General features: G+C 38.2%; 3 protein-coding genes and 1 non-coding gene across 5 annotated transcripts; 3 read left to right on the plus strand and 1 right to left on the minus strand.

The window, feature by feature from the left end:
• The first annotated feature begins 26,961 nt into the window (after window positions 1–26,961).
• On the plus strand, window positions 26,962–27,068 carry LOC117277708 (small nucleolar RNA R71). The gene has a single exon (XR_004508038.1). It is a non-coding gene; the product is annotated as a small nucleolar RNA R71 (small nucleolar RNA).
• Window positions 27,069–33,586: 6,518 nt separating this feature from the next.
• LOC138895972 (SNF1-related protein kinase regulatory subunit beta-1-like) lies at window positions 33,587–34,980 on the plus strand. Its single transcript, XM_070180740.1, has 3 exons — window positions 33,587–33,727; window positions 33,854–33,909; window positions 34,794–34,980. The coding sequence occupies exons 1-3, from the start codon at window positions 33,587–33,589 to the stop codon at window positions 34,978–34,980; spliced, it is 384 nt and encodes a 127-aa protein (XP_070036841.1).
• Window positions 34,981–56,311: 21,331 nt separating this feature from the next.
• LOC104100110 (peptidyl-prolyl cis-trans isomerase CYP20-1-like) lies at window positions 56,312–64,303 on the minus strand. 2 transcript variants are annotated; one of them, XM_009607273.4, is made up of 7 exons: window positions 64,063–64,303; window positions 59,528–59,606; window positions 57,412–57,459; window positions 57,311–57,334; window positions 56,842–57,024; window positions 56,697–56,772; window positions 56,312–56,539 (listed from the first exon to the last, which is right to left on the minus strand). In XM_009607273.4, the coding sequence occupies exons 1-7, from the start codon at window positions 64,141–64,143 to the stop codon at window positions 56,401–56,403; spliced, it is 630 nt and encodes a 209-aa protein (XP_009605568.1). In that variant the 5' UTR covers window positions 64,144–64,303; the 3' UTR covers window positions 56,312–56,400. The 2 variants fall into 2 exon arrangements, with proteins under 2 accessions (XP_009605568.1, XP_018627597.1); XM_018772081.3 differs by lacking the exon at window positions 57,412–57,459 and having other exon boundaries at window positions 64,063–64,249.
• A 1,532-nt stretch (window positions 64,304–65,835) lies between these two features.
• On the plus strand, window positions 65,836–66,222 carry LOC138895973 (uncharacterized). The gene has a single exon (XM_070180741.1). The coding sequence runs from the start codon at window positions 65,836–65,838 to the stop codon at window positions 66,220–66,222; it is 387 nt and encodes a 128-aa protein (XP_070036842.1).
• The last annotated feature ends 5,867 nt before the right edge of the window (window positions 66,223–72,089 follow it).

A 72,089-nucleotide genomic window follows, 5' to 3' on the forward strand; every position in this document is an offset into this window, starting at 1 on the left:
TTCCACCAAGGGTTCCACTTTGTACACCTCATCTGCCACATCTCACCTAGTATTTTTAGATAATAATCGGGCTTTGATAATAAATTTTTATAATCCTCTCTTAATGAGAGCTTAATAAGGACATGGTTGTCTTCAATTAATCCAATTGATCAAGGACCCTTTAACTCACATAGTATAGGGATATTCTTATGTAATTCTTGAATAGAAGGATTACCATATGAAAATTTACCCAAAACTGCTTAGTGTAATCCCTGTTGTACAATGGATTGACATACCTCCTGCTTCTTCCGACACACTATTTGTTTGCCATGAAGATATTCGATAGGTTTTATGATTGCATGGGGCAGTGGCTACATGGGCGCATTTAATGGTATAGGTTGAAGTAGTTTTGTGTAATTCTAGGTATGATTAGGGTTTGTATTAGTTGTTATGGCCTGTAGGTGTGGTGTGGACGACTGACCAGCCCCAGTAGGCAGCTGGCCAGTGGACGAAGAAGCCATTGAAGGCCTGCGCGAGCTTCGTCTATCTTCTCACGTTACCTGTCACCATAGCTAGCCCTTGGTTTGTTGTGGTGTACTCATACTACACTTCTGCACATCTTTTTGTAAAGATCCAGGTATGTCTGCTCATGCTGGAAGTAAGTGTTTGATTGTAGCTGTTATCCGGAGACTTCAAGGCAACCTGCTCGATGTCCGCAAGCCTCGGAGTCACATTCTCTTATCCTTCTTTTCTGTTGCATTTCTCATTCAAGCAGTGTTGTAGTAGACATTCTAGTTTATTCTGTTGAGCTTATGACTTAGTTTCATCGGTTTTGGGAAGTGTGTTGTTGAGATCCTATTTTGGAAGTTTATATGAGTTTATCAGTCTTGCTTTAGTATTTCTATTAATCATTTCTGTCAGGTTAGTATTATTAAATGTTAGGCTTACCTAGTCTTAGAGACTAGCTGCCATCACGACGTTCTAAGGAGGAAAATTGGGGTCGTGACACCTATTCTTTTGAAATATGACTCGTTTGTATACTATTTATATATATATATATATATATATATATATATATATATATATATATATATATACTGTACAAATCAATATTCTTTAATCATTTCATTTTCAAAACACAAAATCAACTTCATACCTTATTTGTACATAATTCATTATGTATTTAACTATTCATTTGGGTACATGTTAATCACTCTCTTATTTGAGTTCTTTGTTATAATAATGAGTATTTACTTAATCCTTCACTTATTTGATTGAGTCCACCTGAACCACATTTTGTGGATTTTGAGGGATGCCTAACCCCTTCCTCTCGAGATAATTTAAACCTTTACCTTGAATCTCAATAGTTTTGCAGACCAAAACTTAGTGTACATCATGTGGTATAGTATAAGTATCCTAGTATACCTTAAATACTAGGTGGCAACTCTAAACCCAAATAACCTTGTAGAGTACTATAAGTTGTAGTTTGTTTTGACTTATGCAAAATAGGGTGCAACAAGTTTTACTGATAGTTGACTTTGATGGTTTCAGGTTCATATTGTGGTTCCGCTAGTTGCAATAGGCATGTTGTGTAACTTGAGACTTGCATGCAAAATTTGAGGTCATTCTAAGTTGTTTAGGTATGTTTGGCATAAGTTTTGAATTTGAAAATTTTAGAATTAGTTCCTTAGGCTTGAATTGAGGTGCGATTCATGGTTTTCATGTTGTTTGCTGTGATTTGACACCTCGAGTGGGTCCGTGTTATGTTTTGGGATTGGTTGGTGTGGTTGGACGAGGTCCCGGAGCCCTCTGGTGTGTTTCAGATCATTTCGATTTAAGTGGCCTTGTTGAGAGTTCTGGTATCTGGTGTTTTCGCACCTATGAAGGTTTGGCCGAAGTTACGAGTCCGCAGGTGCAGGAATGGGGCCGCAGAAGTTACAAGGATAGAGACTCGGGAAGACTGTAAATGCAGAAGGCCGGGCGCAGGTGCGAGGTTGCATCTGCAATGAAGGACCGCAGATGCGTGAGCGCAGGTGCGATAGGTTGGCCGCAGAAGCGGAGGGTCTGGGAATTGAGTTGGACCGCAGATGCGGGCTTCTATCTGCAGAAGTGGAGCCGCATATGCGGTAAAGTAAACACAAATGCGGTTTTGCTGGATAGGATATTAAATCAAAGGGTTTTGGATATTTCTCATTTTTGGAGTTGTGAAGCTCGGTTAGAGGCAAATTTTTGAGGGCTTTTCATCTCAATTGAAGGGGTAAGTGATCGTTATTTGATTTTGGTGTTAGATATTGATTATCCATAGATTATTGCACCTAATTTGTATGGTTAAAAGGTGGGATTCAGAGGTTTTTGGACTATGATTTTGGAGATTGAGAATAAATGATTTGAGGGTCGAATTTAGGTCAGATTTGGATGAAACACATATATTTGGACTCGTATCGGAATGGGTGTTCTGAACTTGTGAGTTTTATCGGGTTCCAGTGCGAGCCTGGGGTTGACTTTTCATAATTGATTCATGATCTTAGCTTTATCATTAGGAATTGTTTCCTATGGGTTTTATTGATGATATTAAGTTATTTTGGCAAGATTCGTGTCGTCTGAAGGTTGATTTAAGCAAGATGGACTTCTTAGAGCACTGGTTTATCTTGTCTGAGGTAAGTATCTTACCTAAACTTCGTTGAGGCACTAGTTTACTGAGTTATTTGTGATAGCTACGTGCTATGGGTGGCGTATATGTATGGGGTTGAGACCATGTGCGTGCACCGGGGTAAGTTTCTTACTTGGGGTAGTATCTAGGCGATGTTATGCCTTGGATTGATTGCTAAGCTTCATGCTTTGATGATTCTTATACTTATATCCATGTTGTGAACTATTTGAGCCATGTTTGCGGTCACATAAAGGTTAATCTCCTGATTGAACCTGATAATTTTTGATTTGATATATGACAACACACTTTGCATATGCATACACCCCTAGCTTGTCATTTATACCAGTCCATGAGTATGAAATTTGATATTCATTAATCATGTACATGTATTCATGTGTATCTGCTTTATGTGTGATAAGGTTTGGACTGATAGCACGTGACCACATAGTGGGGATTGTGATATTGATTTTTTGACCATGCGGGGCAGATTATGATATTGAGTCTGTGATCACGTCGGGCGGAAGGTGATGTTGAGCTTGTGACCATGGGGGGAGGGGTTGTGATATTGAGCCTGTGACTACGCTGGGCAGATTATGATTACTTGCATGAGACTACGCCGTGTAGCGTGTGGATATGGATCCATCCCCTAGGGTGGCCCTCTCATGTTTCTTATTGATGGCGTACACATGGTTTGAGGAAAACTGATCAGTCGATTGGTACGATTATGGAAATTCTTATGTAAAGATGGCCATTGTCTGATTTGGTTATTGCATTTCATCTTTACTTTTGCAGTTTCCTAGGTTATGTACTTGATTTGTTGCATATCTTCTTTATATGCGTGATTGTTGACTGAGCAATATAGGTTAAGTTATTGTATGTACCAAGGTGGTTTTATCCGTGATTCGTGACTTTATCATATTATTGTTCTGTACTTAGTGGAATTAATAAACTGTATAGGTGATTAGCGAGTATCATTTATAATTGTTTCTTCTATTACCTCGTTGGCGTTAGTTATGATACTTGTTGAGTACATGGGATTGGTTGTACTCATACTACACTCTACACTTAATTGTGCAGATTCAGGTGTCGGACCGAGCCACCAGTAGTTGAGACTTGTTGCGGAGATTGTAACCCGCGAGATGAGGTAGAGCTGCTCTCGACTGTAATCTTGGTGTGTCTTTTCATTTGTGTTGTTATCACTCATTTAGACAATATTGTTATTTAGTATTCCAGACTTGTATTTCCATTTTAGAGCTCATGACTCAATATTTACTTGTTTTGGTGATTTATTATGTATCGACGCTATTATGTTATGTTGATAACTTTAGACTTGTATTATTTTCATCATTTCTGTTATTATGATTCGTTATTGATATGCTCGGCTTGCCTAGCAAGTGCGTTAGGCACCATTATGACCGGTTGATAGTTTGCGATCGTGACATGCAGCTATTGTTGAGCCACCAGTAGCTCATGTTGATGAGCAGGTCCATGATTATGTTGATCCATAGGTACAAGCTCAGGTTCCCAGGGTTTATTTGTTTTGCCAGCTATTCAAGAAGCTTTGGTTTGTATGGTGGGGTTGTTCGAGTTCAGTCACCTTCCCGAGTATCCCCTACTCCACTAGCACCAGAGGAGCTTCATAGAGCTCCAGCACCTCCACCAGTCCCTACTAATCATGATCTTAGGAGTGTTGTGTATCTTTTGACCCAATTAGTAGCCACACAATGACAAAATAGAGTTCCAGCTAGTGCAGGACCTTCTGAGGGGCTCGGAAGTTCGAGGGTCCGCGAGTTTATTGATTTGAGTCCTCCAGAGTTCACGGGGACAGATCGGTACGAGGATCCCCAAGATTTTATTGACCAACTTTACAGGATCTATCGAGTTATGCATGCTTCCGAGACAGTAGCAGTGGAGTTAGCAACTTTTAGTCTACGAGATATTGCTGCGTATTGGAATGATTCATGGGAATTATCTAGAGGGTAGAATGCGCAACAAGGAAAGTGGGGAGAATTCTCCAGAGCCTTCCTGGACCATTACATAGCATTGGAGATTCGGGAAGCCAAGGTTCATCGGTTTTTAGCCCTACAACAGGGTGACATGAGTGTTCGCCAGTACAACCTCAGGTTTGATTCGTTGGATAGGTATGCCCCATCTTTTGTTGATACAATGTGAGCTAGGATACATCGGTTTATGGCAGGGCTGGCCCCAAAGCTAGTTGAAGCTTGTACTACAGCCTCGCTGAATTACAATATGGACATATCTCGGATTCAGGCATTTGCCCATAATCTAGAGAAGCATAAATAGCGACAACAACTAGAACAAGCTTGAGAAAGGCAACAAGGTAAGAGAGACAGGCCAGTTGATGAGTATGTGACGAGCACAAAACACCACTTTAATTTTGCTCGCTAGTCAAAGATAGTATAATATAATATCGTATCCACAGAGATTGGAGTTAACCAGTATTTTCATAGTTTCTAGCGTGATTGCTATTCAGGAGAATCAACAATTGAGATTTATATGATTAATAACTATAATTAACTAAGAGTCTAAAGCTATTGACTAATGATTATCGAAACAAGGAATAAGCAAGGAAGGTTATCAATGGGAGAAAATAGGGTTTTGATAGGATAGGTGCAAGATTAATGTTTGGGATCTAAATCTAGATAATTAACTTCTAATGTTCAAGTGAGTCTCTCGAATTCACGCAATTATTAGTTCAAACGTTCAGCAAAAACGCCTCTCTCGATTAAGTTTTAACCTCACAAGATGAACCAATTTAAGCACGTGAAGATATGTAAGAATCCATAGTGGATTGATTTTTAGGAGAACCTCTCTCGATTATCCTCCTAACTAGGTTTAATCGATGATTCAACTAGCCTCTATCGATTACTAAGAAGAATTAATGAACTCAGCCAACAACATAATGCAAAGATATCATAAGTTATGCCTTTCTCGATTACATGAACAAATGAATATAGATGCAACAGTTAAATCATCCAAAACGCTTCAACCCATAAAACTAGAGTTATAATCCAAAAATAATCATCAATACAATAAATCCCATCAGACCCTAAAGAGAACTAGTCCATAGATATGGAGTAATTCATCACAAATATGTTTAAAGTAAAGGAAAACATAAAACGATCCACATTCGGGTCTTGAGTGAGGATTAAATGATGAACTCCTTGTGCTTTGCTTCTCCCACTCCTCCTTAGACTCCTTAGGTCTCAAATATGTTAAAAGTCTAGAAAATAACATTTTTCCGTGTAGTTATACCAAGTAGGATCGGGCCAAGACGAAATCACCTTTTCCTAGCCGAAATAGGAAAATTACTATGTAAATATTGCACAGGCGCGTCGCATGGGGCAACGCGCCATGTGGGGAATTAGTGGGGAAATCCAGAGAGTTGGTTTTGATAGGTAGTAGATAGTTCCACATCCGCGGCGCCCCACGCGCCGCGGCAGTGGACTTTTCTTAGAGTACGGAATTTTCCTTGCTTTTTGATATCCAGATGTGGTTCTCGACCCCCGAACGAGATCCCGGCTAAATCCCTTGGGCTTTTACTCAGACTTCAAAGCTCTAAATATCTCAAATTAGCTCCATAACATCTGCATCACACGAAATCAATCCTACAAGGCATAAAACACACAATAAGTACAAAACACTAGCGATTAAAGCTCAAACACAATAAAAGTGCAGTAAATTAGAGTGCAATAAGCGACTAAAACACGAGATTATAGACTACAATCAACACCCCACACTTTAAACCATTGCTTGTCCCCGATCAATCAAACTACACTTCATAACCACAACCTTTTTAAACAACTCTCATAACTGATCATACCAAGAATATTTAAAATAGACTAAGCCAAATAGTGTAACATCCTAGCCTCAAGATTTTATTCAAAAGCACCACGCATTATTTATAACCCGCTCACTTACTCTAACACATAGCTCAATGACATTACCTTTCCTTCATTAATTAAGTGCCCTCACACAACAATAGAGAGTAGTTCCACATACAATGAAATTTAAGAACAATCAGGAATTAAGATAGAAAGAATTCTCTCACTCTCAAAAGTAACATTCATGTGCCACAAAAGACATACCATACGCTTGACCGTATGGTATTACTCTACTAATTAAGCTCATTCAGTCACGAATCAAGTAGGACTTTCATTGGTTGTAATGCAGGCTACGGGACGGGTAGGATACATTTAGATATAAGAGTGACTACACCTCTCTAAGAACTTTAATACATATACATTAACAATTCAAAACCCCACACTTATGTCAAACCATAACTCCACCTTCACAACCATATACATTAACTCCATACTTCTTTAAGCAAAATTACATCAAGAGTCACCACTATCAACGAATATTTTTCACAACAATATAACTTTTTTTTTCTTTTTCAATTCAAGTGGCTCTTAATTTTTCAATACAGTGCACCTTTCTCCTTATTTCATTACTTCCACTCAAAAGCCAAACTAACCACCCATACTTCAACTTTTGCAAAGTTCATATCAAATTCAAGTGCTCACGAGAGGTAAAAGGTTTAAATAGATGGTCAGTTCGAGCAAATGGGTAAGGCTTGTAATGTGGTTGCCAAAGAAATAGGCTTACAGGCTCAACGGGGTTAATTAAGATACATAAAACTACTATTTTCCTTTGCAAACACACAGGGAAAGTTCTAGACATCAAATGCAATGCATAGAATAACACAAAACCTCACACACACATGGCAGATAACTCACTCAGGATCGGATTCATCAAGACACTTTAGTAAAAGAAGTTAAGCACAGTTAAAATCCTACTGTTTAAGGTACTTATGCAAGAGTCAAAAACTAAGCCTAAGCATCACAACTAAAGCACTCACTATTCTCAAGGCATAATAAAGTCAATAGATATTGCCTTCCATTCAATTCATAGCAGAAGGTTTCCTACTATTAACAAAAATAAAAACTAACTATACCCGGTTCAAACAAAACCCTTGGAAAAGAACCGCGACACAAAGAAAAACCAAAGGGGAATTAATACACTACCTAACAAAAGAAAATCTTTTTGTTTTTTTATTTCGACTTTAATCCCTCAAGAAACCCGGAATGATATCCATCGTCGGGAAAAATCGAATATTTTTCATTTTTTATAGTATTTTCAATTTTCCAACTACTACAACTATCAAAACTAACACATATACATACAACATACACTTATCCCCCACCCCACACTTTAAGTTGTGGCATGTCCCCATGACACACAATTAAAAAGCATAAGGTAAAGGAAACTTCCCTGAACATCTAGTTTGGGTCTAAGTCAAAGTCGGGATCCATTTCTCGCCTTCAAACTAACGCGCACATCCATGCAGACAGATTATTCTCAGCCTTTTTGGGGTATACCCCACACTTATATTTTTCATTCAGTGCAGCCTTCTCTTTCGAGCCCTTCACTTTCCACTCAACACTCGCAGTTGGTTTTTCCTTTTGGGCCCCCTTTTCTATATTCATATCAAACATCATTGTTTCCTTACCCACTCTAACCATGAGCTTTCTCTCATGTATATATAATATTGCTCTACCCGTTTCTATGAATGGTACTCCTAAAATGAGGGGGACCTCCTTGTTCTCCTCCGTATTCACTACTATAAAATCTACCGGAAATACGAACTTATCTACCCGAACTAAGACATCTTCCACTATCCCCTCGGGTACTAAAGTCGTTTAGTCCGCCAGCTGCAAAGATATTGGCACTGACCTTATCACTCCAATCTCCTTCTCCAGTTTCCTTTAAATAGATAGAGGCATTAAGTTAATTAAGGCACCAGAATCACATAAAAATTTATCAAAATTATTAGAGCCTAAAGAGCAAGGTATATGTCATGCCCCAAACTCACAGACATGTATTAGCATCAACCGATAATAAGGACTCTACTAGATACTGCTCCGAGACATCCTAGGACACTTTAAAACCTTAGGCTCTGATACCAAGTTTGTCATGCCCCAAACTCAGGGAGCGCGATCGGCGCTCAACCGAGAGAACCCGACCGAGCAAGCCTATTAGACTTCCTTCTACCCAAACTCATCCATGAATAAAGAGGAGATGTACTCCATTAATCAATCACTGAAAAGATTTTATTAACAACTTTCTTTTCATTCCCATTAGTAGCTCCATTCATAATTTTCACAACATTACGAGTTTATAGAATTAATGAAAAACATAATTTCCAAGTACCAATATTTCTAGCTCAATTCCCAACATCAAGCATAACCCACAACCTGTCTACGAAGCCTCTAAGTACAACTGAAGAGTAATATGGAAATACCGGCAACAAGGCCCCAGCTATACCTCAACCACAAAGTACATGAGAAACAAAAGATACATGACCCCGAAATGAAGTAGGGCTCGCCAAATTGGCTGAAAGGAGTGCACTGCTATCACTGATCAATGCCACCTGCTGTAGAACCACCTGCATCCATTAAAGATGCAGCGCCCCCAACAAAAGGGACGTTAGTACTGTCGAATAGCACTAGTATGTATAGCTAGAAATCCTCTTTCAAAATAGAACCCATATGATCTATACGTGGAACACATAATATAATGTAATTGAAACAACCTGTACAAACAAGAACAACAAAAGGGGGCACCTATTATGTGCATTAATAATGTGTCTCATTAGACCGTCCTTAGTGTTCACCTATCATATTATACACTTGTGCGTTTCATAGACCGTCCACAGTGTTTATTAATACCGTACATCTATACCTCTTATACACAATGCGCATATGCGTTTCATAGACCGTCCACATGATTTCATATCACAATGGATTCCATAACACAATGTATATATGCGTTTCATAAACCGTCCACAGGGTTTCATAACACAATGTACCTATGCGTTTCATAGAGCGTCCACAGGGTTTCATAACACAATGTACCTATGCATTTCATAGACCGTCCACAGGGTTTCATAACACAATGTACCTATGCGTTTCATAGACCGTCCATAGGGTTGCATAACACAATATACCTATGCATTTCATAGACCGTCCACTGGGTTTCATAACACAATATACCTATGCGTTTCATAACACAATATACCTATGCGTTTCATAGACCGTCCATAGGGTTTCATAACACAATATACCTATGCGTTTCAAAGACCGTCCATAGGGTTTCATAACACAATATACCTATGCATTTCAAAGACCGTCCATAGGGTTTCACAACACATTGGAAACAAAAGTACAAATACGTACATCTCATAACCTTTCACATCACATATCACCTAATCCGTACTTTCAACCACTTACAACATTATTATTTCCTTGGCTTTCTTGGCCATACATATTATTCTTTATTCATGGCACAATGGCCGTATTTTATATTTCACACTTTAATTTCTTCCCTTTCATAGATCATAATCATAATTATCAACAAGTAGAATATTCTTGAAATCACAACTTTAAGTTCATTAGTAATGAAGGCTTTAAACATAATCGATTTCTTTCCAATAAATTGAGTAAAATGATTGGCAATCGAAGCACACATTAAAATCATACACAATTTCCACTCACGAATATGTATGAATGCAAAGCACATTGAAAATTTCTTACAAAGCATAGCATTAGCTAAAACAGCCACATATGGGCATCACTTGAGTTCATAAACTGTTAGCCGATTATATTGTCGAAGTCAATTTTGGAATAGTTGAGTCAAAGCTCATTTCATAATCTTTCTCACATTATTTTATTACATCGGCACCATTGGCCAGAAGTATACCTTTCACTATTGGCACGTTGGCCACCCTTTATATCTCCAATTCTCTGATTTGACTTCCAACCATCTTTATAGGTTATCAACAATAAGACATTCCTAATCAAGACTTTAGGTACACATATGAGCAATTAAGAGTCTTAAGAATATTGAGATTTTCTCACACAATTTGGCATACTAGTTTTCTTTTGAAATACGATTCAAGCCACAACATTTTAATACTCAACCCATACTTTGAAACTCACGGAAACATTATGGAATTCAATTCCAATAGAGAAAGTTTAGCCAACATACCTCACTTGAGCTTCCTTACATTCTAAATGTTCCGGAATTCTTAGCAACTTCAATCTCTTAGATGACGAACTTGTGGGTTTTCCTTATTAATCTTCCAAGATTTGAGCAAGACTTGATGAATAATTAGCCTAGGGTTTTCCTCTCTCTAAAACACTCTGCTTTCTCTCTAAAACATCAGATATTTGCTCAAAAATAACCCAAAGCATGTATTTAATGAAGTAGGGTCGGGTTTTAAAAAACCCAAAAATGAAGCTCCGGACAGGTTCTACGGTCACATATACGACCGCATAGCGGTCGTATAATTGGTGTCCAAAATGAACAAAAATCTGTCTGAGTCTGCGGTCACTATGCGGTTCGCATAATAGTTATGCAGTTGCGTAGTGCACCGCATAACAGTTATGCGGTCTCAAAGTCGACCGCATAATTGCTTCCAACATACCCAAGTAACTGCATCACTTTGCGGCCATTATGCGGTCCGTAGAGTGATTCTGCGGTCGCACAATGGACCGCAGAAATGCACAGTTTCGCCAAAAATTTTCCTTTACTTTCCCGTTCATTGTTCAACCCCAAAATGTCTGAGCCGCGTCTCGCAAGCTTGCCGCAAAGAATTTCTATAATCCTCAAACACGTAAGTCTAATCCGGCACCGGGAAACATTATTTTCTTTGCAAATTTTACCGGGCTTTACACTTAAGTTCTTCAAAATTTTCTGGGGTGTTACATTCTCCCCCGCTTAAGATCATTCGTTCTCGAATGAGGGTTCAAAACCTGTTATTAACATCTTATATAAGTCAATTTGTTTCATACCACATTCGAGCAGCCTTAAATTTGACTAACTCTCAAAATTTCCAAAATTTTTTCCAGAGTTTCCTTTGTAACTAGACCTATCCACCTGTCAGAGAGCCCCAAAAACACATCATAACAACATATATGTATGCCAACGACGTAACATAATACAAAACAACACTAAATGTGGCCTCGCAAGTGGTATATGGTAATACCAGAAGGGAACACCCTTTACGCCAATTGTACAAATGATACATAACTCATAGAAAGCAGCTTTTAGAATTTCCATAGTTCACAACTTTGTAAATACATAGCTATTCAAACAAGTAAGGATACTTTTCTTCATTTCTTCCTCGGCCTCCCAAGTAACCTCTTCAACTTGTTGGTTTCTATATAGCACTTGACGGGGGCAATCTTAACTTCTGGACTTATCTAACAAGGATAGAAAATAGTTGCTCCTCATAATCCAATTATACACATAGACACACACCGGTATACAGAGGACAATAATAGGTAAAAATCATACTCATAGTTTGGCCTATTTACTACAAGATTTCATAAGGCCTGATGTGACTACATATACTTGACCTTCCTTAACAATTCACACAATATATTCATAAACAAATCTTTTAGAATAACCTGTTCACTTTCTTCCATTCTAAATCTATATGCTGAATACCCAAAGTAAACCTTTGGCAACCTCCAACAATTTCTTTAAGATGTGCTAGCTTGAGTATTACCAAAAAACTTCCTATCCAATACATATGATCACGGAATGACGCTTCTTCTTTGACATGATTGAACCTTCAACCCCCACTGGTTTCTATAAATATGAACAACGAGGTTCGAGATTGGCTAATATTATTCAAAAATCCATCAAGGTACTGAGCATGGTATTTCAGGAGGTTATATCTTAAGAAACATGAAGGTTACTACCAATAATGCTGACATGGTTAATCATTGTGATGACATCATTGATTCGATACATGAGGCATAGAGTTGCCTAGTAGGGCTCGATAAAAAAGGAATCTCTGCCACAAGCATACGAGGATGAAAAAGAAGTTGAGCACTTGTGATATTATTATCATTCTGACAGCTTAACCCTTCACAATAGTTGATCCTATATGAGAGGACTAGAGATACGACGAATCTGTCTTTCAATTCAACATGCTCATGAGATGTGTTAGAATCTGAAATATTCACAAGTGAAACCACATAGCTAGGATATCCTAATATTGGGGTTGAGGGACTTACTTGTTGTCCCTTGACTGTTGGGGCAGTGCCTTAGCTGGTGGCCCTTGACTCCGCACCCGAAACATTCATCCGTGCCACATCGACACACTCCCAAATGACACCCCCCGCACTTGGGACATAGGGGCCTTGGCTGCAGTTGAGAATCCCCATTCGACTGGACCTGCTGATTTGACCCATGGTTGCCTTGGTTACTATGGCCCCACCACTGCTGATCAGGCCCTGATGGTAGTGCTCTAGCTAAAGACTGAGCAATTGACTGCACGTATCTGGATGACACTCTCCTATGTAATGCCTTTCCACTATTACCCCCACTGTATGAGCCACTAAGATTGCCCGTGGATCGGGTCTTTTTGTTATTATCTAGCTCTCTCTTTCTTTTTAACTTTAGATCCTCTGTGGCTTATGCAAACGCCACCATTTTTCCATAATTCATATCAGAATTCAAGGCAGTCGTAGCGACCTCATTAATTACCAAGGGACTAAGTCCTTGCACAAATCGGCGCACTCTAGCCTCCATAGTGGGCAACATGTAAATAGCATACTTAGACATGTGCGCGAATTTCATATGGTACTCCCATACACTCAAGCTACCTTGCCTCAGGCTCTCAAACTCAACGGCACGGGCCGCCTTAGTTTTAGTAGGTAAGAAGTGGTCAATGAAAGCATCAGTAATGTTACAACCCAAATTCGCGTACCTTAGATCATGCCGTAAGTTAGTCGACGTAAATCCAAGAAGAGATTATCTTTGAGATGATAAGAAGTTAATCCTATTGGTCTTAAACGATACAAGGGTGTATAAGAGTGGTTAACAAGTATTAGAAGTTAAACGAATCAAGGATGTTGTAACCCGTATTTTCGGGTAACACTAGAGGTGATTAATTGTCCCAAGAGGTCATGTTTTAACGTATTTGAATCATATAATATCCATATCATAAGTCTTGAGGTCAAGCGAGTTATGAAACAAAGTCGATAAAAGTTGTCGCAACTTACATTTATAATTTTACTTAAACTTTAGGTCAAATGTTACTACATTTTTCTCCCAATATACTTAGAATTATAGGGTGATCTACCTATTAAATTGAAGATATATGAGTCTAGTTTCCAACTCATTAAACCGTTCATTGATACAATCTCGGAATAGAGAGATATTTGCGTTGTTGTGAGAGTGCGCCAAGCAGCTCTCTATGGGGCCCACATAGGCGGTTTAAGACATATGGATATATATAAGATACCTCAACCCCGTTTTAAGTCATTATTTTTCAGTATATTCAGACCTTAGAACCCTAAAAACACTCTCTCAAGGTTCTCTCATGATCCAAGACCCAAACAAAGGGCAAACAACACAAATCAAGTGTCAGGAATCCCGTGGCGCTAGTAAGTTTCTTGTTCTTCTTGTTGTTGCTGATTTTTGTGTTGTTCCAGCTCGTGTGGGAGGTTGTTTTAAGTGTTTTATGTTCTGTAAATACTCCTTCAAGTTTTTAATATCAACCCTAGGTGATTTCAAGTCTTCTAAAGTAATTCTAGTGCCGATAAACCCGAATTGATTGCTAGTTTCGCTTCCTTGTTCTTGTGGCAGAATTGGAGAGATATTTCGTGGAAAATTAAGGTCAAATTGGAGTTGTTATTTCTGTTTAAAGGTAAGGAACCTCTTACTCTATATATATATATATATATATTTAAGATATATATATATATATATATATATATTTAAGATTATCCAAGTTGCGGCTAAGTCGTTGAAGCTAGAACTTGTGAAATATATATCGAAAGGCTTAGTAGTAATGTTGTTTGGTGGACTATTTTGGGAGGCTCAATATGATTATTAATGATGTTGTTTGGGCTGTTTGGTGATTGTATTGACTTGTGTGAAGTCATATAAATAGGGGAGGTGCTGTCCGTTTCATCGTAAAATAGGTTGCGGTCGATACATAATAGTTACAACGCTTAAACGATAATGATAGTGTCATTTCTCTTATTGTAGACTAAGGAGTCGTGACATTTGCATAGCTTGAGGTTGGGCAGTATATACAAGGTATGTGAGGCTATCCCCTTCATTCTTTTGCATGACTCCGATTGTACATAATGTAATGAACGAGCTCCCAAAGATACTCTACTCTTAGAAGCTAGCAGTACTTACATTGCTGCCCTTCTTATGAAATGATTGATATTGATGTTACTTCTCTTATTCTTATATTATCAATGTTGTTGGTAGTTCCTGATTCTTATAAGATTCTTGATGAAGAGTTAATCCTAATAACGTGTACGAAGGATACCGACCTTACGTCACTCCGAAAGGTTCAAAATGTGATTCCAATGAGTCCAGCATGCATCATATATATGTATCTATTTTACTCTACCGAGCCGCACTATAGTCGGCCGGGTATGGCACCTATTGTGCAACCACTGATCAGTTGAGTTTTACCGAGCTCCACGTGGCCGGGTACGATTCTACCGAGCCCTATGATGGCCGGGTACGTTTTACCGAGCCTATTACGGCCGGGTACGATATGATGATGATGATGCCCACAAAGGCGTATGTTTTAAAAGTTTATGTATATATATATATATGTATGTATCATGTATTTCATGTCAGTAGCCCTCAGAGGTACCTAGATGTCACAGGTTGTATATTCCCTATCCCTGTTTATATTATTGTTCTTACTTATGCTTTCCTGCCTTACATACTCAGTACTTTATTCGTACTGACGTCCTTTTTATTTGTGGACGCTGCATGTCGTGCTGCAGGTCCTGATAGACAGGTAGACGCAGCTCCCCCATCACAGTAGGCTATCCGGTTCAGCGGTTATTGGCGAGATCCCTTCTCCGGACTTGCCGTGGTCTTGGTATGCATTTTTGTTATAAACATTATGGGTATGTCGGGGCCCTGTTCCGGCAATGTTGTAGCACTTATGTTCTTTTAGAGGCTCATAGACAGGTGTCGACTCATGTATTGTTTGGAATGCCTTGTCGGCTGATTTTTGTTGTATAGTCTTTCATGGCACCGTGGCAGCTCGTACCTTATATATAGTTTCTTGACAGTCTTGTCGTCCCATGTTATGTATGTTCATGACATTATCTTCATTGTTGGATGTTCATGATCCATGTCTACCATTTATATTGATCTTGTCGGCCCTTAAAGATAATAAGGAAGGTTAGATAAAATGTACATTGGTGCTCGGCAAGTATGGCCCGGGTTCTAGTCATGACCTTCCAGTTGGGTCGTGACAAACTTGGTATCAGAGCAAGTCTGTCCTAGGAGTTGTCTATGAGCCGTGTCTTGTAGAGTTTTGATTATGGATGTGTAGTGCGCCACATTTATAATTAGGAGGCTACGTGACATCTAGGGTTGTTACCTTCTTCCTGAATCTAGATTGTGCGTAGAGTTGAGTCGTAAGTGTTCATATCTAATATTCACCTTGTTTTCTTTTAGCGATGCCTTCGACTAGGAAGCAAGCGATTAGTAAACGGCTTGATACAGCTGTGGGAGAGGGTAACATTCAGGTGCCTCCAGCCATAGCAGGCCAAAGTGAGCCTCAGAGTGAGATGCCGTCTCATACCTCTTTGTCTCCTCCAGAGGATATTAGGAGGCACCCAGTACATCCAGTTCCTCCGTCTGGCACTACAAACCACGATATGCGCAGTGCGGTGCAGTTGTTGACTAGCTTGGTAGCTGCTCAGGCTCAGAGGCAAAATACCAGTGCTGCTGATAAATCGGTTAGTGCGAGAGTTCGTGATTTTATTAATCTAGACCCTCCAGTGTTTACCGGATCAGACCCCAAGGAGGACCCGCAAACATTTATTGATCAGGTTCATTGTACATTGCGGGTTATGCATGCTAGTGATACGGAGGCAATAGAGTTGGCTTCTTATCGGTTACGGGATTTAGCAATTTTATGGTATGATAGTTGGGAGAGATCTAGGGGTCCGAACGCTCCTCCAGCCGTGTGGAAGGAATTTTTTGAGGCCTTTCTTCGTCACTACTTGCCAGCTGAGATACGACGAGCTAGAGATGATAAGTTCTTGAACCTTCGACAGGGTAATATGAGTGTACGAGAGTATAGTATACAGTTTGATTCTTTAGCAAGGTATACTCCCCATATGGTGGCCGAGATGAGTGATAGGGTGCACCTGTTCGTGAACGGGTTGGGACCATATCTGATAAATGAGTGCACAACAGCCTCCTTGTTAGAGGGCATGGATATTTCCCGTATTCAGGCTTATGCCCAGACCCTTCAGGATCATAAGTTATATGCTAAGCTCTCTAAATGTGAATTCTTGCTGAACTCAGTAGCATTCCTTGGCCATGTGATATCTGATGAGGTTATTAGTGTCGACACTCAGAAGATCGATGCAGTGAAGAATTGGCCGAGACCTACAACACCGTCAGAAGTCCGCAGCTTCCTGGGGCTAGCAGGATATTATAGGCGGTTTGTAGAAGGGTTTTCCTCTATATCAGCACCATTGACTAAGTTAACACAGAAAACTACCAAGTTCCAGTGGTCTGATGCTTGTGAACATAGTTTTCAGGAGCTAAACAATCGATTGACATCCGCGCCAGTGCTCACTCTCCCAGAAGGAACAGAAGGTTATGTGGTATATTGTGATGCCTCAGGTATAGGTTTGGGGTGCGTATTGATGCAACGTGGGAAGGTGATTGCTTATGCATCAAGACAATTAAAGAAGCATAAAAAGAATTACCCGACTCATGATTTGGAATTGGCTGCAATAATATATGCTTTGAAGATATGGCGACACTACTTATATGGCATCCATGTTGACATCTACACAGATCACAAGAGTTTACAATACATCTTCAAGCAGAAGGAGTTGAATTTGAGGCAGCGTAGGTGGCTTGAATTACTGAAAAACTACGACGTCGAGATATTGTACCATCCCGGTAAAGCCAATATTATGGCAGACGCTCTCAACCGTAAGTCAATGGGAAGCTTAATACATATTGAGGCAGGTAGACAAGGGTTGACCAAAGAGCTTCACCAGCTGGCCAATATGAGAATCAGATTGTTGGACTCTGATGACGGAGGTTTTACTGTACAGAATACAGCAGAATCATCTTTGGTAGCCGAGGTAAAAGCACGGCAATATGAAGATCCTACCTTAGTAAGATTGAGAGAGGGAATTCAGCAGTGTAAGATTACAGCTTTCAAGATCGGAGGAGATGGGACACTGAGATACCAGGGCCGATTATATGTGCCTAGTGTGGCAGGGTTGCGAGAGAAGATTATGATTGAGATTCATCAGTCCCGATATTCTATCCATCCCGGCTCGACAAAGATGTATCATGACGTTAAGGAGCAGTATTTGTGGGATAACATGAAGAAGTCTATTGCAGAATTTGTAGCCCAGTGTCCTAATTGTCAACAAGTAAAGATCGAGCATCAGAAACCCAGTGGATTTATTCAGAATATAGAGATTTCGACCTGGAAATGGGAGGTGATTAATATGGACTTCATTCTTGGATTACCTCGCTCTTATCATAAGTTTGACTCCATCTGGGTGATAGTTGATCGACTTACAAAATCTGCTCATTTTCTGCCAGTTAAGACAACTTACACGGCTGAAGATTATGCGAAGTTGTATATCAAGGAGATTGTTAGGCTTCATGGTGTGCCGGTATCTATTATATCAGATCGAGGAGCTCAATTTACGGCTAACTTTTGGAGGTCTTTTCAGAAGGGTTTAGGCACACAAGTAAATCTCAGCACTGCATTCCATCCGCAGACTGACGGACAGGCTAAACGTACCATTCAGACGCTTGAAGATATGCTACGAGCATATGTTCTAGATTTCAAGGGGAATTGGGATGACCATCTGGCACTTATAGAATTCGCCTACAATAATAGCTATCATTCCAGTATTAAAATGGCCCCGTATGAGGCACTGTACGTGAGGAGATGTAGATCACCAGTTGGATGGTTCGAATTCGGTATGACAGAATTATATGGGCAAGATTTGATTCACCAAGCCATTGAGAAGGTGAAAGTGATACAAGAGCGACTGAGGACGGCATAAAGCAGGCAAAAGTCTTATTTCGATGTCCGACGTCGTGATCTGGAATTTGAGGTTGGTGATTGGGTTTTCCTGAAGATCTCGCCAATGAAGGGTGTTATACGTTTTGGGAAGAAGGGTAAGTTGAGTCCGCGGTATATTGGGCCGTACAAAATTCTTCGATGAATTGGACAGGTTGCTTATGAGTTAGAATTGCCATCCGAATTGGAATTTGTACACCCGGTATTCCATGTATCTATGTTGAGGAAATGTATTGGAGACCCTTCTCGGGTCGTCCCTATCAAAGATGTACAAGTTACAGAGGATCTATCATATGATGAAGTGCCAGTGGCTATATTAGATCGACAAGTCCGCAAGCTGAGAATAAAGGATGTAGCTTCCGTCAAAGTATTATGGAGGAACAAGAATATAGAAGAAATGACATGGGAATCAGAAGAGGAGATGAAGTCTAAATACCCTTACCTATTCTAGAGTGAAGATAACGAGGATGCCGGGGGAAAGAAGGATGCATTATAAGGTGGAACGACTCTATGAGGTAAGCAATAGCTTGTGAATACTTTTTTTAATACAAAATGGTGATATGCAGATAATGTACATATCCATAATGCTTTGTATAGTCTTGTAAGGCCATAGGTTGGGTTTAACTGCTTGCAAGTTTGGCTAGTGTCCATTTTATAGGGGAAGCTCAGCCGGAAATTTCCGTCGGAATCCACGATGAGTTAGACACCCCATAAACCCTTACATTCGAGGACGAATGTTCCTAAGGGGGAGAGGGTGTTACAACCCAAATTCGCGTACCTTAGATCATGCCGTAAGTTAGTCGACGTAAATCCAAGAAGAGATTATCTTTGAGATGATAAGAAGTTAATCCTATTGGTCTTAAACGATACAAGGGTGTATAAGAGTGGTTAACAAGTATTAGAAGTTAAACGAATCAAGGATGTTGTAATCCGTATTTTCGGGTAACACTAGAGGTGATTAATTATCCCAAGAGGTCATGTTTTAACGTATTTGAATCATATAATATCCATATAATAAGTCTTGAAGTCAAGCGAGTTATGAAACAAAGTCGATAAAAGTTGTCGCAACTTACATTTATAATTTTACTTAAACTTTAGGTCAAATGTTACTACATTTTTCTCCCAATATACTTAGAATTATAGGGTGATATACCTATCAAATTGAAGATATATGAGTCTAGTTTCCAACGCATTAAACCGTTCATCGATACGATCTTGGAATAGAGAGATATTCGCGTTTTCGTGAGAGTGCGCCAAGCAGCTCTATGGGGCCCACATAGGCGGTTTAAGACATATGGATATATATAAGATACCTCAACCCCATTTTAAGTCATTATTTTTCAGTATATTCAGACCTTAGAACCCTAAAAACACTCTCTCAAGGTTCTCTCATGATCCAAGACCCAAACAAAGGGCAAACAACACAAATCAAGTGTCGGGAATCCCGTGGCGCTAGTAAGTTTCTTGTTCTTCTTGTTGTTGCTGATTTTTGTGTTGTTCCAGCTCGTGTGGGAGGTTGTTTTAAGTGTTTTATGTTCTGTAAATACTCCTTCAAGTTTTTAATATCAACCCTAGGTGATTTCAAGTCTTCTAAAGTAATTCTAGTGCCGAAAAACCCGAATTGATTGCTAGTTTCGCTTCCTTGTTCTTGTGGCAGAATTGGAGAGATATTTCGTGGAAAATTAAGGTCAAATTGGAGTTGTTATTTCTGTTTAAAGGTAAGGAACCTCTTACTCTATATATATATATATATATATTTAAGATTATCCAAGTTGCGGCTAAGTCGTTGAAGCTAGAACTTGTGAAATATATATCGAAAGGCTTGGTAGTAATGTTGTTGGTTGGTGGACTGTTTTGGGAGGCTCAATATGATTATTAATGATGTTGTTTGGGCTGTTTGGTGATTGTATTGACTTGTGTGAAGTCATATAAATAGGGGAGGTGCTGTCCGTTTCATCGTAAAATAGGTTGCGGTCGATACATAATAGTTACGACGCTTAAACGATAATGATAGTTGTCATTTCTCTTATTGTAGACTAAGGAGTCGTGACATTTGCATAGCTTGAGGTTGGGCAGTATATACAAGGTATGTGAGGCTATCCCCTTCATTCTTTTGCACGACTCCGATTGTACATAATGTAATGAACGAGCTCCCAAAGATACTCTACTCTTAGAAGCTAGCAGTACTTACATTGCTGCCCTTCTTATGAAACGATTGATATTGATGTTACTTCTCTTATTCTTATATTATCAATGTTGTTGGTAGTTCCTGATTCTTATAAGATTCTTGATGAAGAGTTAATCCTAATAACGTGTACGAAGGATACCGACCTTACGTCACTCCGAAAGGTTCAAAATGTGATTCCAATGAGTCCAGCATGCATCATATATATGTATCTATTTTACTCTACCGAGCCGTGCTATAGTCGGCCGGGTATGGCACCTATTGTGCAACCACTGATCAGTTGGGTTTTACCGAGCTCCACATGGCCGGGTACGATTCTACCAAGCCCTATGATGGCCGGGTACGTTTTACCGAGCCTATTACGGCCGGGTACGATATGATGATGATGATGCCCACAAAGGCGTATGTTTTAAAAGTTTATGTATATATATATATGTATGTATCATGTATTTCATGTCAGTAGCCCTCAGAGGTACCTAGATGTCACAGGTTGTATATTCCCTATCCCTGTTTACATTATTGTTCTTACTTATGCTTTCCTGCTTTACATACTCAGTACTTTATTCGTACTGACGTCCTTTTTATTTGTGGACGCTGCATGTCGTGCTGCAGGTCCTGATAGACAGGTAGACGCAGCTCCCCCATCACAGTAGGCTATCCGGTTCAGCGTTATTGGCAAGATCCTTTCTCCGGACTTGCCGTGGTCTTGGTATGCATTTTTGTTATAGACATTATGGGTATGTCGGGGCCCTGTTCCGGCAATGTTGTAGCACTTATGTTCTTTTAGAGGCTCATAGACAGGTGTCGACTCATGTATGGTTTGGAATGCCTTGTCGGCTGATTTTTGTTGTATAGTCTTTCATGGCACCATGGTAGCTCGTACCTTATATATAGTTTCTTGACAGTCTTGTCGTCCCATGTTATGTATGTTCATGACATTATCTTCATTGTTGGATGTTCATGATCCATGTCTACCATTTATATTGATCTTGTCGGCCCTTAAAGATAATAAGGAAGGTTAGATAAAATGTACATTGGTGCTCGGCAAGTATGGCCTGGGGTTCTAGTCATGACCTTCCAGTTGGGTCGTGACAAGTAAACTCACTCCAACTTGCCGGAGGGCTCCCTTCTTCACGGGACTCCTCCCATAGTTCAAACCAAGAATACACCACCTCTTTCAGGCGGTAGGAGGCCAATTCCACTGCCTATGTTTCAGTAGCACGCATAACTCTGAGAGTTTTCTGCATCTCATCAATGAAATCCTAGGGATCTTCCTCTGGGTCAGTACCCGTGAACACTGGAGGATCCAACTGGAGAAACCCGTTCACCCTGGAGCTAGTAGAATCCCCTGGCTGACTGGAAGAAGTAGGTGCAATATTTGACCTCTGGGTCTGGGAAGCCACTATTTGTGACAACATCTGTATGGCTCCCCTAACATCAACATCAGAAACACCAGAATCAAAAGCTGGAGCTGGAGGTGGAACTAGAACACCAGTTGGAGGAACTGTTGCACCTTCGGTAGGTGTAGGGACAGGTGCAGTCTGATCAGTTGTAGTAGAATCAGGCAGTGTAGTAACTGGAGGAATATCCTCACTCCTTGGGTGCTCACCCGCATCATCAATTATATGATCAACTACCACTCCTGGGGTGACATTGGCCCTTTGGCCAGTTCTTGCATTCTTTTTAGGCGCCATATAATGAAAGTAAGACTAAGGCACCAGTTAATGGGGGAACAATCTTACAATCAGCTTTACCGCACGATCAAGAACATGAAGGAAGGGTATTATTCCTAAATGCCTATGTAGCATCCTAATTATAAATGTGGTCAATAACACACCGATAATAAGGACTCTACTAGACACTGCTTCGAGACATCCTAGGACACTTTAAAACCTTAGGCTCTGATACCAAGTTTGTCATGCCCCAAACTCAGGGAGCGCGATTGGTGCTCAACCGAGAGAACCCGACCGAGCAAGCCTACTAGACTTCCTTCTACCCAAACTCATCCATGAATAAAGAGGAGATGTACTCCATTAATCAATCACTGAAAAGATTTTATTAACAACTTTCTTTTCATTCCCATTAGTAGCTCCATTCATAATTTCCACAACATTACGAGTTTATAGAATTAATGAAAAACATAATTTCCAAGTACCAATATTTCTAGTTCAATTCCCAACATCAAGCATAACCCACAACCTGTCTACGAAGCCTCTAAGTACAACTGAAGAGTAATATGGAAATACCGGCAACAAGGCCCCGGCTATACCTCAACCACAAAGTACATGAGAAACAAAAGATACATGGCCCCGAAATGAAGTGGGGATCACCAAATCGGCTGAAAGGAGTGCACTGCTATCACTGATCAATGCCACCTGCTGTAGAACCACCTACATCCATTAAAGATGCAGCGCCCCCGGCAAAAGGGACGTTAGTACTGTCGAATAACACTAGTATGTATAGCTAGAAATCCTCTTTCAAAATAGAATGCCCATATGATCTATACGTGGAACACATAATATAATGTAATTGAAAAAACCTGTACAAACAAGGACAACAAAAGGGGGCACCTATTATCTGCATTAACAATGTGTCTCATTAGACCGTCCTTAGTGTTCACCTATCATATTATACACTTGTGCGTTTCATAGACCGTCCACAGTGTTTATTCATACCATACATCTATACCTCTTATACACAATGCACCTATGCGTTTCATAGACAGTCCACAGGATTTCATATCACAATGGATTCCATAACACGATGTACCTATGCGTTTCTTAAACTGTCCACAGGGTTTCATAACACAATGTACCTATGCATTTCATAGACCGTCCACAGGATTTCCTAACAGAATGTACCTATGCGTTTCATAGACCGTCCACAGGGTTTCATAACACAATGTACCTATGCGTTTCATAGACCGTCCACAGGGTTTCATAACACAATGTACCTATGCGTTTCATAGACCGTCCACAGGGTTTCATAACACAATATACCTATGCGTTTCATAGGCCGTCCATAGGGTTTCATAACACAATATACCTATGCGTTTCATAACACAATATACCTATGCATTTCATAGACCGTCCATAGGGTTTCATAACACAATATACCTATGCGTTTCAAAGACCGTCCATAGGGTTTCATAACACAATATACCTATGCGTTTCAAAGACCGTCCATAGGGTTTCATAACACATTGGAAACAAAAGTACAAATACGTGCATCTCATAACCTTTCACATCACATATCACCTAATACGTACTTTCAATCACTTACAACATTATTATTTCATTGGCTTTCTTGGCCATACATATTATTCTTTATTCATGGCACAATGGCCGTATTTTATATTTCACACTTTAATTTCTTCCCTTTCATAGATCATCATCATAATTATCAACAAGTAGAATATTCTTGAAATCACAACTTTAAGTTCATTAGTAATGAAGGCTTTAAGCATAATCGATTTCTTTCCAATAAATTGAGTAAAATGATTGGCAATCTAAGCACACATTAAAATCATACACAATTTCCACTCACGAATATGTAAGAATGCAAAGCACATTGAAAATAACTTACAAAGCATAGCATTAGCTAAAACAGCCACATATGGGCATCACTTGAGTTCATAAACTGTTAGCCGATTATATTCTCGAAGTCAATTTTGGAATAGTTGAGTCAAAGCTCATTTCATAATATTTCTCACATTATTTTATTACATCGGCACCATTGGCCACAAGTATACCTTTCACTACTAGTACGTTGGCCACACTTTATATCCCCAATTCACTGATTTCACTTCCAACCATCTTTATAGGTTATCAACAATAAGACATTCCCAATAAAGACTTTAGGTACACATATGAGCAATTAAGAATCTTAAGAATATTGAGATTTTCTCACACAATTTGGCATACTAGCTTTCTTTTGAAATACGATTCAAGCCACAACATTTTAATAGTCAACCCATACTTTGAAACTCACGGAAACATTATGGAATTCAATTCCAAGAGAGAAAGTTTAGCCAACTTACCTCACTCGAGCTTCCTTATACTCTAAATGTTCCGGAATTCTTAGCAACTTCAATCTCTTAGATGAAGAACTTGTGGGTTTTCCTTATTAATCTTCCAAGATTTGAGCAAGACTTGATGAATAATTAGCCTAGGGTTTTCCTCTCTCTAAAACACTCTCCCTTCTCTCTAAAACATCAGATTTTTGCTCAAAAATAACCCAAAGCGTGTATTTAAAGAAGTAGGGTCGGGTTTTAAAAATCTCAAAAATGAAGCTTCGGACAGGTTCTGCGGTCGCTTATGCGACCGCATAATGGTTATGCGGACCGCATATCGGTCGCATAATTGGTGTCCAAAATGACCAAAAATCTGTTTGACTCTGCGGTCACTATGCGGTCGCATAATGCATCGCATAACAGTTATGCGGTCGCATAGTCGACCGCATAATTGCTTCCAACATGCCCAAGTAACTGCATCACTCTGCGGCCATTGTGCGGTCCGCAGAGTGATTCTGCAGTCGCATAATGGACCGCAAAAATGCACAGTTTAGCCAAAAATTTTCCTTTACTTTCCCGTGCATTGTTCATCCCCAAAAGGTCCGAGCCGCGTCTGACAAGCTCGCCGTGAAGAATTTCTATAATCCTCAAACACGTAAGTCTAATCCGGCATCGGGAAACATTATTTTCTTTGCAAATTTTACCGGGCTTTACACTTAAGTTCTTCAAAATTTTCCGGGGTGTTACAGTATAGTAAAACTTCCTGGATCTCCACATTTTGTGGGAGTTTGTTTTGCAATATAGCACTGCAATGCTCTGTAAGCTTGACCATAAAGGTCTCCTCTATTTTCCTCATCTTTGTCAGGATGTCCTTTAAGACTTTGGCATAAGCAGGCATTTGTGAGAGAACTTTTGTGAATGGTGAATTTACATGAACCTATTTCAGCACATCCAAAAATCTCTCGAATTTCTTGTCCAGCTTTTCTCTATATAGCTTTTGGGGGAAAGGTAAAGCAGGCATATGCTCGCTCTTCTCAGGTTCCTCCCTTCTCGATTTTTCATCCTTCTTCTTCTTCTTCTTCTTGGTTTTCATCAGGCCCTTATTCTTCTTCTCATCATCACTTTTTAGCTGCTTCCCACTTTCTTTTTCAAGTGGGAAGAACTTCTTGAAGACTTTCTTTTTCATTCAACACCTGCCCACTTCTCAAGGTCACAACATTCCCCGTTTCTTTTGGATTCTTTTTCGTATCATTGGGCAGAGTACCTGGAATCTTCTCAGACAATAGAGCGGCTAGCTTCCCAACCTGTCTTTCAAAGTTTCAAAAATCAGTACCTATTTCTTTGATAGCTGCTCTATGTTCCCGTATAGCTGCGCTATGAGATTCAAGCCTCTCATTAGTTTTCAGAATGAAGGCCTTCATGAGATCTTCTATGCCAGACTGAATGGGCTGTTGAGGCTGAAATTGCTGCCTCTACTGATTTTGGAATGTTGGAGCTCGTTGTCTGTGTGGTCTAGAGTTATTTTGTTGCCGCGCATTCATAGTACCCCCTATGTGAACTCCATGAAAATCGGGGTGACTCTGACCCATTGCATTAAAATTGTAGTTTCCCACAGCATTTACTTCTTCGATTGAGGCTTGATACTCATGAGTAGGGTGTCCTCTTCTATATATATCACAAGCTGCATGAGGCTCACTTTATATTGTAGCCAAGGTCAGCTTCATTATCATTTTGGTCATAGCATCAAGTAATATATGCACAGACATGTATTAGCATCAACTTGGTGAACACCAATTGATCTTCTTCTTTCAGCACTCTCAAAGGGCCACTCATTTGCATCTTTAGATAACTCGTCAAGAATTGTGACTATCTCCTTTAGAGTCTTCTTCATCAACGGACCTCCAGCTGCATTGCTCAATGTTCTACGTGAGACTGGTGTCAATCCATCCCAAAAGTCCTGTAGTTGCATCCAAAGTTCAATTTTGCTATGTTGACACTTTCTAACAATCTCCTTAAACCTCTCTCATGCTTCAAAAATAGTTTCATTCTCTTTCTGGCAGAATTTATGGATTTCCCTTCTAAACTTGCCCGCCTTAGATGAGGAGAAATATTTATCAAGAAATTTTCTGGTCATCTCCTCCCAAATTCTAATTGATCCCATGGGCAAGCTCTAAAGCCACTGCTTAGCATCAATTTTTAGTGTGAAGGGGAATGCCCTTAGATACACTGCATCTTGTGACACACCATTATATTGAAAGGTGTTCATAATCTCCTCGAAGTCCATTAGATGTGTGTTTGGATCTTCGTTTGCCTTCCCTCTAAAGATACAACAATTCTGAAGGGTTTGAAGCAACCCTTGCTTGAACTCAAAATTGTTTGTTGTAATTGGAGGTGGTCTAACACTTGATAAACCTTGATTGTAGACCTGTCTAGCATAATCTCCATGTGGTCTCCCAGGCATGGGAGCTATATTTCCGAACTGGTCTGCACCCAAAGGTTGATTTTGAGTCATTCTACGGCCCCTCTCTTCTTCGTATATAATTTGTGCATCTCTAATAGCTTCTTCTTCAGCATCACGTGCAGCTTATTCTCGTCGTTGGGCTGCTTCTCTCACTGCCAAATCTGCATTATCTTCACCATTTCCAACCATATCTTTGGTTGAGGCTTGACCAAGCTTTTCTAACATCTCGGTGAGATTTCTTTCCTTCCCCAACTGTCGTAGTTATTTTTCAATTTTTGGCTCGTATGGTATCACTTCCTCCGCAGAAGTTCAAGTCATGAACCAATCTAACTTGTAAACTGCGCACAGTCAAAGAACACAAAGCGTAAAAATAGAAAATTCAAATAAAAATAAAATAAAAAATTCCTAAATTAGCACTACAAACTATTTCAAACATTATTGATTGCCAATCCCCGGCAACGTTGTCAAAATATGACGAGCACAAAACACCCCTTTAATTATGCTCGCTAGTCAAAGATAGTATAGTATAATATTGTAACCACAAGTATTGGAGTTAACCAGTATTTTTGTAGTTTCTAGCGTGATTGCCAGGAGAATCAACAATTGATATTTATATGATTAATAACTACAATTAACTAAGAGTCTAAAGCTATTGACTAATGATGATCGAAACAAGAAATAAGCAAAGAAGGTTATCAATGGGAGAAGATAGGGTTTTGATAGGATAGCTGCAAAATGATTGTTTGGGATCTAACTCTAGATAATTCACTTATAATATTCTAGTGAGTCTCTTGAATTCACTTAATTATTAGTTCAAATGTTCAGCAAAAACTCCTCTCTCGATTAAGTTTTAGCCTCACAAGATGAACCAATTTAGACACGGGAAGATATGTAAGAATGCGTAGTGGATTGGTCTTAAGGGGAACCTCTCTCGATTATCCTCCTAACTATGTTTAATCAATGATTCAACTAGACTCTTTCGATTACTAAGAAGAATTAATGAACTCAACCAAAAGTATAATGCAAAGATATCACAAGTTAAGACTCTCGATTACATGCACAAGTGAATATAGATACAACAGTTAAATCATCCAAAACGCTTCAAAACTAGAGTTATAATCCACAAACAATCATCAACACACTAAATCCATCAAACCTTAAAGAGAACTACTCCATAGATATGGAGTAATTCATCACAAATATGTTTAAAGTAAAGGAAAACATAAAACGATCCAAACTCGAGTCTTGAGTGAGGATTGAATGACTCCTTGTGCTTTTGCTTCTCCCACTCCTCCTTAGCCTCCCTAGGTCTCCAATATGTCTAAAGTCAAGAAAATGATGTTTTCCATGTATTTATACCAAGTAGAGTGGGACCAAACGAAATCATATTTTCCTAGACGAAATAGGAAAATTACTCTGTCAACATTGCACAGGCGCGCCAGATGGGGCGACGCGCCATGCGGGGCATTAGTGGGAAAATCCAGAGAGTTGGTTCTGACAGGCAGCATGAATTTGCACAGCCACGGCACCCCACGTGCCACCCCATGCACCGTGACAATGGACTTTTCTCAGAGTACAAAATTTTCCTTGCTTTTCGATTTCCAGATGTGGTTCTCGACTCCCGAACGCGATCCCGACTAAATCCCTTAGGATTTTACTCAGACTCCAAAGCTCCAAATAGCTCAAATTAGCGCCATAAGATCTACATCACTTGGAATCACTCCTACAAGGCATAAAACACACAATAAGTACAAAACACTAGCGATTAAAGCTCAAACACAAAAAAATGCAGTAAGTTATAGCGCAATAAGCGACTAAAATACGAGATTATAGCCTACCATCAGTATGTAGGGGCAGTGAGTAATAATAGGTATCAAAAGAGATGAGGTCAGGCAGGGGGAAATTTATCAAGGTCTGAGGACACCTAGTATTCTCAAAGTCCTCAGTTGAGAACAGGTCATGGATCAAGGGCACAAGTAGTGCAAGATCAAGAGAGTGTTGGACAAATGAAACAACCTCGATGTGAGCATTGTAGAAGGAGACACGAGGGACCGTGCTTACGAGGTACGGATTCTTGTTTCAAATGTGTTACCCCAGGTCATATAGCACAGAACTGTCCGATGTTTAGTTATGAGGGTACTAGTCGTTCAGGGCAGCCTAGGGGCTCAGTACCATCATTTCAGTTGGGCAGAGGTAGAAGGAGAGCGTCAGGCTTAAAAGGGACCCTAAATCAGATGTATGCATTGGGAGCTCAGTGGGATTTTGAGCCCCCATCATAGAGGCAATTAGGTATGTTACCAATTTTAGAATGAGAGTATGTGTAATTGTGCTACTAAGTCTACATACATCTAGAGTGTTGTTAGATGATTTAGTAACTTGTTTGTTAATAGAGTTAGCATGTCATACCTAAGGTAAACTGTTGCAAAGTAGAATTAAAAGACAGAAAGACTAGGTAAGGTAATGAACACGAGCGTGGCTTAGACATCTTTGAACTCCCGAAGTGGGATATAAGTCATAGTACGAACTAGGTTACATAAATGCAATAAGATTATTAATTAATGACCATTGTAGGTTTAATAATGAGGATGATAACCTTTCTTAAAATCATCTTGATCAAAACCACATCATCTTGCACATAATTCTCCACTCGGGTTTGCATTTGTGGACCCTTGATCCTCATCCTGTTCACCAACACATTAACTCCCTCCATAGCATGAACTTGCTTAGGAGCTTGCACTTGATTGAGTTGGGCCTTTTTTAGTTAAGCCATGGTTGTTGTCAATTCGGCAATGTCTTGCACATGGTCTTGCAACTCTTTGTATAGGTGTATCATATTCGGATCCCCTTGAGGCACATTTGCTAGGGATTTCAAAGCAGATGATGTCTCTGCCATCTTATCAAGTATGGCACAAGACTCTGGGTAAGGCATGGTCATGAAGTTTCCACCGACAAGTTGGTTCAATACACATTGGTCGGTTGTGTTAATACCATAGTAAAAGGTTTGTTGCAACATGTTCAGATTCATATCGTTGTTAGGACATTCCTTAACTAGGGTTCTATAGCATTCCCAAATTTCGTGTAGTGGCTCATTCGATTCTTGCTTGAATGCCAAGATTTCACCCTGAAGGGTAGCCATGTGCCCGGGAGAGAAAAACATAGCAATGAAATTTGCTGCCAACTCATCCCAAGTGTGTATTGAATGGTTCGGCAAACGTTCCAACCAATCTAAAACATTACCCCGTAGAGAGAAGGGAAAAAGCCTTAGCCTCAAGGCATCCTCAGAAACAATAGTTTGCTTGCTCCCCCAACATCTATCCGCAAAGCCTTTCAAATGTTTATTAGCATTTTTGACTTGGCACACCAGTGAAAAAGCCACGTTGCTCAAGAAAAGTGATCATCACATTGATGATTTGAAAGTAGCCCGCCCTAATACGATGAGGGACTATTGTACTTGCATAACCTTTATTGGGAAATATCTGGTGTTGTGCCGCTTATGGATGAGGTGGTGGATGTGGGGGTGGTATGGGAACATTATCTTGTGGCACCCGGCCTTGCCGATTAGGTTGTGGCACTTGAGGTACCTCATCGAGTTGTTCCTCCTCACCGTCCAAGTCCCCCAAAGGCATATTTTCGAGTTCATTGTTCGCCATGTTTGTACCTATGATTTCTTCAAAAAATTAGTAACACAGAAGGGCAAAAAGATATTCCAAAAATACACTCAAATATATAGCTAACACCGTTAAAACTCCTCAGCAACGACGCCAAAAATTGATCCACACTCAATAGTGAGTGGAAACGGTCGTTGGAAGAATAGTACCCAACAAGAGTCGAGGTTGATTTCCTCAGCCAACACACCTTAAATATACATTATAAATTCAAAATGATATGGCTCTTTCCCATAGGTCTCATTTAATACTCAAATCATTAGGAAATTTTTACGGGGCCTTACACATTTGCGCATCTGCGGCCTTGCTTTTGCGAGCCAAATGCGCATTTGTGGAGTACACTGCCCAGTTGAGACCTCGCATCTGCGGAAGCATTTCCATTTCTGCGCGGGCATTTCTGCGGTGGCCAAATGCGCATCTGCGGACCAGCCGCTTCTGCGTCTTCATTTCTCCCTTCTGCGATTCCACAGGTGTGGAAATTTCTTCGCATCTGCGACCACTGCCTTGACCCTTCCCATTTCGCTTCTTCAAGCTCGATCTTGCTTCTGTGATGTCGTTTCTTTAACCAAGACATCGCAGAAGCAATCACACCAACTGCTGCCCAGCTTCAGCATTTCTTAAGTCCAAAAATCAATCCGTTAACCATCCGGAATTCACCCGGGGCCCTCGGGACCTTAACCAAATATACCAATACATCCCAAAATACAATACGAACTTAGTCAAGCCTGCAAATAACCTCAAACAATGCTAAAACCATGAATCGCACCCCAATTCAAGCTTAATAAACTTTAAAACTTCAAACTTCTACATTCGACACCGAAACCTATCAAATCAAGTCCGGTTGACCTCAAATTTTGTACACAAGTCATAATTGACATTACGGACCTACTCCCACTTCTGGAATCAAAATTTGACCCTGATATCAAAAAGTCCACTCCCGGGCAAACTTTTCAAAATCATCCAATTTCCAACTTTCGCCAATTGACGATGAAATAACCTACATACCTCCAAATCGACATCCGGACACGCTCCTAAGACCAAAATCATCATACGAAGTGGTTGGAACCTTCAAATTTTTATTTTGAAGTCATTTACTCAAAAGTCAATCTCAGTCAATTCTTCCAACTTAAAGCTTCCAAAATTAGAATTGTCTTTCCAAATCAACTCCAAACTTCCCGAAATTCAATTCTGACCACACGTTCAAGTCATAATACCCGAAATTAAGCTACTCAAGGCCTCAAACTGCCGAACGATGCGCTAAAGTTCAAAATAACCGGTCGGGTCGTTACAGATAGTGAGGTGACATGCACGCCAGACCCCATATTGGGCTGAGTGGTATTGATATTGAGGTGACGCATTTTCTAGGCCATTTGAGATGAGCTATGATGATCATTGACTTTTGATCTGATCAGCGCTTGGGTTAGGATCCGCTCCTCCGGAGTCAGATACTTTGGGCCCTGTGATGCAGGCACTTAGTATGTGCTTAGTGGGGGGGGGGGATTTATACTAGGCACCCGTACAGTATTGGGATTGTTCTTACTTGATGATTTAATTGTGAAGTCATTGATTTTGGCATGGATACTGGTCATGCAGGCATAGAGTCGTAGCTTCCTCATGCTAATTGATTCTTTATATCTTGAAATCGATGCTTTAAATGATTTCTTTGGAAAGCATGCCTATTTGCAAGTTATTGTGATTAAGTTAAACTTGCTATTCTTGAGCTGCTTTTTCTTTTTTTCTATTATCACTATGATGTTACTGTCATTGTTGGTTGTTTAAAGTGAGTTGTGGACTTTGCTAACCTCGTCACTATCTTAATACGAGGTTAGTCTTGCTACTTATAGAGTACATGGGATCGGTTATACTCATACTGCACTCTACACTTTATATGTAGATCTAGGTACTACTGATAGAGTTGATTGCTAAAGAGTCGTATCAGTATATGTTGGAGATTTCAAGGTAGCTCTATTGTTCTGTTCGTATGCCTTGGAGTCTCTTTCCTTACTTTTGTTATTACTGTTTTTGTTCTTCAGACTATATCGTATCGTTATTCAGACCATTATACTTACTTATTCTATAGAGTTCATATACTCATTGACACCAGGTTCTGGGATGGTATTTTTTTTGTATCGCTATTTTGACTTCCTTCATGTATCTATTCCATTGTTTAGACTTTTATTACTGTTATAGAGGTTATTTTTAATATTGAATGTTAGCTTGCCTAGCAATCAGTGTTAGGCACCATCACAACTCCGGTAGGATTGTGGGTCGTGATATTCAACATCTCAAATCACCGAGCGAAATGCTAAAACTCAAAACAGTCGGTCGGATCGTTACAAAAACATTAACATACACAAATTACGCTATGTGTGTTACAATAAAGGAGATGGAGATTCATAATTGTTTAGTTGATACAAGTTCGGGCTATAAAAATAGAGGCAATATTACGCAAGAGATTACAAATGCATCTAAATAGATATGAATGAGAACGAAGGTGATGGTGAAGCTATTGAAAACATCAATTTTGGTATAATAGATGACATGTTTAATGAAGAGGTTGAGGATGATCATGTTTATAAGGACAAGGACACAATGATTAGTGTGATGAAGAACTTAGCTGTGAGCGAGAAGTTTTAGTTTAAGGTAAAGAAATCAAGTACAACAAGGTACGATATTAACTGTATATTCGGTTATATATTTGTATAAATGTGTAAAGTATGTTCTATATAAATTTGTATTTAGCAGTTGCATGTTGTGTCCAGTAGTTGCATGCAGTGGCGAAACCAGGAATTTCATTTAGGGTATTCAAACTTGAAATAAGTAAAAACAATTCCCGATAAAGGGTGTTCAATATATGTTATATACCATTAAAATCTAATATTTTACCTATATATACAGTGTAATTTTTCGACGAAGGGTGGTCAGTTGACCACCCTTAGGGCTATGTACCTTCGCCCTTGGTTGCATGTTCTGTATAAATTTATTTATTATTTTGTATAAATTTGTATATGCTAGGTATCACCTTTTATGTGTAGGTAAAAATTGTGCTTGGAGTTCCAAATCTTCTGATGTATACAAGGCAAAGATATTTAAAGTTAGAAATTTCAATAATAATCATACATGCGGCTTTGGTGAAAGATACTTAGACACAACGCCAAGCTACTTCGGTTGTAGTTGCTATTACAGTCAAGGACAAGTTTATTTATCCGAAAATAGTTTACACCCCAAAAGACATAATATTCGACATATAAAAAGCAACACGCGGTTGAGTTAAGCTATATGAAAGTGTGGAGAGCTAAAAAAAAGGAATTGAAATATTAAGAGGGAACCCGAGTGATTCTTATAGGGAGTTTGAGGTACCTGTATATTTTGGAGCTAACAAATCCAGGAACAATTACAAGGTTGTACAAATCAGAAGACGGTTGATTTCTTTACGCATTTGTTTTGATATAGGTATCTATCAAGGATTAGGAATATTGCAGGCCAATAATGATAGTTGATAGAAGCATTCATAAAGTAGCATAAAAGGGGACGATATTGACTGCCTGCACACAGGATGGTGCTGGTGAGTTAGACAGTATCAACTTTGTTGTTGCAATTTGTATAACGTTGTATATTCTTTTGTTGCATTTTTAGTCCCTCAAAAACTTAAGCCTGTTGATTGACTTTAACTTTTTTACCATAGATATTTCCTACAAAGAATAGACAAGGACTTCACTCTCATGAAGGTGTTGTCGTCGGGCGTGTATCACTACCAGTTTATTGTTGATGGACAATGGAGATATGCTCCTAATTTTCCATGTAAACGCGATGACATAGGAAATATGTTCAATGTCTTGGACTTGTATGTAATCTTCAGTGAACCATTCTGATTTTAACTCAACACTGGATTCCCTGTGATCTATTTGATCTGCTTGCAGTAAAACAATCATACATTTGATTATGCAAAGTTTTACGTAGACGATTGAGGTTCTCAAATAGTACAAAATAAAATAAAATATAGAAGGAATTACGATAGAAAGTTATTGAATACCGCATAAATTAAAATTTGACCAAAATATGCAAGTGTGTGGAACCATTCCTTTGTTGTCACATGACAAGAGCCAAAAATAAAAGCTTGTGGAAGTTAAATAAGGATGTCTAGAACCTTAAAATTAGGAAAAATAAAAAGTAATAAAGTCATTTATGTATGTGTAAAATCAGAACATGAATGCTTAAAGAGGGTGAAGATACCTTTTCCTCTAATCCATCCCATCATCAATAAAACGCGCACCAATCATTGGCCAAAGGCAAACAAGGGATTAAACACATCAACATTGCTCATAAAAATATGCTTGATATTAAAAATGCACTTGTGCGCTGATCCTGATGCCTCCAAATCAAAAACAGGCAAACATGGAAATTTGACATATTTTCCTGGTATTTTCTATCGAACCAATTGTTCATGAGTGATGTGATTCTCTTCTATTTTTATAATGGCTGATCTATTAAGCACAATTTGGGATATCTATACTGCAGCTAAATCTTCATCATGAATCTCATCCCAAAATGTATCTTTCACGATCCAAAATCTCAACCTATCGTGATGGTGTCTAACACACTTGCTAGGCAAGCCGACAATCACATAACAGCTAAGCGATTGAATAGAAAATTCTTTAATAAACTCAACAGCGAAAATATCTCATAAATATACGATAAAAGTGACTGAAACTCTACTACAATCATCCCAAAACCTGGTGTCAACGAGTACATGAGCTACTAAGTATCAACATAGACTGAAACTCTAGTATAACAGTTTGAGTAAAAGAACAGCATTGAATAAAGTAAAAGAAAGGGGAATCAAGGTCTGCGGGCGTCATAGCAGCTACCTCAAAGTTTCTGAGAAGGTACTAGCACCAATCTAGCAATCACTGCGTCCAGATGTAACTGGATCTGCACATGAAGTGCACAGTATAGTATGAGTACAACCGACCCAATGTACTCAATAAGTAACAGAATTAACCTTGGCTTGAAAGCAGTGACGAGCTCAGAAGGATACAGTCAAAACCAATATAATGACAACACAGGTAAGATAATGACAATGACAGTAAATAACTCAGAAAGACTTCCATATTCAACTCGTTCACGATACGAGAATTTAGACATGCTTCAAAGTTCACAATTTAAAAACCAACACTGATAATAACATGTCAAGTATAGCTAGTATGAGGAATGATACATCTCTATGCCTACATGTCCAATATGCATGTCAAATATAAGGCAGCACCATGATATTCCCAGGTACTCACACTCTCAGAGTACTCAATCTGTCTATCTCAATGCCCACTCATCACACACGCAATCACTCAGCAATATATGGGTGCATGTCATCAATTCCCCTACCAAAGCACGTGTATATATCACTGTGCATGCGCTCACTGCTGGTGTGTCAGACTCCGGAGGGGCGGATCCTGTCCAAGTGCTAATATAAATCCTATCAGGCATGTTGCAGAGTGCAGCCCGATCAACAATAATAAATAATCCCATAGGTCCTGTTGCAGCGTGCAGCCCAATCCACAATAAGACTCACAATACGACTCTTAGGCCCACCTCAGTCATCAATCACTCAAGTCTCAAGGGCTCACAATCTCCTATCACTCAGCCCAAACAATAACAGCATGTAATGTAACAACGAATGATAACAGAGATTGAGATATGATATGAAATGAAGAATTATGACTGAGTACATAATTGCAGTTAAAGCAGATAACTCAAAACAGCAGAATTAACCTCATTAGGTCTCAACCAAATAAGCACATATCCTAAACATAATTTCTAACTTGAATCACAGTCCAATTACTCTAACAGGTAAGGATTTCATGGATAGAACAAGGCTAGATAACAACACAGTACAAAAGAATCAACAAAATCATAATCACCACGGTGCATGCCCACACGCCCGTCACACCTAGCATGTGCGTCACTCCAACACAAACTATATAACATATTTTCCAGGGTTTTATACCCTTAATTCCAAGTTTAGAAGTATTACTTACCTCAAAGTGTGCAACTCAATGCTCCAAGAAACCCTTGCCTCTTGAATCGACCTCCGAACGACTCGAATCTATTCACAAACAACTTAATATAATCAATACAAACTATAGGAATCGATTCCATATGATAAAGCTAAGATCTTTAAACAAAATAAAAAAGTCAACCCCGGGCCCACGCCTCGGAACCCGACAAAATTCACAAAATCTGAACACCCATTCAATTACGAGTCCAACCATACCAGAATCATCGAATTCCAACCATAAATCGACCCTCAAATCTCCAAATCTTACTCTCCAATACATAGACCAAAAATCCCCTCAAATTCCACCTCAAACACACATAATCTAGGTGTAAAAATCAATGGGTATTTAATATTTATGGACAAAAGTGATCAAAAGTTGCTTACATCTTAAATTATAGTGAAATCCCTCTCAAAAATCACCCCTAGCCGAGCTCCACAAGTCCAAAAATGAGAAAAATGTCAAACCCTTCGACACTTATGTTCTGTCCAGCAAATCTGCACCTACGGTCCAATACCTTGCTTCTGCGGTCACACGTCTGCATATGCGAAAAACACTTAACTCCCGACCAGCCGCATCTACAGCCAAATTCACCAACCTGTGAGACTGCTTCTGTGGTCCCTCGCCCACACCTGCACATCCGCACTTGCGGATAGCCTTACGCATCAGCGACCAAGGCCAAGCCATCTCACTCCGCACCTAAAGACCTCTCATCGCAGAAGCGCTTTCGCTTCTGCGGACAAATTCACGCATCTGCGGTCCCTATAGACTCCACTTTATTTCGCACCTACGACCATGACTCCACACCTACGGTACCGCATCTACGGCCAATCCAACCGCAGGTGTGAATGCACCAGATGCCTGAAACCTCAGCACTTCTCCAAAGTGCAACCACTCTGCCAACCATCTGTATCACACCCGAGGCCCTCGAGACCCCAACCAAACATACCAACAAGTCTTAAAACACGATACGAACTTAGTCGAAGCCTCAAATCAAACATCAAACAATATCAAAAACACGAATTGCACCGCAATTCAAGCATAACGAAACTAATGAATTTCCAACTTCTAAAACCAATGTCGAAACCTATCAAACCAACTCTGATTGACCTCAAATTTTGCACACAAGTCATAAGTGATACAACGGACCTACTCCAACTCGCAAAACAAAAATCCGATCCTAGTCTCAGCAAAGTCAACTCTCGGTCACACTTCTTAACCTTCCAAATCTTCAACTTTCGCCAATTCAAGCCAAAATGACCTACGGGCCTCCAAATCCAATTTCGGACATACGCCTAAGTCCAAATTCACCATAAGAAGCTATATGAACTATCAAAACTCCATTCCAAAGTCATCTATACAAAAGTCAAACTCTGGTCAACTCTTTCAACTTAAGCTTCCAACCTTGGGACTAAGTGTCCCAATTGTTACATCTCGTGTTTTCGTACGTTAAAGTTTCGTCTTCAGTTAATTGACGTAGATTCGGGGATGAGATTATTTTCAGGTTAACGTATTTATGTTATTTATAACAAGCGATAAGTAAGCGCCATGAAGGATACAGGGTACACGAATTAAAGAAAATGAGTTTCATTGAAGGTTGTCGATTTGGGATAAAATACGGTCCGAGCTATAATACCCGATATTTATGGACTAGTACCATACAAGGTACCATATGACCGTGATAGTATGATGCATAAAGTATATTAAAAATGAGTAGTATTTTAAGTAATTTGAGATAATTCTTAATTATGCGGATAATTGGTTAATTATCGGGTAACGGGACATTACCTAATTACCTAATAAATGAATAAAGATTTAAATTTTGCAACCCATCCCCACGTGGCAGTAAGACACTATTAATACATATGACTAAGTAGTCATATGAGCTTAGGTGGCTATCTAAGGTGAATAGGACTTTAACGTGTAATCCATTCAAAGTCTATACAAAGTTTGGTTTCATTACAAAGTTGGTCTCATTTTGGACATAGAATAAGAAATTAAGAATCAGATACCTTTCCTCCAAATTCTAAGCAATTTAAAAACAGACGCTAAGGTTCAATCCAACAAAGCTTCCAACGAAAATTCTTGCAACCAAATAATTCCAACGAGAATTGTTACAACCGTAGCAACGTAAAATTTTGCAGTTCTAAAGGAGTATGGTGCAATCTTTTCCAAGAATATTATACGAATTTTTCCCTACTTCAGGTATGTTAAGGCTATCCCTTCTTTCCTTTTGGCGTGATCCAAATAATACAAATGAAACGAGCAAAATACGCAACTTTCATAAATGACTCTATTCATAAAATTATAGGGGTGTTTATATTCTTGATTTCCCATGTGAATTATTATTATATCTTTTTTCATGGGTCTCAGAAAAATACGTATTTGATAAAGTATCCAAAAGGCATATTGATTTTTATGACATTCCGAGAAATTTTATTAACGTAATTATTATGCATTTCATGCATTTATACATGTACATTGACCCATGACCAGATGGCATTATATATGCGTATGTTATATGTATATGGGATATGGGAAACGGTTATGGCGTTATATACGCACCACCACCTGATCAGTTGGTATATGTTGATGATGTTGCCGACAGTGGCCGAGACGATATGATGGGATGCCCTCAGAGGCTTGATGATGATATATATACACCTATACATATGCATGACACAATATTTATATGCACGTGCATGACACTATAAATGTTTCAAAATTTACAAAGTTATCCAGACTTACAGGTGGATTTCTTTATTCCATGTTTCATCTATGTCTTTTATGTACTGATTTTCATGCCTTACATACTCAGTACATTATTCGTACTGATGCCCTATTTCCCGGGGCCTGCGTTTCATGCCTACAGGTGCAGGTAGGCAAGTTGACGGTCCCCCTTCTTAGGATCCTTGAGCAACGAGAGTTGGCGTGCTTCACTAGATCTGGAGCTGCTTTTGATTTTGGTACGATATGCTTGTATACATATATGGGTATGACGTGGCTCAGTCCTGTCATTAGAGGTCTGTAGACAGTTATGTATAGTCGGATAGTATGCGGCCTTGTCGGCTTTCAGTTTTGGGTATATAGTTATTTATAGCAGCCTTGTCGGCTCGTCCCACTATATATATATACGTATGTATATGTATATATATATATATATATCTTTTGGACAGGTTTCCCTCACGTATGTTATTCATATTTATATCTTAAACGCATGCTTGAGGGTGTTTAACAGGTAAGACTCGGGCACTCTTCACGGCCCATCGGTTTGGGTCGTGATACCAATTCACACCGAAACATCCCCGGAACCAAACCAACCACCCCGAAAATTCACATAACCACACATGAACATACAAGAAGCTATAAATGGGGGACCAAGGCTACAATACTCAAAACGACAGGTCGGATGTAACGACCCGATCGGTCATTTTGTATAATTGCGCCTCATTTTCACTTTTGATGCTTCACACATGTTTTTTTATGATTTTATGACTTACGGGATTGATTAGTTTCATTCCGAAAAGATTTCGGGTTAATTTAGACCCTTTGATTCTTGACTTAGAAGCTTAAGTTAGAAATGTTGACCAAACTTTGAATTTTGTAAAAACGACCTCGGAACGATGTTTTGATGGCTCTGATAGCTTTGTATCGTAATTTTGGACTTGAGTGTATGCCCAAAATTGAATTCGGAATTCTGTAGGTTAATTTGTGTTGTTTTGCCAAAATTTGGCAATTTGAAGTTGAAAAGTTTGATCATATGTAAACTTTCATATATCGAGTTCGAAATTTGATTTTGGGACTTGGAATAGGTCTGTTATGCTATTTAGAACTTGTCTGCAAATTTTGGTATCATTTGGAGTTGATTTGATAGGATTCGCACGTTTAGTTGTAATTGTAGAGATTCTTGAACTTTACTTTGAAACTCATGAGTTTTAGTGTTCGATTCGTAGTTTTAGATGTTATTTTTGTGTTTTGATCATGAGAGCGAGTTTGTATGATATTTTTAGACTTGTGTGGCTGTTTGGTTTGGAGCCCGGAGGCCTTGAATGAGTGTCGGGCATGTTTCACAATGGATTGAACTAAAAATGAATTGCTGGTGTTGTTGGTGCTCTGTTATCACTATTGCGAGCACCAGCCTCGCAATTTCGAAGGTGACAGTGGGGGCTCTGATGTCGCAATTGCGACTACCCCTTCGTAATTGCGAAGTAAGCAGGAATTAGGCTTAGTTCGCTCTTGCGAACAAATGCTTGCTTTTGCGAAGTCAGAGGCTTCGCAATTGCGATAATCATTGAGGCTGTCAGGGTTTGCAATTTCAAGGGTTCACAACTGCTAGCCCTGTGTCGCAAATGTGATATCTGCAGCTGGTAATAAAGGCTGGGAGACAGGATTTTTCAACATATTCTCTCATTTTAGAATCCTAGACTCAGTAGGAGGTGATTTGGAGAGGGGATTTTCATCTACAAACTTGGGTAAGTGATTCTGATCTATTTCCAACTATATTTCATCAATATATCTTAGATTCTAACATCAAAATCATGTGAATCAAAGTAAAAATTTTTAAAACTTTGTCAAGTTTTTTTAAAACTGAGAATTTGAGTTTTGAGAGTCAATTTGGACTCGAATTTTGAAACTAATCATATATACAGACTCGTGGGGTTATGGGTAATCGGAATCATATATACAGACCCGGGTTTCGACCAGGCGTGCCCCGAGTTGACTTTTGTTGACTTTTTAAGAAAACTGTAAAGCTCATAGCTTTTTCTATTGTAATTGATTTCCTTTGCATTGTTTAATGATATTAAGTCAATTCTGGTTAGATTTGGGCAATGTGGAGGCGAATTTTAAGGGAAAAACTATTTTCAAGGGATGAGTTGGCCTAGTTGAGGTAAGTATCTTACTTAACTTTGTGTGGGGGAGCTACCCCCTTAGGATTTGGATTGATTATGTCATTTGTGCAATGTGAAAACTGTGTACGCAAGGTGACGAGTGAGTACACGGGTTATATGTGGTAATTGACTGGTTTAGGCTACTTAGACTCTTGTCATGCTTTAATTGAATTGTCATATCATGTTCTAACTTCTCATAGTCAATCTACTCTTACTTGTGTTAGTCTATCCTTACATTCCTTAAATGACCTTGTTAATATTTGTGCTACATCTTACTTGACATTTTGCTCTTATGCTTTAGTTGCCTCTTTCATTGTTACACGTTGTCTCTTTCATTGTTGATTTATCATTATTTGAAGTTATTGTTACACGTTGTCTCTTTCATTGTTGATTTATCATTATTTGAAGTTATTGTTACATGTTATCTCTTTCATTGTTGATTATCATTATTTGAAGTCGTTGTTACATATTTATCTCTTTCATTGTGAGTTGAATTTATTTAGTATCGTGGTTACACATTATCTTTCTCATTATTGAGTTATTGGTGTGAAGTTGTGAAAGTCGTTATCACATTGAGGTGAAGTTGTTAATTATTGAGATATCTTTCTTGTTGAGAAGTTTACATTCATTGTTAATGTTTTATTGTACACATTGTGGTTGAGCCATGGGTTATTGTTGTGGAAACATTGATATTGTGATTATTGGCAAGTTGTGACATATGGGCACTTATGGTGCAAGCTGTTATTGTGATGTGATATTGATGTGCATGCGGCGGTATAAGAATAAGGGTTAATATGCATGCGGCGGCATATGGTGGGACTTATGTACATGTTGCTTGAACGGGAATTACTTGAAGTCACGCGGTGTCATAAGGTGGGCTAAAACGCGTGTAGCTATTTCGAGAAAAATGTTTTCAAAACTATTTAAAAGTAAGGCTCATGCGGCGGTATAAGGAAAGATTATGATTGAAATTGAGAAATGTGAATACGAGGCGGTACCTTATTTGTGATTCTCATTATATACGAGGCGGTACCTCGTTGTGATTCTTATTGTTTATCTCATGTTGCAAAAGAGTTTTTGGTGGGAACACTTCTTGGTTGTTTGTTCTTCCTTGTTCTATCAGTTATTGTCTTTATATGATCATTGAGGTTCTCTTTAATTGCTTTCTTTATTGTTATATCCATGCTTACAATTCTGGTATTAGTTTATGTTATTAACTTGTTTCGTATCAGTTATTTCTCTGCCTTCCATTATTTATCGTTATTGTGTTTCCATACTGTTTATTATTTCCTAGTAGGTGTTTTGACCTGGCCTCGTCACTACTCTACCAAGGATAGGCTTGATATTTACTGGGTACCATTGTGGTGTACTCATACTACGCTTATGCACATCGTTTTGTGCAGATCTAGGTACGTCTGCTCGTGCTGGACGTTAGTGATTGGTTGTAGCTGATTTCTTGGGGACTTCAAGGTATACCTATTCGGCGTCCGCAGGCCTCGGAGTCACCTTCGTTTATCTTTGCTTCCTACTGTATTTTTCATTTAGACAGTAATGTAGTAGACATTCTAGTTTACTTTGTAGAGCTTATGACGTAGTTCCACCGATTTTGGGAAGTGTGTTGTTGAGATCCTATTCGAAAAGTTTTTATGAGTTTATCAATCTTGTTTTAGTATTACAAATAATTATTTCTGTCAAGTTATTGTTAAATGTTAGGCTTACCTAGTCTTAGAGACTAGGTACCATGACATCCTAAGGAGGAAAATTGGGGTCGTGACAAGTAGGTATCAGAGCTCTAGGTTCATAGGTGTTACGAGTCATAAGCAGGTTTAGTAGAGTATTGCGAATCGGTACAGAGACGTCTGTACTTATCTTCGAGAGGCTATGGAACTGTTAGGAAACTTCACTTATTTGATTCCTTATTGTGCGAAATTGTTGACTTTGATATATTAATCTTTGACTTTTTATTCTCTCACAGATGGTGAGGACACGAACTGCTGGATCTAACGATCAGACACTCGCGCCCCCTGCTGGAGCTGCAAGAGGTCGGGGTAGGGGCAGAGGTCGAGTAGAGGCATGTGGTGCAACTAGAACACCTACCCGAGCTGCGTCAGAGGAGAAATTAGTAGCTCCAGTTGGGGGCAGGCACCCGAGGCACCTGTTTCCACCCCTGCACTTCAGGATACACTCGCACAATTCTTGAGCATGTTCGGTACCTTAGCTCATGCGGGGTTGATTTCACTTGCACCAGCCACATCTCAGGCCGGGGGAGGAGCTCACATTCTCACGGCCCGTGCCCTAAAGCAGCGGGTCCATGTTGATCAGGTCCTAGAGGTTATACCAGTAAAAGCTTGTTGTTCCGATTTAGCCTGAAGTTAGGGCAGCAGCATCCGAGGAGCAGCTTAGACTTGAGAGGTTCAAGAAGTATCACCCTCATACTAATAGTGGTTTAGCTTTAGAGGATGCACATGGTTTTCTAGAGGAGTGCCAGCATATTCTCCACACCATGGGTATTGTGGAGACAAGCGGGGTTGATTTCACTGTATTCCAACTGTCAGGAGCAACATATCATTGGTGGCGGGTTTATGAGGAGTGTAGCCCTGCCGATGCAGCTTCACTAACATAGACTCGGTTTTCAGAGAGTTTGTTCCCCAGACCCTTCGAGATGCATGGCGTGCGGAGTTTGAGCAGTTGCGCCAAGGTACTATGACAGTGTTAGAGTATGTTGTCTCATTCAATGATTTGTCCACACATGCACCTGCCTCGGTTTCTACAGCCATAAAGCGAGTCCGTCGATTTATCGAGGGGCTCAACTATGGTATTAGGTTCAGCATGGCTTGAGAGTTGCAGACAGATACCCCATATCAGTAGGTGGTAGAGATCGCATGGAGGTTGGAGGGTATGCGAGGTCGTGAGACAGAGGACAGGGAGGCCAAAAGGCCTCGAGGTACGGGAGGATTTAGTGGTGGCCATGCTGCAGCTATAGCCCGTCATGGTAGAGGCTATGTGAGTTGTCCAGTTCATTCAGCACTTCCAGCTTCTAGTAGTGCTCTGGTTATTCCGAGATCTCAGGTTGCACACTTTGCTCAGCCACTTTCTAGTGCACCTCCTGCACGGGGTGCCTTCAGCGGTCAGTCCAGCCGACCAAGCCCGAGTCAATCCCAGTAGCAACGCCCACCGAGAGCTTGCATTGAGTGTGGTGATACACGTCATATGGTTAGAGACTTACCCAGACTTAGGAGGGGTGCACCTCCACAAACTACTTAGGCTTCACGGATTCAGTCAGATCCATAGACTTCTCAGGCCATAGTTTCTTCCCCAGTTACCGCTCCATCCACACAGCCAGCTAGGGCTGGGGGACGGACAGGTAGAGGTAAAGCCCTAGAGGGGGAGGCTAGGGCAGATTCTATGCTTTTCTAGGTAGGACAAAGGCAGTCGCTTCAGACGATGTCATTACAGGTATGGTTCTGGTTTGCCATAGATATGCATCAGTCTTATTTGATCCTAGATCCACTTATTCATATGTTTCATCTTACTTTGCTCCGTATTTGGATATATCTCGTGATTCTTTGAGTTCTCTTATTTATGTGACAACGCCTGTGAGAGATTCTATTGTTGTGGACAGTATGTATCGGTCGTGTTTATTTGTTATTGGTGGTTTTGAGACCAGAGTTGATCTATTATTACTTAATATGGTAGACTTTGATGTTATCTTGGGCATGGACTTGTTGTTTCCCTATCATGCTATCCTGGATTGTCACGCCAAGACGGTGACATTGGTTATGTTATGGTTGGAGTGGATGGGTACATTGGATTATGTTCCTAGCAGGGTTGTGTCATTTCTAAAGGCTTGGCGGATGGTTGAGAAGGGGTATGATGCTTATCTATCCTTTGTGAGAGATGTCAGTGCTGATACTCCTACCGTTGAGTCAGTTCCAGTAGTAAGAGACTTCCCAGATATATTTACAGCGAATCTTCTGGGCATACAGCCCGATAGGAATATCGATTTTGGTATTGACTTGTTGTCGGGCACTTAGCCCATTTCTATTCCACCATATTGTATGGCCCCAACAGAGTTGAAGGAGTTAAAGGAGAAGATGCAAGAGTTGCTTGATAAGGGTTTCATTCGGTCTAGTGTGTCGCCGTGGGGTGCTCCGGTCTTGTTTGTGAAGAAGAATGATGGTTCTATACGTAGGTGTATTGATTATCGGCAGTTGAACATGGTTACAGTGAAGAACAGGTATCCATTGTCGCGCATTGATGACCTATTTAACCAGCTACAGGGTTCCAGAGTGTTCTCAAAGATTTATTTGCGATCAAGGTATCATCAGCTCAAAATTCGGGATCCGGATATTCTGAAGACTGCTTTCAGGACTCGGTATGGTCACTACGAGTTCCTTGTGATGTCATTTGGGCTGACCAATACCCCAGCAGCATTTATGCACCTGATGAACAGTGTATTCCAGCTATATCTTGATTCATTCGTCATTGTGTTTATTGACGACATCTTGGTGTACTCTCGCAGTCGAGAAGATCATGAGCAGCATCTGAAGTCCGTGTTCCAGACCTTGAGAGAGAATAAGTTGTATGCAAAATTCTAAAACTGTGAATTTTGGCTTCATTCGGTGGCATTTTTGGGTCATGTGGTGTCGAGTGAGGGGATCAAGATAGATCCGAAGAAGATTGAAGCAGTTCAGAGTTGGCCCAGACCGTCTTCCGCTACTGGGATCCGGAGTTTCCTTGGTTTAGCCAGGCATTATCGTCGTTTCATAGAGGGTTTCTCATTTATTGTTGCACCTATGACCAGATTGACCCAAAAGGGTGCTCCTTTGAGATGGTTCGAGGAGTGTGAGGCGATCTTTCAAAAGCTCAAGACTGCTTTGACTATAGCCTCAGTATTGGTGTTACCTACAGGGTCGGGGTCTTATACTATGTATTGTGATGCGTCACATGTTGGCCTTGGCGCGGTGTTGATGCAAGAAAGTAGGGTGATTACCTACGCGTCTCGACAATTGAAGACCCATGAGAAGAATTATCCGCTCCATGACTTGGAATTGGCAGCTATTGTTCATGCCTTGAAGATTTGGCGGCACTATTTGTACGGTGTCCCTTGTGAGGTCTATATCGACCACCGGAGTCTACAGCATTTATTCAAACAGGAAGATCTTAACTTGCGGCAGCAAAATGGTTAGAGTTGCTTAAAGACTATCATATCACTATTCTATATCATCCTGGAAAGACCAATGTGGTGGTCGATGCCTTAAGTCGAAACACGGAGAGCTTGGGCAGTTTAGCATATCTACCGGCAGCGGAGAGGCCACTAGCATTGGATGTTTAGGCCTTAGCCAACTAGTTATTAGATTCGATGTATCGGAGCCTAGTCGAGTTCGTGCTTGCATGATTTCTCGGTCTTCTTTATATGATCGCATCAAAGAGCGTCAGTATGACGACCCCCTTTTGCTTGTCCTTAAGGACACAGTACATCCCGTCGATTCCAAGGAAGTTTCTATTTGAGATGATGGGGTGTTGCGGATGCAGGGCCGATTATGTGTGCCCAATGTGGATGGGTTGCGTGAGTTGATTCTTGAGGAGGCTTACAGTTTGCGGTACTCCATTCATCCGGGTGCTGCTAAGATGTATCAGGATTTGAGGCAGCACTATTGGTGGAGGAGAATGAAGAAAGACATAGTGGAGTATGTAGCTCGGTGCCTAAATTGTCAGCATGTGAAGTATGAGCAACAGAGGCTGGGCGGTTTGCTTTAGAGACTTGAGATCCCAGAGTGGAAATGGGAGTGTGTTACCATGGACCTCGTTGTTGGGCTCCCACAGACTCAAAAGAAATTTGACGTTGTATGGGTGATTGTGGACAGGTTGACCAAGTCGGCTCATTTTATTCCGGTAGTGACTACCTATTCTTCAGAGCAGCTAGCTCAAATCTATGTCTGCGAGATTGTCTGACTTCTGGTGTGTCGGTATCCATCATCTCTGACCGGGGCATGCAATTCACAGCGCGTTTTTAAAGAGCTATGCAACGTGATTTAGGCATACGGGTTGAGTTGAGTACATCATTTCACCCCCTAGACGGACGAACAGTCCGAGCGCACTATTCAGATATTGGAGGATATGCTTTGTGCATGTGTTATGGATTTCGGGGGTTCTTGGGATCAATTCTTGCCGCTTGCAGAGTTTGCCTAACATAACAGCTACCAATCAATTATTCAGATGGCTCCTTATGAGGCCCTATATGGGAGACGTCGTCGTTCCCCAGTTGGTTGGTTTGAGCCGGGAGAGGCTAAGTTATTGGGCACAGATTTGGTTCGAGATGCCTTGGAGAAGGTCAAGTTAATCCAGGATCGGTTTCGTACAGCCCAATCTACCCAGAAGAGTTATGCGGATCGGAAGGTTACTGATGCTGCATTCATAGTTAGAGAGCGAGTCTTGCTCCGAGTTTCACCCATGAAGGGTGTGATGAGGTTCGGAAGGAAGGGCAAGTTGAGCCCTAGGTATATCAGACCTTTTGAGATCCTTAAGAGGATTGGTGACGTGGCCTACAAGCTTGGATTGCCACCTAGTTTATCTGCGGTTCATCCAGTGTTCCATGTTTCTATGATCTGAAACTATTACGGTGATCCGTCTCATGTTTTAGACTTCAGCATAGTCCAATTGGATAAGGATTTGACTTACATTGAGGAGCCAGTGGATATCTTGTACAGATAGGTTCAGAAGTTGAGATCAAAGAATATTGCTTCTGTGAAGTTTCAATGGAGGGGTCATTCGGTCGAGGAGGCGACCTGGGAGACCGATCATGACATGCGGAGTCGTTATCCTCACTTTTTCACCACTTCAAGTATATCCTTATGCACATTCAAGGACGCACATTTGTTTTAAGGGGGGAGAATGTAACGACCCGACCGGTCGTTTTGTATAATTGCTCCCCATTTTCCTTTTTGATGCTTCACACATGTGTGTTTATGGTTTTATGACTTACGGGGTTGATTAGTTTCATTTCAGGAATATTTCGGGTTGATTTGGACCCTTTAATTCTTGACTTAGACGCTTAAGTTAGAAATATTGACCAAACTTTGACTTTTGTGAAAATGACACTGAAACAGTATTTTGATGGCTCCGATAGCTTCGTAGCATGATTTTGGACTTGGGGTATGCCATGAATTAAATTTGAAAGTCCGTAGGTTGATTTGTGTTGTTTTATCGAAATTTGGCAATTTGAAATTAAAAGGTTTGATTGTAGGTTGACTTTTAGCTATCGAGTTCGGAATTTGATTTTGGGACATGGAATAGGTCTGTTATGTTATTTAATCTTGTCTGCAAAATTTGGTATCATTTGGAGTTGATTTTATAGGATTCAGATGTTTAGTTGTAATTCAAGAGATTCATGAACTTTACTTTGAAATTCATGCTTTTTAGGGTTTGATTCATAGTTTTAGATGTTATTTTTGTATTTTGATCGCGCGAGCGAGTTTGTATGATGTTTTTAGACTTGTGTGAATGTTTGGTTTGGAGCCCCGAGGGCTCGAACGAGTTTTGGACATGTTTCGGAATTGATTGTACTGAAAATGAATTGGTGGTGTTGTTGGTGCTCTGTTATCGCAATTGCGAGCACCAGCCTCGCAATTGCGAAGGTGGCAGTAAGGGCTTTGATGTCGCAATTGCGGCTGCCCCTTCGCAATTGCGAAGTCAGCAGGAATTAGGCTTAGTTCGCTTTTGCGAACAAATGCTCGCTTTTGCGAAAGATCTAGCTTCGCAATTGTGAAGCCTCTATCGCAATTGCAATAATTATTGAGGTTGTCAGGATTTGCAAATGCGATCCCTGGTCCGCAAATGCGAACCCTGTGTCGCAAATGCGACATCTTCAGCTGGTAATAAGCGCTGGGAGATGGGATTTTTCAACATATTCTCTCATTTTAGAACCCTAGACTCGCTATGAGGCGATTTAGAGAGAGGATTTTCATCTACAAACCTTGGGTAAGTAATTTTAATCTATTTTCAACTATATTTCATCAATATATCTTAGATTCTAACATCAAAATCATGTGAATCAAAGTGAAAATTTGTGAAACTTTGTCAAGTTTTTGAAAAATGAGAATTTGAATTTTGAGAGTCAATTTGGATTCGGATTTTGAAACTAATCATATATACGGACTCGTGGAGTTATGAGTAGTCGGAATCTACCTTTGGACCCGGGTTTTAACCGAGCTAGCCCCTAGTTGACCTTTTGGGAAAACTGGAAAGATCAAGTTTTATCTATTGTAATTGATTTCTCTTGCATAGTTTGATGATATTAAGTCGATTTCGGTTAGATTTGAGCCGTGTGGAAGCGAATTTTAGGAAAAAAGCTATTATTGAGGGTTGAGTTGACCTAGTTGAGGTAAGTATCTTGCCTAACTTTGTGGGGGGGAACTACTCCTTAGGATTTGGATTGATTGTATCATTCGTGCTATGTGAAACCTATGTACGCAAGGTGATGAGTGGGTACATGGGTTATATGAGGTAATTGATCGGTTTAGACTACTTAGACTCTTTTCGTGCTTTAATTTAATTGTCATATCATGTTTTAAATTCTCATAGTCAATCTACTCTTACTTGTGTTAGTCTATCCTTACATGCCTTTGTGCTACATCTTACATGACATTTCGCTCTTATGCTTTAGTTGCCTCTTTCATTATTACATGTTATCTCTTCCATTATTGAATTACTATTATTTGAAGTCATTGTTACATGTTATCTCTTCCATTGTTGATTTATCATTATTTGAAGTTATTGTTACATGTTATCTCTTCATTGTTGATTATCATTATTTGAAGTCAGTATTACATGTTATCCCTTTCATTGTTGAATATCCTTATTTGAAGTCATAGTTACATGTTATCTCTTCCATTGTCAGTTCTTCTTATTTAGTATCGTGGTTACACATTATCTTTCTCATTATTGAGTTATTAGTGTGAAATTGTGAAAGCTACTATCACATTGAGGTGAAGTTGTTAATTGTTGAGATATTTTTCTTGTTGAGAAATTTACATTCATTGTTATTGTTGATATTCTTGTACACATTGTGGTTGAGCCATGGGCTATTGTTGTGGAAACATTGATATTGTGATTACTGGCAAGTTGTGATATACGGGCATTTGTGGTGCGAATTGTTATTGTGATGTGATATTGATGTGCATGCGGCGGTATAAGGATAGGGGTTAATGTGTATGCGGCGGCATAAGGTGGGACTTATGTGCGTGTTGCTTGTAAGGGAATTACTTGAAGCCACATGGCGTCATAAGGCGGGCTAAAGTGTGTGTAGTTATTTCGGAAAAAAATATTTTCAAAACTATTTAAAAGTAAGGCTCATGCGGCGGTATAAGGAAAGATTGTGATTGAAATTGAGAAATATGAATATGAGGCGGTACCTCGTTTGTGATTCTTGTTATATACGAGTCGATACCTCGGTTGTGATTCTCATTATACACGAGATGGTACCTCGTTGTGATTCTTGTTGTTTATCTCATGTTGCAAAAGAATTTTTGGTGGGAACACTTTCTGTTAGTTTGTTCTTCCTTGTTCTATCAGTTATTGTTCGTATATGATCATTGTGGTTCTCTTTAATTGCTTCTTTTATTGTTATCTCCATGCTTACAATTCTGGTATTATTAAATTGTTTCGTATGATTTATTTCTTCGCCTTCCATTATTTATCGTTATTGTGTTTTCATACTGTTTATTATGTCCTAGTAGGTGTCTTGACCTGGCATCATACTTACTGGGTACCGTTATGGTATACTCATACTACGCTTTTGTATATCTTTTTGTACAGATCCAAGTACGTCTACTCGTGTTGGACGTTAGTGATTGGTTGTAGCTGATTTTCCGGGGACTTCAAGGTATACCTGCTCGACATCCGTAGGCCTCGGAGTCACCTTCCTTTATCTTTACTTCCTGATGTATTTTTCATTCAGACACTGATGTAGTAGACATTCTAGTTTATTCTGTAATGCTTATGACTCAATTCCACCGGATTTGGGAAGTGTGTTGTTAAGATCCTATTTGAAAGGTTTTTATGAGTTTATCAGTCTTGTTTTAGTATTACAGTTAATTATTTCTGTCAAGTTATTGCTAAATGTTAAACTTACCTAGTCTTAAAAACTAGGTGTCATCACGACATCCTAAGGAGGAAAATTGGGATCGTGACATCGGGTCGTTACCGTATCGCCCTTGACAACATCATCCGGTGCCCCTTAGACAGATAAAAAGCATTAACCAAAAAGTTTCAAAATAAAGACAACAAAAATCGAAAAAATAAAAGTGCAGATTAGATACAAGGAAAACCACCAACAGTAACTCTCTCGTTTCCCCTGACATATATGTATGGTCAGCTAGCATATTTTTATCATGTGCTTACTCACCAAAGACCGGAACATCATCATATTGATACTCATCATGGTCGTCGATGCTAGATGTATTATCATCAGCGATACACTAACGAATCTAATAAAAATAACAAAAGGAAATGAGGTCATATATCATTTTTACATACAAAAAGGGGGATAACAGTACCTAAGAATCAACCTCATCCCTCGTTTGCTTGATTTTCAAATAATCGAACACTTTTTCAAAGGAAAAACGACATAGTTGTTGAGTGTCATAACGGTATCAGTGAGATACAGAACAAAAAAATAACAAAAATTAAACCAAAAAGCATGTTTCCTATCAACAAAGCATCTATATACAAAAAGCACATAACAAACTACAAAAAGGTCAAGTTGCAGTACCTTTACAAGGTCAACCTTCAACTGATCAACTTCAGCCTTCAAACTACGACCATCAAAGGATCACAACTCGGTTTGAGCTGTTGCTCCGTATTCTGAGAATGAGGCCGTTGACGCTGCTGCTCCATACTTCGAGGACGAGGTGGAAGTGTGAAGACAGAAACATCATTGAAAAAAGCAAGAACTTCCCTTGATGCAGCATCATTGAAATTCGAAGATCAAGTTTATGTTTCAGAACCTAAGATTTAAAACATGAAGTTGCATTCAATTGATTGAACTACCCGAGATTTGAATTTCTAAAGTTGCATTGAACAGATTGAACTAATTCAGATTCGAATTTCTGAAGTAGCATTTGAAAGATAGAACTTCAAAAATGATTTCTGAAGTTGCATTGAATAGGTTTAACTACTTCAGATCCGAGCGGGTATATTTTACAAAATTTTGTGCAATGCGGGTATTACTTCAATGGTAGCCCCAAAAGGGAGTATATATTAAAATGCCCCTGAAAATTTACTTTCAGGTTATGTACAACCTGTGCCAAAACGGGTAAGAGCTTCAAACTTGGGTCCAATTCGATAGGTAAGTTGGGCCAAGTGATAAAAGCTGTAATTTTTTTCTTTTTCTTTTGAAGAATTAACCTGAGTAGCAGCTCACCCACCGCTTAAACTTAAAATAGTCGGCGGATATATAATATATGTATAATCCATATATAATATGTGTATAATAAATGTATAATTTATGTATACCGGCTAGAAAAAGTAAACATTGAATCTACCTGATTATTTGTGTAAAGATCCTTTTCTTTTTCATATTAGGTGAACTACAATTACCTTATTTCTAATTTCTAACAAGGCCAGGACAAAATTCAGGAAATGTTCGGAAACAACCCCCCCTCCCCCCCCCCAACCAACTTTTGTTTAGTTCCCTTTTAAACTTCACGTGGTCTTTAATACCCCCCTGAACATGAAAATCTAATAGTCTTGACCTTTCTAGATGCTAATATGGCAAAGAGCGTGACTACACTCTCTTTTAGGCGCCTGGGAGAGAAGAAAAATCAAAAAATTAGCTTCCAAATGGGTATTTTTCAAACATTAATTGACATATAATCAAATGTAATGATTTATTTGTTCCAATTGTATTTCTCATTGTTTCTTCTTAATATACATTGCATATTTTTTTTCAATTATATATTTTTTTTAAATATAATGAATATATGTTTCAACTATGTATTTCTTATCTTTTTTTCTGGTCCAAATCTACAAAAGTTAGTTAAAATTTTATTGGTATATTTAGCCAAAGTAATGAAGTTTAAATTGTATATTTTCAACAAAAAGAAAAAGTAAAGTGTATTTTTATTTTTATTTTCATGCAATGACTATTTATTTAAGTTATGCATTTTTCTTTTTCGAGTTAAATTCGTAAATATTTGGTCGGAATTTTTATTCTTAGCTAAAAATTTATTTAGCCAATATACAGAGTGCCAACAATGTAATTTTGTTAAATGCAATGATAATATGTTCTAATTGTGTATTCCTTCTTTTTCTGACCAAATATATAAAAGTAACCTAATCAAAAAGAATTATAGTGAAAATAACGTTGTTTCAAGTTTTTTTATACAGATTTCGGCACGAAAAAATGATTTAAATATTTTGTGGACTTAACAAGATAATATATATATATATATATATATATATATATATATATATATATATATATATATATATATATATATATATATAAAACTCCCATGGATTGTCAACGTCCAGGGGGTCGAGGATATGAAATTGCCAAGTTTAGGAGGATATTAAAGACCACATAAATTTAAAGGGGAATTAACAAAAATTGTCAAGTTCGGGGGGTCCGGTCTATTATGCCTATTTTAAATGAATGATCCTCCTCGGAGTATACAGACTTCTACGTGACTAAAGCACCGGCAACATTACAATTGGTTGGTGTAAATTCAGGCACAGAAGCGGGCTGCAGTTTAAACTAACAGACCACCTGTGTTGCCGGACATAATACAACGTAAAGTATTTAATACTACTGGTTTCGGTATACGTGCGTAGCACGTGCATACAGTGTCTATCAATTAAAAATATAAACATTGACGTTAAAATAAAATTCAATATTTGTTTAAATGATAAAAATAATTTTTCTCATAGTAGTTGTATTAAATATCTTCTGAATATGCATAGATGATGAATTTAGTTAAATTAGTTATATATTATTTTGTAATTATACATATCTTTAATATGATTTACAAATAGGTTAAAGTCTATCTCACCTGACATCTCTTTATGAATACATTTTGGCTTCTACTATTTCATCCTTATTTCTTAAAGTTTGTATTTAACCAATTTAATTCTTAATACTATAATTGATTACATTTTATATTCAGATTTCTTTTATCGCTAATTTTACTTATATGATGAATTTGGAGAGGAATAAAATTAAATCATCTTTCTAGTTAGTTAATTCAAATCCGGGAAAAAAATCAATTCAAATACTTAATTATCTTTTTTAATCACTAATAGAAATAATTTATTTTTTGAGGATTTAAATTATTAATATTAGCTCGTAGACATAAAATAAATATTTAATTATAACTACATATCTATCCGCAAAAATTCTTTTGTCAAATGATAAAAAAGAAATTAAACTTTTGCACTTTATGTTTGTCGTAGCGTTAGTAAATGACTTTTGTCAATCACTTTTCTCTCTCTCTTTCTCTTGCTATTATTAAATATTTTCGTAATTATTTTTTCTAATTAAGTTTTAAAGTCTATATTAATATTTTATATCTAAGTTAATTATTGATCGAAGAATAAAATCAATAGTTAATGGACTAATCTTACATAGAATACTACTCATATAATTTATAAGTTAATTACTCATTTGTTTACATCATAATTGTTCGTCTAAAATTTAGCATGATTATACAATTCTTTTGAGCTAAAAAACGTTCAATTGCATAAAATTCATATACAAGGTAAAACATATAAATATTTGGTGTTATTTAATTATACTTTAATTTTAAAATTCATATAAAATAAAACTTCAATAATTTTCAAGTCCTAAATATAAGGACCTCTTGCTTAATTCAAATATGGAAAGGTATAATAAGTAATAAATCTTATTTAATTTCAAGCTCCTAAATATTAGGTAGAAGAATAATCAAAAGACTATTTTGTGTAGTATGAATTCTATTTTAAAAGGGTAAAAAAAGCGAACAACATTTCGCTATCGTAATTTTAATATAGTAAAGATATAGATTAAATTAGAATTTTGCAATAATGGAAGATTGTACTTATCAAGTTATCTAGCATGAGAAACCTTATTCATGTTAACTGAATATCACTTGTAATTTAGCTGGTCGGTTATTTTTTCTAACGTCAACAACTGTCTGTTGGCCACTTGACTGAAATTATTGTGAGCCTAATTTAGTTTGCTAGAGCTGTATCGAATTAAAAGTATAATAACGCCTCCAAAGTAATACTATAAAAGCAAACCAAAATTTGGATAGTTTTCATAATTGGCAGAAAAATAGTGTAGATTCCATATCTGCATTTACAAAACCTTACTTTATAGTGAAAGTTCACCGCTTACTGCTATGACAACTTTGCTTTTGGGTGTTCCACTTTGTCTTCCTTCAGCTTCAACCTTATAAACCACATCCATTCCAGATAACACCTTTCCAAACACAACATGTCGACCATCCAACCTACAAACAATCACAAGTTAGAAGAAATTTACAGCTTACCAAAGGAGAATATACAGCAACATCAAAAGTACAAAATTAAAGGACAAAATATATAAAACCTTAGGTGATAAAAAAGTAAAACACTTGTGAGGTAATCTGAGCAAAGTCCTCAACTTACCAGCTAGTTGTGACGGTTGTGACGAAGAATTGTGAACCATTGGTGTCAGAACCAGCATTTGCCATCGACAAAAGCCCTGGAAAAATTACTTTTTAGATGCATGCAAATTCAGCACTTTAACATAACCATAGAATGATAATCTTACCAGGTCCAGTGTGCTTGATCTTGAAGTTTTCATCAGCAAACTTCTCCCCGTAAATTGATTCCCCTCCACGTCCATCACCAAGGGTGAAATCACCACCTTGAAGCATGAAGCTGGGGATTATTCTATGGAATGTGCTTCCCTTGTAATGAAGAGGCTTGCCACTCTTTCCAATACCTTTCTCCCCTGTTGAGGGAGAAATACGTTTGAGCAACAACATGAATTTGAAGTGAACAAACGCTGAAGCCACTTCTTATATATTATATTATGCAAAATAACTTAATAGACAGTATGTAATTCCATTTTTTGTCATCAGTCAGATACAAAGAGAAACAAATTAATATCACGAAAAAATGGAAACAAACAATCATCGACAAGCACGGGCTAGATTCACTGTGGCATCTATAGAGTCTAGATCCAACAGTCTTATCAAGAGCAGGAGAATGAAATATGAAAATGCAGGTAGAAGTACCTGTGCACAATGCTCTGAAATTTTCTGCAATAAAATAAGTAGCTTGTGAATAAAAGTGAAATTTACAATTATTGCTGTATATATGTCACCAATCACCATACCTGCTGTTTTAGGAACTGTTTTACCAAAGAGACCCATAACAATACGACCTGAAAGAAAACATGTACATGATGCATCACTTCAAAGGAAACAATTCAATGGTGCGTCAGATCACAATACTATATGGTAAAGGCATCTGACCACAGACATAAATAACTAAGAAAATTCTGTGACATCAAAAAGTCATTGCCCTTAATGTTTTCTCATGTCCTGAATTCTACCTACCAAAGGCTGCTTAAGGATTCAAACGTCTAATAGCCTGTTTGGCCAAGCTTCTCAAGAGGCCAAAAGTGCTTTTTTTCCCGAAAGCACTTTTTTTTCCTAACTTGAGGTGTTTGGCCAAGTTTTTTGGAGAAAAAAAGTGTTTTTGGGAAGAAGCAGAAGCAGTTTTGACTTTTCTTCTTACCTAAAATACCCTTAACAAAATATAGTATATACCAAAATAACCGTTAAACCTAATACTTAGGATATTAATGTATAAGTATTTCTTCTTATTTTTAGGATAGCTTTCTAATATATAGTACTTTACGGGTGAATGCTTTTATATTTGTTGAATGAATTTTAATATATTTAACTTATATTAAAAGAATTAAGTACTTTTTAATTTTATTTTCATATTTTACTTAAATAAAATAAAAAGATTTAATTATTGCTTGTAATAACAAATTTTTGAGATTATTTATTTACTTATAATATTAACTATTAAGTAAATCTATTCATGTCCTTATTCGTAATTGATACTTAAAAGCACTTTATGAAAAGCTTGGCCAAACACAAATTATTGCTCAAAAGTGTTTTTCAGAGTGATTAGCCAAACACAAACTGCTTCTCTTTAAAAGTACTTTTTTCAAAAGCACTTTTGAAAAAAGCACTTCTCAAAATAAGTTGATTTCTCCAGCTCGGCCAAACAGGCTATAAGAAGGAAATGTTAAGTTTCAGTATATTGCAAACAAGGGAATGCATACACAAACATGATATTCCCAAAAGCCACAAAATCAAGAATAACCATTTAAACGTTACATTTGTGTCTGATTTGTTACTGAGTAAAACTATAAATGTGGATCAGTATAAAGAAATAAATAAACAAATATTATACTTCCTCTGTCCAAATTTATTTAGAATTAACCGAACACAAAAGTTTAAAGAAAAAGGAGGATTTCTAGTACTCCCTTGTTGCTAGTTAGTACTAAAAGTCTGTTTTAGAGATCAACAACAAAAAAACCAGTATATTCCCACAGGTTTAGAGATGAAAAGAAAAAAAATAACGGAGGACTTTTGACACACAAGCAAACAAATCTTATAAGAGTATCTTATTAAGAGAAAAATGAGAATGTATACATCAAGGGTTTCTAATTATAGAAAGGTCCCAATCTTTTTTGGACGAACAGAAAAAGAGTGGCAATTATATTAGGATACAGAGAATAATTTTTTATCCTCCTCCCTTCATCTAAGAGAAGACTCTTTTTTTTTAATTAATCAATATTCTAATGGACCGTGAACCATACCAGAGGAAGGGGAGGAAAGAATAAGGAAACTTTAAATCCTCAACAAGGTCAAGTTTTAATTACTAAAGACATGTAGATGAATTTCATATAACACAGAACAACATTGTACATGCCCGAAGGGTCAAACATGTCTCCCAGAAACTTGAAAGAAATATCTGGAATGGACATGACCAAATACACAACAACAAAGCGCAAGTTAGAAGTATACTCACAAGAGGGTGGATGATATGCCTAAATGTGGCTTTGGGATACCCCATTTTGTAACTTAAGCAGGAAAGGAATATCAAAACCACAATGCTCAATGTTTTGGTAGAAGAAGGAAAGATACAAATATTTAAATATTATGCTGCACAGAATAAAAAACCATCCAATATAAATTAGTTTTCACTAAGAAGATCCACGGACGGGATATGGTAGAGGTAAAGAAACCATCCCCTGCCCCAAGAAATAAAAATAAAAGAAGGAAGGAAGGAAGACTACAGGGCATGTGTTTAGGATACATAACGACCTATAATGTGACGCCAGTGTAACAAATCATTGACAAGTTAATATTGGTATCCCCATCATATGAGCAGAGAAGCTAAAATGAACCAATACAAGGGTAAGAGCGCACCTGCAGGTTTACCATCAATCTCAACATCAAAGAAAACCTTGTGAGTTATTTCTTTTAGACTTTCCTGGGACTTTTTGCCCTGCAAAGCATTAAATTTCGAATTAACTATAATAGTAATAATCTTGTCCTGTCACAAATACAAACAAGAACAGACACGAATAGCCCCACATTGAACTAGGTGAGACCAAACTGTAAATCATCTTTTGACACAATGTTTGAAAAAGCGAGCACTTCGTCGCTTTAAGCGAGAAGCGACGCGAAGCGACGACCCATCGATTTTCTGAAGCTGAAGTGAATCGATTTACAAAAGCGAGCGCTTCAATACCTGAAGCAAGCAGTGACGCAGAGAAGCGCGAAAAAACGATCGCTTCATTTAAATGGGTCAATTTTTAAAAAAAAAGAATTGGGTCTTTTTTTATTATACAAAAACATAGACCCCAACCCAAAGCGAAGACATTTCTTCTTCTTCTTCCATCGACTGCTGCTAGGGTTAGTTGCTCCAGCCTCCAGGTAATTTTCTTCTTTTTTTTCTTCTTTCATCTTTCTTCTTCTCCTCCTTTTTTCTCTCTTCTTTCTTCTTCAGCCCGTCGAGGCGTCGACTGCTGCTCACTGCTAGGGCAGGCAACGGTCTTTTTTTTCTTTTTTTTCCTTTTATTCTTCTTATTTAGCCTTTATTTATTAATTTTGTGTGTATTTCAATTTATAAAATTAATTATTATATTTTGAAATGTTGCTGCTTTGCTGATTTCAGTATATTAAACTTAATTATTTTAATTTTTTCAGTTTTTTTTTTCTTTTTCTTTGACATGTTGCTGATTTCAGTTATTAAATTTAATTTAATTAAGGTGTTGCTAATTTCAGTTATATAAATATGTTATATTTTCAGTTTATTTCATTATGTTTGTGTTTCTTATATCTTAATAGGAATTAAAAATGTCCCAAAGTTCAAAAGAGAAAGACCCGACTTGGCGATATGGCGATAAAGTTAATGAGAAGAATAGTACAAATGTTATATGCAAGTTTTATAACAAGATTACAACGGGAGGAATTTATCGCTTTAAATTCCATCTTATTGGTGACGATAGAAACGTCACAAGTTGTCCGAAATGCCCGCCGGAGGTGAGGGAGGAAATAAAGAATTTTGTTGAGAAGGAGCTAAAACATCAAATGAGTCATCAATCATTTGTGACCAATCTTGATGATAATGATGATGATATGGAAGAAGGTGAAACTACTGATTTGTCAGTTCCAACAAAACGGGGAAGAGATGCAATCTCTTCAAGCCATGGATCAATAGGTACGAGTAGGACTAAAGGTCCTATAGATTGTTATTTCCCAAAGAAGCCAGAAGCAAAGAGCGGTAAAAAGATTTGTAAAAAATTGCCAAGGACATTTTAAGGGATCGTGCAGTTAAAACTTTTGCAAGATGGGTCTATGATGCAGGGCTCCCCTTCAATTGTGTCAACTATACTGATACTTTTGCAAACTTTATTGAGGTCGTTGGTCAATATGGACCTGGAATGAAGCCCCTCACTTATCATGAAATCAGAGGTCCTTATCTAAATAAGAAAATGGTGGAGACCAATAAAATTGTGGAGGAACATAAAGTTATGTGGAACAAGTATGGATGCTCCATTATGATGGATAAGTGGACGGCAAGAACTGGGAAAATGATTATTAATGTGTTGGTGAATTCTCCCAATGGAAGTTTGTTTCTCGAGTCGATTGATGCTAGCGACGCGTCCACTGACCACATCAAAATGTTCGCCTTGTTTCAGAATACCATTGAAAAGATTGGCCCAAGCAATGTTGTTCAAGTGGTCACTGATAATGCGAGTGAAAATGTTAAAGCGGGTGGTATGGTGCAAGGAGCGTACCCGAATATCTATTGGACTTCATGTGCGGCTCATTGTATCAACTTAATGTTAGGGGACATTTTCAAAGAAAACCCCTTCTCTACAGTTTTTGGCCAGGACGTTAGGGTACATTCTTATATTGCTCAGTGACCTTTGTTATTGAATATGATGAGAATATTCACCAAACAAAAAAAATTTGGTGAAATCCGGCAAGACAAGGTTCGCTACTGCTTTCTTGACTTTGCATAGTATCCACTTGCAAAAAGCCAATTTGAGAAAGTTGTTCATTTTAGAAGAATGGAATAAGAGTAAATTTGCAAAGGAAGCTGGGGGGAAAGAAGCTGCACGCATTATTCTTTCTTATTCTTTTTGGAATAATGTCCTTCATACTCTTAAAATTGGTGACCCTTTGATTAGAGTACTCCGTTAAGTGGATGGGGAGCAAAATCAACTAATGAGCTACCTCTGTGAAGCTATGAATAGAGCGAAGAGGCTATTCACGCATCATTCAATGATGTGCAGAAATATGTAAAGGTCTTTCAAATCATTAATTCAAGATGGATGGAGCAACTTCATCGACTTTTGCATGCAACTGAACTTATTCTGAACCCGTCACTCTTTTATGATCAGTATGAGAATAATTCACTGGCTAAAGAAGTGTGGAAGGGATTCCATAAGTGTGTTATTAAGTTGGCCCAAGATGATGAGCTGGAAGAAAAGATAGTAGATCAGCTTGCTATTTACAAGGCAGGTGAAGGACGTTTTAAGCTGCGATTGCTATTAAACAAAGAAAGACGAAGTCGCCAGGTGACCGAGTGCTTCTATATTTTATAGCTCTAACTTCTAATGTATCTTTTATACTTATTAACTCTTGAATATATTTTTTTTCACTTCTATAGTTGAGTGGTGGGACCAATATGGTGCAGAGACTCCGGATTTACAGACTTTCGCCATCAAATTTCTAAGTTTAACTTGTAGCTCATCCGGGTGTGAAAGGAACTAGAGCATTTTTGAACACGTGAGAACTAAAAAGAATGATTTCGTGTATAGAGATAAAGTTAAATATATTTCAATTATCCTAACTCCTACTAATTAGTTGACACATCTTGTTTGCAGATTCATACAAAGAAGAGGAATCGACTAACTTTGAAGCGCCTCAATAATCTAGTGTTCATAAAATACAATAGAGCATTGAGGCATCGCTACAACCACCGCAATCTAATTGATCCAATTCTTTTGGACAATATTGATGAGGCTAATGAGTGGCTAACCGGAATCCTCGAAAATTGTGAAAATGAAGAAGTATTTGAAGGCGACTCTAATTTCACTTGGGGTGATGTTGCGGAGGCTGGTGGATTTGGGGAGAACCCTTATGGTTTAAGGGGGAATACTTCAAGTTCAAACTCGAATAGGAAGGGAAAAAGTGTGGGTAATACAAGTCGATCCCTAATTGATGAAGATGAAAGTGATCATGAAGAGGAAGAGGAAGAGGAAGATGACGAACAATATGAAGATAATAGAGGAATTCGAGATTTTGACAATCTTGAAGAACTAGAAGAGTAGAAGAATAAGATGTTGATTCTAGTAATTTAGCGGTTTTGATTTTGCTTATCCAATGGTTTATGGAGGATTTTGTGGTACCTACTTTTAAGTTTTTAAATTGAACTTTTTGATTATTTATAGTGGCTCTTTGCAAGGTTTACTTTATGTTTTTTTAAGAATTGCGCTTCACTTCAATGAAGTGTACTTCACTTCGCGCTTCACTTTTGAATCGAGGCAAGCCCCTGCCGCTTTTTTGCACTTCTCGCTCTCAAAAACATTGTTTTGACATGTTTACTTTTATTTTGGTTTAAATATTGTGCTAATACAAGAATATCCCTTCGAATGAGACAGCAATCTAATATAGACACAAAGAAGAGAGAAAATGAGCTCAGATATACTTCTACAGAAACCAGCGATTTCTGAGAAAACTTGAGAAGCATTGAATTTTTTGTGATGTTGCAAAAGTATAATATAATTTAGCACTCTATTCAAGATTGTAGATTAAGTTAGCCCACATCCCTATCAAATAGTTGCAGGTAGAGGCACAACAATTAGCTAAGTCAAGCTGCCTTTCCTTTTTCCTTTTTAACAAGTCATTATTTTTATTATTCACATTCTCTCTTTTTTTTACTTTCTTAATAAGTAAATTCTAGTATTTGCTTAATAGCACCAAGGAAGTGCTGAAAGCTCAGTGCAAACATCAAAGTATGCCACATTGATCCCGAACTCATAGTAATTATAGCAAAACATAATTGTAAAAAACGGGAATTACAGCAATTATTAGAAACAGATAATATTGGATCTAAAGTTCCACATACGATGAAATTAACAATGTGAATTAGCTACATATCAATTAAGTAGTCTATCCAAAAATATTACGATCCAAAAGCACAAACAGCTCTCAACAAACAGATCTGCTGCTATATCAATGTTGTTATTGCAGATCGAGCCTAAAATAAAAGCCAAAGGAAGTTCCTACAACAATTCAATTACTCAAACAACAACAACAACAACAAACCCAGTATATTCTCACAAGTGGGGTCTCAATTCAATTACTCAAACATCAAACAAAAAAAAAATAAACAAATATAAAATTGGTGAAAAGCTGGAGACAAGATTATCAACAGGTAAAAAGACCTGAGCAAACGTTAGAGTTCCGAAAATGACTAAACTGCAGAGCAGCAAAACAAATGAATTCTTTGCCATCTTTGTTCGCATCCACTGTTAGAGAATCGCTGTCTACGTTGGAGTTAGAATGTTAGGCTAGGTTACTCAGAATCTGAGAATGACATTTAAGGGTAGAGATATATTAGGAAAAAGATAAATTCAAGGAGATCTATGATATTACCTGTGTTTTTAGAAGGCAGAGGCGACGCCCCTACGAATCTTTAAATTTTTTAATTCATAAATTAATAATATAGCATTAAAAGTTCAAGAAAATTTAAAAAAAATTAAAGAAACTCAAATAAAATTTCTAGCGTGTTTGCAACAATAAATAATGTGATATTGTTAAAGTTATTATGAAATATAAATCAACTATAACATCTTAACTTTCAACAATTGAAATCATAATTTCTTTAAAAAAATTATAAAACTGCATTTTTTCCTCCCTAAATAGTCATAATTTTTTTAATACTGTAATTTAAAATATTACTCCTTCACAAGTAAATATAAAATTACATTAAATAGCAAAATAATAAATATATGATAATTTTGAGAGATATAGAACTAAGACATTAAGATCTAGCAAATAAAGATATAAATTTTGGTTATCTATTTTCAGAAGAAATACTCAAATGATATTCACCCTTACAATATTCTCAATTAGTAAATATGTAATAATATGGTTCGTTATTTGAGTTATTCACAATTTTCATATTCCTATAGATGAAAGAACTTTAATCATTCATTTATTAAAAAATTGGCATGCTTTGCGAAGGAACTGTTAGGCGAACCCCGAGCATTGAGCATTAGGCATGTTTAGGGTGCACTATCGAGTGCTTGGGAGCGTAAGACTCATAAAACTAAGCCTCACACATGAGTCTCGTGGCGTTTTGATAGTGCTCCATCCTGCAGCGAGCCCCAAAGCGATTCCCAAAAAAACTTCTAAAAATACAGATATTATCCCATGAAAGAATGCCATGTTGTATGGTGACGTTGTTGATAGTGGTCACTCACCGGTACTAGTTCCTGAATTATAGAGCCCTCTTGAGAGAAGAAAATGTGGTGTGACCGATTATTCTGAAGGGAGACATACAACTAAAGTAGGACTTAGGGTTACTAAACCTTTCAACACTACTAGCTACGTGGGCTGAGCTAAGCATCTCTCAATGCTAGCTATACCAATCTCTCTTAGTGTTTCTAGAGTATTCTAAGAGGGTTAATTATGTAATTTGTATACATAGTGAGTTAGTGAGTCACGTGTTGTTAGTTGGACTGATTAGATATTTTTACATTTTGACTTACACTTGTATATAAGAAATATACAGCTTCGTTCATACAAAATAATGAAAATTATTGCTCTTATGAACTTTTCATTCATATCAAAGTTAACATGTTATCAGAGCTTGTGTGCTCGATCTACCTAAAGATTTTCAAGATTGTTCTGTGTGTTCTTCTCGATTGTAGATCATCTGTTGAATTCTCTTCGATCGCGATGGTCTGTTGTTCGCATTGACTACATTTCTTTTTTGACATTTTATTGCAGAATTTCTACTTAGCTTTCTAGTCACTTCGGAATTATTTTCTGTACTTTGATTTCCTCTACTATGGATGAAATCAATTTTTTGGTGAAACTTAGATTGTTGTAGAGAGTTCTCATCCATTGTACTTAGCTTCTTCTAATAAACCTAGCATGAATTTGGTGTTCTCTCCATTTGATGGATCTAGATATGCAAATTGGAGAACTTAATGTTAATCTCACTATCAGCTAAGTCCAAATTAGGATTTATCAATGGAAAACTCTCAAAGCCTAGAGATGACTCTCCTTACCTGGATCTTTGGATTATGTGTAATCATATGGTGATGGCTTGGCTGAACTCTGTTACGAAGGAAATCAGGCTTAATGTGCTTCATTCAAAGTTTGCAAGGGATGTATGGAAACAACTTGAGAACAGATATGGTCAGTCGGATGTTGCACAATTCTTTGGCTTGCAGAAGAAATTGATGGAAACCGTTCAGGGGACAAACAACATTGCCATATACTTTAATAGGATGAAGGTAGTATGGGATGAGATAGAGGCTCTGGATGCTAGGGTTTTATGTACTTGTGTTGACTGCAGATGTGAAGCAAAGTAGAAGAACAAGGAACTTGGATATTGGCAAACACTTGTTCAAATTCCTAATGGGCCTCGATAAATCTTACACTACCTGTCGAGGGAACATTCTGATAATGAACCCTACACCAAATGTTGACAAAGTTTATCACCTTCTTCTTCAAGAAGAAAGGCAGAGATTTATCCAATCTTTATTAACATCTCCATTGGAATCCAGTTCCTTCAATGTATCTAGACAGAAATTAGGAAATTCAGTTCTAGGACAATTCAATAATTTTTCTGGAAATAAAAATAGATGTAATACTACAAAAAGAAAAGGTAATTTCAGGATAAACATGTTTTGTAGTTATTATAAAAGATCAATGTAATGATTCGACCAGCTATTTTGTATATTTGAGCCCCGTTTTCACAATTGTTACTTTCCGTATGTGTATTTGTTGTTATGTGACTTGCGATGGTGGTTGGTTTTGTTTCGGGAAGGTTTTGAATTAAATTGGAACACTTAGTTCCTAGTTTGGAGGCTCAAGTTGGAAGTGTTGACCAAGTTTAACTTTTATGTATTTTACCTCGGATCGGAGTTTTGATAGTTCCGTTAGGTCCGGATGTTGATTTTTGTACTTAGCCGTATGTCCGAATTTTGATTTGGAGGTTCCTAGATTGATTTTGCTCTAATTGGCGAAAGTTGACAATTTGAAGGTTTAGAAGTTTATAGGTTTGACCCAAAGTTGACTTTGTGGTTATCGATGTCCGTTTGGAATTTCGAGCCTTGGAATAAGTTCGTATGGTGATTTATGACTTGTGTGTAAAATCTAGGGCCATTCCGAGTTGTTTATATGTATTCGGCATAAGTTTGGAATTTAGAAATTTGGATTAGTTGATTAAACTTGAACTGAGGTGTGATACGTGATATTGATGTTATTTTGTCTGATTTGAGGCCTCGAGTAGGCCCGTGTTATATTTTGGGACTTATTGATATGATTGGACGGGGTCCTGAGGGACTCGAGAGTTTTTCGAATGGATTCCAGATCTTTTTGAACTTGTTTGGATCTGCTAAATTGCTGATGCTTGGTGTGCTTCACGATCACGGAGCAGGTCTAGCTATCGCGAAGGCTATTTGGGGAAGTATCTTTTGTTGCTCTTTGCGTTTGTGATAGGAGTGTCGCATTCGCGGAGCTTGGTGGGCAGTGTCCTTCACGTTCGCGACCTGGGCATTGCGTTCGCGACCTGGACATCACGTTCGTGTAGAGGGAAGGCCAGATGGGGTTGACAAGCTTTTGGCCTTCGCGTTTACGGGTGGACCGGGCGGGCCACCGCGTGCACGTAGGCCAGTGTAGGTTATACATCGCATTCGCGGGTGTCAGACGACATTCGCGAAGGGTAATTTTGGGCCAATGCTGGGTTGTGCTTCACAAACGCGAGGCTTGGGCCACATTCGTGAAGGGCATCACTGGCAAATATTGATACTCAATTTTGCCCTCATATTTTTCACTTAGCTAGTATATTTTGTAATGTATTTTTATTTATTTTAAATGATATTTATAGAATATTTTCTTGCACTACTATTCCATGACATACTTTAAATATCAATTTATCATCTTCATAATACTTTTTATCAAATTATTATTATGGAAGTTTTATACAAATAATTTTAGTCATATTATAAGTATTTTTAATCGATTCTAGCATTTTTAATTTATAAATATTTATTTATTATTCCCTCAAAATTATTTCAGAGTGATTAGTTGTCCTAACTAGTTATTTATATTTTATGCGTGTTTTATATTATTTTACATTACTTATACAAATGCATTTGCATTTTTTTTACCATTTACATATTATTTGCAATAATAGCCTGTAAAATTTAGGTCAAAATGGTATTTTTATATTTTTACAATTATAATCTATTATTCTAAAGTGTTAATTTTGGAAATAACATTTTCTATCATTTTACAGCCATTTTAAAAAAAAAAATTTCAATTAATATCCATGTATTTTAAAATATGGCCTAATTAAGCTAACGTTTTGGACTAAAACAGGCCCAAAGGGAACTTTGCCCAACAGCCTGAACCCAACACCCACGACCCAATACCCTTTTACCCGTCTATGACCCGTTACCCGCCCGCTTCACCCTTAAAATCTCAGTCGTTGATCTCGTAAGATCAACGACCCACAATAGACCCCTCCTTCTCCTTATATCCCCTTACCCAAAACCCTAATCTCCATTTCCCATTCCAGTTTCCACCAAATACTCTCGTTTGTAAACCCTAAACCTAGCTGACATGGTATCTTCCTCTTCCTTTCCTGGATTGGAGTTGATCCGCGGTTCTCCTATGGTGCTATTACCTTTCTTGGCTTCTCATTTCTGTGGTACTTGCCCATTTATGGCAAGCCATTGTATAAAGACCTAATGATGCTTGCATGAACATGGCAAGTATCGAATGTTAAGATTCTACGCGGTTTTGGATCTTTTATTCTACACGGAATCATGGCTTGATACATTTAGGAGTAAATCCTTGCTCCTTAGGTAGCCCGGATTGTTGATTGACCTTTTGCATATATCTTTCCCTAATCTGATTCAAAATTGGATTGCATGTGATTTTTTTATTTGTTCCGTGATTTAATTGGTGTTTTTTACTTTTTTATTTGTGTGAATCAAACACTATATAAACCCCTCCCCAACTTCCCCTTTGGACAGATTTGCATCCTCACTCACACTTGTTCTATTTTGTGTTGGTTCTCTGAAAACTACTGTGTTCGATTTTGTTCATGGACGGTTGAAAGCCAAGGCCACCGTGGTATTCCTCAATAACTTCCTCTCGTACAAGCACTGCTCGGAGCCCCTGAGGTTTCTGTGAATTTTGAAGTGTCGGAGTCCCTGGGGTTCTCACTTCTTTTCTTCACTCGCAACTGTCGCTGAATCATTTCTGGACTTTTGTTTTCTCATTTTTGCCCGTTTCTCTTTGCAACTAGTTAGTACCCTTAGTTCTACCGTACAAATCTCTATTTGTCAATACAAGCATGTTTTAGATTACTCCCTTCATTCATTCATGCCTACATGCACTCTCTATGTCATTGCTATGTGAAAATCTTTAGAAAACATGACTTAGGGTCTTGGTCCTTTGAAATTTGTGAATTGTAGTACTATGTCATATTATGTGCTACTCTAATTTTGTTGTGATTTTGTTGTTAGTATGATATTCTGGGAATCCTTGTTCGATACCGTTAGTTCATTTAGGCTCAATCACCTCTAATGTGACCTCTAACATATATAGCTATATTAATTCATATGTATGTGGTAATAAGCTTGTAGTACCCCTCTGTTCTCTTTAAGACTTAGATGAATACATGCTATTTGACTTGCTAAATGTTGTACTTAGGAATCATGTGCATAGGTTGTTTTTTCCTTGAACTTTCATGTTATGAATTCCTTGTTTGCTTGTGATCTTTTAAGTCTGGCCACCCCAGAAAACCTGTAGTTAAGATGCAGTCACTCTAAGTTGAATCCATCAGGGGTGTTTATGATATAATTATATGTGTCTTTTAGAGGTTATGCTTAGAGCATATGTCTGTGAGGCTTCTCTTGTGATTTTGAAGGCTTTCAAACCTATTCGTACCTCATCTATGTGTCCTCTCTTATCTCCTAAACCTCATATCCCAGAATGTTGCTTAAGGAATCCTACTTCTTGGGTAGTTTATGAACCTTAGAGATTGAATTTTGAATGTTTGTGTGTTTCTTGCCTGAGTTTTAAAGTTATGTGGATAGCTTGTGCGTGTAGTCTTCCGCTTGCAATTTCTATCTTGTGGGGGGTGTTAGTTAGCAGAATTGGTTCCATTTGGTAATTTGGGCTTAGCCTATTGGGCTTGGTCTGGGCACTGAGTCCATGTGTGATTCGTCCGTCGTTATGCACCTGGAGCCTGGACTAGTTAGTTCACATGAAGTTGTTGAAGGCCCAGATATGTTACTGGTTATTTATGTACTTGTATTGGGCATGTAACTAATTATTCTTGGTCTGTAATAATTTGTAAAAAACTGATTATGGGAAAAATAGTAAAAAGAGGGGCTTGTGTAGTTTAATTTTTGCATGATTGGGTAGATAACATGCCTATAAGTCCAAATCATTATGCCTGCTACTTGTCAACCATGATCACTTCTGTGTGTTATTTATTGATAGATATCATGCCCATAGGACTTCTAATTTATCTATACCGCTTAGAACTAGTAAGTTTAGGATCTCAAGTAATTGGTAACTAAACACTGCTAATGTGATTTACAATATCATATAGAAAGCATGCCTATAGGACCTATTCTGTGTTCACTCGTTTGACTATTTGCTACTACACTTAGAAATCATGTATTATGATCCCACACCTAGCATCATGCCTATAGAATTTTATTAATTAATTCAACTGCTCGTACTACCAACTGTGCTCTTAATGCCCTACACCTAGAAGCCATGACTATAGGATCTATAAGCAATAACTTGTATCACTCAATTGCTGCACCACCGCAAAACTATTTTAAAACTTTAATCATTTAGAGATCCTGCCTACAGGACTTAATAACTAAGGTCTGCTTGTTAGACTACCCACGTGTAAATCATAGCCTTAATTAGTTCACAACTGGCCAATCACACTTTACATAGAAATCATGTTTTAGGTCCATTTAATTCAATAACACACTAGCTCATGATTGACCGGTCTAATCCCATGACTAGGTGCATGTTCATAGGACAATTCCCTCATCATTTCTACCACTTCTCCATAACTGTTATTTTATAATTGTTTGACGTTCATGTGAGTCTATTTTGGAGGTAAATATGAGCCCTGTTGTGTTAATCGTGCCTTTTGTGAAGTCCTATTTGTTTGAATTACTTGGTGCTTAGTCTTTTAATTTTGAGCAGCCTAGGATGAGTCTATAACTAGCTATATAGTGGTCTAATGCCTCCTGGATCATAGGCATGGGACATGTAGTCATATATAGGGTACGACTTAGAATTGAATTAGTGCCCTTTAGGTAAAAATTTAAAGATAGTAATCGGGTAGCAGGAGATGATAGTCTATATTCGTTGGATAATACGAACAACCGTTGCACTTAAAGGTTGCAAAGTGATATTTTTGTTGCACAGGGTAATCCTTTAGGCTAAAAAATCTAGAACCCCTCCCCCCCCCCAATCGAGTCTTATTGTTCCTTGTACATTTAGTGTTGTTGAGAAATTTAGATTTATCTAGGTTGAACATCTTTGAGCCAAGAGAGTTGCACCAATTAATTCTATTAATGGATAAAGTATGTTACTTAAATTGTTCTTTACATTATTTCCGTACTACTTCTTCAAATTAATTGATTGTCAATAATTGGACTATATATGATCATCTTGATCCACCTAGAATAATTGATCACTTGCCTTTATTAACAAATTAACTTGCATGCTCACTTAGGATAACTAATTCGATAAATCCCACATAGTTTAGAATTCGGTCGGGAATCACATTTGTGGACCTCAAAGAGTGCCTAACACCTTCTTTTCGAGGTAATTTGAGCCATTACCCGATATTTGGTAATACTGACTAGTTAAATAGAGTTATTCGCAAATAGGTGCTCTAACGCACCTCAAAAATCGTTAGGTGGCAACTCTTTTCTTTTAATACCATTTAAAAGAGTTGTCACATGTTGAAATTTGCTTTCGCGAGAAAACAGGGTGCGACAACATGGCGACTCTGCCGGAGATATACTTAGGCTTTTACCATGACAAATCTTTGCTTGTGTGGGATTATCAAGTTACTTTATTTGACTTCTTTCATGTACCTCCCTTTTCCCCCTCCCTTTACTTGCTTGAAATTGTTACACCATGAACCTCACTTTCCCCTCTCCTCTATTTTCTTTATTGATTC

Source organism: Nicotiana tomentosiformis, chromosome 7 (genome assembly GCF_000390325.3).
Source record: "Nicotiana tomentosiformis chromosome 7, ASM39032v3, whole genome shotgun sequence".
In the NCBI taxonomy this organism is placed as follows: domain Eukaryota; kingdom Viridiplantae; phylum Streptophyta; class Magnoliopsida; order Solanales; family Solanaceae; genus Nicotiana; species Nicotiana tomentosiformis.

Coding starts and splice junctions, on each gene's coding strand:
- LOC138895973 (XM_070180741.1), top strand. CDS start 65,836: ATGTTAATCTCACTATCAGCTAAGTCCAAATTAGGATTTATCAATGGA.
- LOC104100110 (XM_009607273.4), bottom strand. CDS start 64,143: ATGCGAACAAAGATGGCAAAGAATTCATTTGTTTTGCTGCTCTGCAGT. Junction 57,335..57,411: donor AACAGTTCCTAAAACAGCAG/GTATGGTGATTG, acceptor ATTTTATTGCAG/AAAATTTCAGAGCATTGTGC. Junction 56,540..56,696: donor ACAACCGTCACAACTAGCTG/GTAAGTTGAGGA, acceptor GATTGTTTGTAG/GTTGGATGGTCGACATGTTG.
- LOC138895972 (XM_070180740.1), top strand. CDS start 33,587: ATGAATGAGAACGAAGGTGATGGTGAAGCTATTGAAAACATCAATTTT. Junction 33,728..33,853: donor GTGTGATGAAGAACTTAGCT/GTGAGCGAGAAG, acceptor TGTATTTAGCAG/TTGCATGTTGTGTCCAGTAG. Junction 33,910..34,793: donor AACCAGGAATTTCATTTAGG/GTATTCAAACTT, acceptor TTTTTACCATAG/ATATTTCCTACAAAGAATAG.